Source organism: Thermobia domestica, chromosome 7 (genome assembly GCF_964235325.1).
Source record: "Thermobia domestica chromosome 7, izTheDome1.hap1.1, whole genome shotgun sequence".
Taxonomy (NCBI): Eukaryota; Metazoa; Arthropoda; class Insecta; order Zygentoma; family Lepismatidae; genus Thermobia; species Thermobia domestica.
The window spans coordinates 255460369-255532457 of record NC_137460.1 but is presented as its reverse complement, the minus strand read 5'-3'; the positions used below and the strand labels follow the sequence as shown (position 1 = coordinate 255532457).

At 40.5% G+C, this 72089-nt stretch overlaps 1 protein-coding gene and 1 pseudogene across 1 annotated transcript; one reads left to right on the top strand and one right to left on the bottom strand.

Annotated features, from left to right (window-relative positions):
• The first annotated feature begins 14998 nt into the window (after positions 1 to 14998).
• LOC145689684 (uncharacterized) lies at positions 14999 to 21653 on the top strand. The gene is made up of 2 exons (XM_081763880.1): positions 14999 to 15170; positions 20596 to 21653. Exons 1-2 carry the CDS (start codon positions 14999 to 15001, stop codon positions 21651 to 21653), a joined length of 1230 nt encoding a protein of 409 aa, XP_081620006.1.
• A 28251-nt stretch (positions 21654 to 49904) lies between these two features.
• On the bottom strand, positions 49905 to 67058 carry LOC145689683 (uncharacterized; annotated as a pseudogene).
• Positions 67059 to 72089: the final 5031 nt, after the last annotated feature.

Here is a 72089-nt window from a genome sequence, read left to right as displayed (position 1 = left end):
ATTCGCAGGAAAATAGACAGTGCCCAAAGAACGATCTTACTTAGAATATCAGGCGCCATGGCAACAACGCCTGTAGAGGCACTGCAAATTATATTAGGCATCGAGCCACTACATCTAACCATTTTGAGAACAGTAGGTAAATATTGGATTGTGAAAGGTAACATGGAAAAAATTGAACAAATGTTTCAAAGGAGACTAACACGAATGGACGAAATCGAAACATATATTTTGGATAAATGGCAAGAACACTGGGATAAATGTAATAAATCTGCAAGAGTACATCTTCTATTACCAAATATTAGGCAAAGATTAGAACTCGGGCACTTAGAAATCAACAAACACGTGATACAATTCCTTAGTGGACATGGACCATTTCGTTCAACTTTTTCGAAAATAGGACTAATGGAAGACAATGTTTGTGATTGTGGTGAAATACAATCTCCCGATCATTTAGTATTCGAATGTAATAATATAGTGTTACCGGAAATGGAGCAAAGAATCAGAGGTGAATTATATCAAATCGAAAACCAATCTGGTACACTAGAATTAATTTGTAATGAGAACTACAGATGCCTTTTCAACAGGTTATGTTCTCAAATTTTAGAAATTAACAAAGCCCAAATAGCAATAGACTTGGCTAGAAGATGACATATTTAAGAGAAGAAAGGAAAACATGGAAACTCTGACGCTCAGTCCAAATACATTTAGGATTTTACAATTTACATTTTTAAGGAAATCAATGATATTAACAAGTTATTAAATATAAGCTTAAGTTTTAATAGTGTGTGTTGTGTGTGTGCATGTGTCTATTGTTTATGTTTTGTGCTGTAAGACAAGATAGTGCTGAAATTATTTGGCTCCTTGGTCTAATGGAGGACCGTAGACCAAGTATGCTTAAGTGTACAATTTGTTGTTGGAGGACCAACAACGATAACGGGACAAATGTAAGACAGGTGAAAAACCATTTTCTTTTTAAGATAGATGCATAGTAAACAGGAGGGAAACCAGGTTAATAACTCAACAGGAGGAAACCAGATAAGCCGAGAAGGTGAAACCAATTATGTTATTCAAATGTTTTATGCACACTGGTGAGAGTTACATTAACTCTCAATTTTTGTTTTATTGAAAATTAATTGTAAGTCTAAGTAAAAATTTTTAAATTTATTAATTATTATTTTAATGTGTAATGTTAATATAAAAATGTATCTGGTTTTTATGCACATTGGTGAGAGTCACATTAACTTTCAATTTTTGTTTTCTTGCAAAATAATTGTAAGTTAAGTAAATTTTAAATTTATTAACTATTATTTTAATGTGTAATGTTAATATAAAAATGTATCTGGTTTTTCTAATGTCAACGACAAAAATTTGAGAGTGTTGTGTTCTTGTGTATTTGTATCGTATTATGTGTATGATTTATGTTGCTTATAAAAAGATTTTCTTCTTTTCAGCATGAGAGGGCAAAATAAAATAAAAATAATTGAAAAATAAAGCCTGATATAACTATTAGGAATCAGGCATTAAAATAAAGCCCCCCCACCCCTGCATGGGTGCTTAAAAAAAACGAAAATGAGAGGAGATAATTATAAATAAGAGAGAGATTAAAAAGAGTTAGGGGCAGTAGCGTCTGCCAATAAGACCATAAAAAATGGCTAAGGCAGGGGTAGTGGAGGAAAAAAAAAAGATAGGGACAGTGGGAATCTCGTTAATCCATTCATATGCGTCACTAATTAGATAACGAGCCATTTTACTATCATACAAAAATAATATTTACTCAGGCCGTTTACCCGCGCATGAATTTCTTCACGTTGACGTTTAGTGCACTCACATGCAAAATTCACATGCGACAATATCTGTTAGGTCAACCTTATTTCCTCTTACGGTCCCGGGTTCGATTCCCGGTGGAGCCACTCGGTCGAAAAAGTGTAAAACGCCGCTCTGAATGAGGTTTTTCCTCATTTACACAAGGCAAATGCCGGGGTGGTACCTAACTTAGAGGTCCCAGCCTGCTTTCTTCCTTCCCTTTCCCCGGATTGTGTGCTCACCGAGGGACGTCATCCTTCAAAAACGTGAAGGGCTAAATGGCTTTAGATGTCCAAAGCCCAGAAATCTAAAATCCTATCCTATTATTTCCTCCTAGTCACCTTGAAAACTGATTTCATTGTAATGCAGGCTAAAGAGATTCTCGCGACTTTTGATACCAGGATAAATATCATATAATGAGAAGGATTGTGGGTGATGTTCCTTGGGTCTGTTTCGTGTGTGGTACTTCGTGTTTAGTAAATGCTTGGAGTCGTGTATGCTTGCAAAAACTCGAAAGGAGAAAATTTAATAATATTGCAAAATAACAAAGTCAGACTGTTTCACACACCAAATTCCTATAGACCGAACTGTCTTTTGGATGTTTTTGGGAAAAAAATTTATAAAGAATACTTGTCAATACGATAACAGATAAGAGAGGGATCTTGAGTAACTGTTTGTTATAATATGGTTTCAGAAAAAGAAACCAAAGGTATCACAGATGCGATCAAGAGGTTACTGGATATTACAGAAGCATTAACCTCCTGAGGCCCTGCATATTGTATACAAACATTTTTAAATCCCTTTCTTTATCAAGAAAATTTTCGAAAGATTAGACTCCATGGTAATGTTTTCAGTACATAAGAAGCTTATTGATGATATTGCAGTAGGTTGCATCGTAATCCCCTAGGTAGCTCCATTGTTTGCTGAAGGCGGGAAGAACTTTGTTTGGCATGATAGGTGCAGGTGATCCAGGTAAGTGCCACATATTTATTTTTATCAACTTGAAATATATATTTTTAACGTTAGATTTTTAAAGACGAAACTTAACAGGTACAGTACACCTAATATTGCAATTATTTATGAAAAAATAGTACAGATAATAGAGGGTTAAATATGGTATAGTGTGTAATACTTTGATTCTATATAAGATGAAAGATGTTCTGATTTTTGCACATTTAGAATATCTAGGAATCAAAACCGAGATCGCTAGTAGCAAACATGATCAATCCAGTCAGTCAAACAGATACCACGTTGTACTAATTTTTCTCTCAACTCTGTTTCTCTGTCCTATCGCCACTTTTTGTTAACAGAACACTTGAAAATTACAACATATTTAATTAGTATTTTTGGTCCTAGTCGAGTGGACCAAAACAAAAAGGTGCAGCAAGAAGAAGAAATATTATCATTATTAGACGAATTTGATATATACTGCTTAGATAGTAGTGATGATGGAGTATTGACCTCCAAATGCTTCTTCCACTGAAGATTTAATCGATTATGGAAAGTGAGACCGTTATAGGATATTTTCAGAAGATGCCCTGAGCTACAAGATTCAAAAGATCTATCGATAGATGAGCAGTGGAACCCAGTGCAAGATGCAGTTCAATTTAGACCTACGTGATAGAGAAGACAAATCCAATCGGAATAAAATTGTTTTTTATTGCTACTCCTTAAGGAAAAGTTGCTAATTTTTTTGGTTTACCAAAGACAACTTTCAAGGAACCACTACCAAACTTGGGAATATATAGTATTAGATGAGTAAAGCATTCAATTCTGTTTATTATTTGTCCTCGGTCGACACGTCCATGGTACGTCCGGGTGTGTGAGAGTTTCATAGCTGACGATTTCGTGTCCCCCCCCCCCTCTTTCGTTGGTTCATTTTTGTGCTGTTCCACCATAGCTGCTCTGTCTACCTCGCCATGATTTACGTTTGTCTATGCATTCGAAACAGCAGCCTGGACATTCTTGTGAGATGCTATTAATTGGAGTAATAGGGTTGTGTCGTCGTTGTCTGATGGGTGCCGGGTCATGTCGCCATCTGGGGAAACGAACGTGCTGACGCAGCTGTCAAGAACGCCGCCTTCGTCGCGGTTGCACTGGACCATAGCCTTCCTTGCTCCGATCTCCAGAACCATTTTTAAACCTAGATGCGTTCTCACTGGCAAGCGGATTGGGATCAGGCATTTGAGAATAAATTACAGGCTCTTAAGCCGCTCGTAGGGACGTGGCATACCTCTTCCTCTTCTTGTCGTCGAGATGAAGTGCTCCTGGCGCGTCTGCGTATCGGACACTCTCATCTGACGCATAGTTATTTGTTGCGTGGTTTAGACCGTCCGTCTTGTGAAGAGTGTATAGTCCCCCTGAGTGTTCAACACATTCTTGTTGAATGTCCTGAATATTCAAATCTCAGAGAACGTTACGGACTGCCTTGTCTACTTACCCGTGCTTTGGGGGATAATCGTGATGTTATTAGCCAGGTATTTTAATTCGTTTCTGCTTGTGGAGTTGCTCACGTTCTCTAAGCTGTTTTAGTCTGTTGTGATTGTTTTGTTGCTGCTAAATTTTAATATTTTTTTCTCTCATCTTTTATTTTTTTCTGTGTATTGTTACTTTTGTATCTTATTTATTCTTTTATTTTCCACTTCTGCTTTTGTTTCCTTTTTCCCTTATATTTAGCAGCACTTTCGTTCATTTGCACTGTATTTGTCTTAGCAGTCCAGAGCAATGTTGATAATCGTGACGAGGACATATATCCTCGTTACTGACGTTCCCATTAATCCTCCTATTCATTCATTCATCTCCTATATCCACCATTAAATTTGCAGTAACAACGAAAGTAATAAGAATCTATGATTTCGGATTTGAATATAGATGCCCATATAGTAAAAGCAATAATACACAGTGAGACACACATTTTATCCCCTTTACCGGCATTAAACTTAATTGACTGTAGCCTCAAGTGATATGATTAGTTTTGCAAGTGGAAGGAAGGCACTTTCCAAGAGACATGAAAATTGGAAACGTTTTATCAAAGCTACCTTGGAACCGATGGGCAGATGCACAAAGCCAGTTAAGTCGAATAGTAGAAGCTTCAACGCTCGCTTCAATTCTGTTAAATAATATGACACAAAGATCAAAACGTTAATTTGATGAGTTTTAATGGGGACGTCAATATAGGGGCTATCGATCACTATCGATGCGATTTGCATCGCTGTGGACCATTGCAGGATATCGCAATTTCCACTGTTACTGTACCAGGAGTACATTGCCCCACCCGCAATAGCAGGTTTTCCAGATGCCATTTACTGCGCGAACCTAATGTTAAAATATGCCGTTTGAAATTCCAAAAGCATGGAAATCCATGTGACTAACACCTGTACTATTAATGCGAATAGAGTTCCCTCGAGGCTATATGGTTAGCGTACGGGTCTTCGGCGCAGGAGATCCGGGTTCGATTTCCGGCGGGAGTTCATGTGTTTAGAACCCCATGTTAAACTGCAGATTCAAGTCCCATAAAGGCTTGGTTCTTAACGGAACTCTTAATTAATCAATCTTAACGAGAATACCCTATACAGAATAGCGTGTATATTAGTTGCAGCTGTTTCCCTCGCACTATTCTATAACATTTCATCAGTTTCTTTCATAAAGTTGTTTATGTAATGGCCTGTAACCTTTTGACAGGCACTTGATAGATCCACACTGTGCCCATTGTCACAACAAATTTCATTGGTCACTATCTATCAGTTTTCGTACACCCTGAAACCATGCTTTTTGGCTGCAAAGTAAGTCAAGTTGTCAAAAATATTCACTGATTTTGCAGACAGTTTGCAGCCTTCATTTACCATGACTGACTACTTGCGGTTGAATGGATCACATATAGTCGCTCGACTATACCAGTCATTTTCTTCATATGCTTCCACTATTTTCATTACCGTCTGTATATTAGTCAAAATTTATGTAATGCGTTGAAAATATACATATTAAGAGTTTTCAATTCTGAATTTTTAAACTATATATATATTTAAAATTTCACGGATGTGCTGTTCGCTAAACAATACTTTAAAATATAAGACGGATGTACTGTAAATTCTATTGTGGGTGTTATTCGATATGAACCAGACAACGAACGCCATTATTCAGTTAATTACTTTTATTAGAAAAATAACTATAGAGCACGAACATGTATTTCTAAGTTTGTCCATTTCAGTAACGTAGATATGAATTTTAGCATGGATTTTAAGATAGTCTGTTAGTTTTAGCTGACTAAACATCAATTTAATAAAAAAAAAATGCTCGAAATAGAAAATAACTGGAATATAAGAAATTAACATTTTAAAGGGAAGATCTACGTCATTATTTCTTACTGCAGTTAGCATGTTTGTCTTAGATAAGTTATGCACGAAAACCCTTTTAAAAAAGTTTAAGAGCAAATTTTCCGTAAGCTCAAGTTTTAACAACAAGTTGCTCTGATATTAATTGTTTATTCATACTGAAACCATCTACTTTTTATAGTACATATGAGTTTACCATATTTTATTTATAGTACTTACAGATAAATGAAATATCTACAGTATCTACTGCATGGAATGATGATAAATTTCATTCCGAAGTAAACCTAGACGAAAGACCAAAAAAACCTTGTCCCTTTAAAGGGAAATTTATAACAAAATTAGTTCGATATTATCGAGCCGTTTACAAACGGGAAATGTAAGTAAAAGAGGCGATGCAATTACCATCAGCAGAAAGGAAACTTTTATTTGCATCGTGGAGAAATGCAGCCACTTTTGAAGAAAATATTATGCGCATTAAAGCTGATCCCAACACAGTTGATCTTCTTTCTGAAAAAGAAGTGACTCTGCCTCCTTTAAAATGTGCACAAAATGGAAAGGATTTTATAAAGGAAACGTATTGTCGAAACATCTAATGAATTGTGATTTCAACACATTAAGTCCTTTCTGTACATCAGGAGTTGATGTATCTATACATAAAGCGACTTCTAATGAAGGGAAATACAAAGCAAGTGAGGAGTTTGAAGAAAATATTCTCATGAAATTTACGAACGACGAGATCGGGCAGCTATGCATAGTAGACGATACACTTCGTATTATTGGCTATAGAATTTGGGAGAGCCAAAGAAGTGATAGAGAGAGGGTGATGTATACAATGAGACTACTAGGTTACATTGTATATCAATTAAGAAATATTGCAAGTAATGACTCTTTCTTCCCAGGATATTTTTGATTATAGAAAATCTTTTAGCATAGAAGAGGCAATACAAAATGTTTCTAAAGAGAATTCAGATGCGAGTAACGCTCACGTCATGCTAAAATGTGGATGCCCTTAAGAAAGCTGCGAAGATTTTGAAGGGTACATAGACCATAACTGACGAGCAATTCTGTATAGAAAATATTGAAAGTTCATGAATGTTATTGGTTTACATTAGCAAAGCACATTCGGAAAATTTGTTAGAAGTGGACCAAAGACGATCAGACACACTTAGAACACCTAAAGCCCTGCCACTACACGAAGATATAAAAATTAAAGATTACATTTCTTCGGAAATAAATAAATTAACTACAGAACATGCAATTCCAGATAGTAATTTATATACAAATCTTCGATCGCTTATATTATGCCGACTTACCCTATTCAACGCCAAAAGAGGAGGGGAGCCGGCGAGATTAAAGCTACAAGAATGGCGAGACGCCATGAATGACAAAGGGTGGAAAGTGGATTAGCGAGTAATGTAACTGATCACATAGAGAAAAAAAAACTACTTGGAACCTTCAAATTAGTTTATCAAGTTGAAAAGCTCGAAGAACACTTGTTCCTGTCCTTATACCTAAGGATATTATTCTTGCAACGGAAAAGCTGATAGAAGCACGCAGTTATATTCGTGTGAATTCTGAAAATTCATACCATTTTCCGTATCTACATAATTCTTTGGATCACTGTAGAGGTTGGGATGCAATGAAACAGTATTATGTACTATTATGTGCAGAGACAACGAATCCAAGTTTGCTCATAATAAAAAATTAGACATAAGGTATCAACAATGCCTACTATTACCGATCTACCCGAAAACGAAAGAAACGCATTTTTTTTTTTTTTTTTTTACATATTGGACATTCTAAGGGCATGATGAAGATGTATACCAATGCCCACCATTGTACCTAGCAATATGCAAAGTAGGGCGGTTTCTTTCTGCATTCGAAAACAATGAATTACAAATGAACAACACAAACGAAACTTCTGCACCGCAAGAAACGGAACACATTGATAGGGAAGAGCAATACCAACGTGAAGTATTGACAAATGACGACTTGCGTCATCAACACGATGCTAATATTAGTGATGATGGCAATGAAAAAAAATAAACAACCAACTGCCGAAAGAAAGGCATCAGTAAAAGGTAACTATAAAGACTTGATTACTGCAAAATACTCTCCCTCCCTTTTTTTTTTTTTTTTTTTTTTTACATTTATGCTGTTATATTTTGATGTAAGATATCTTCAATGTTAAACGTAACATTTAATTTGAAGAACATACTTCAATTAGTTGGACAGTTACTTTTTTGTTTAAACGTTAATACTGATGCAACTGAAATATCAGTGTTCGACGAAAAAAAAAAAAACAGAAATTAAGTTTGACAACTCTTAAAATATTTTGCTGGATAGTAGAACAAATGAACACTATCCGAGATAACATGCTGAATTATACACCGGTTAAATTATGACGATGAGCCATTATAGATGTGTGAGGTTTCCCTAAATACACGAGTACGATAAGTTTTGAAAACATATTTCTGGGCTTAATTTAATGATTGCTTTGGATTTAACTTTGTTTATTTTAAACATAAACTATTAAATACCACAAATATATAGACATTTAGAATAATAATAGTGATTATCAAAATCAACTTGAATCTTAATATAGAAGTGGATCAATATAAAAATTCAGAGACCTTTATTATGCTGTATTTACAGGGTAAACAATTCATCTTCATATATCCTTGTATCTTTTAAACAAATGGGTAAAAATGCAAACATTTTATACTAAGCATATATCAACATGGAGACACTGTTTGGCATAATCTATATGACGAAAAAAAAAACAAATGTAACTTTTTGTTAGTTTAAAAACAATGCTAATCCAAATTGCACTACATCCGATTATTACATATTTTAAATGCTGAAGCCAAGCCGTCGCCAGCCTGTATGTTGAAGCCAATGAACATTCGTTAGCGTATCGTCGCAGCAGACTTCTTAAGCGCATTCGTTATTCTGCGCATGTGACTTGTATTGCCGACCACTCGTGTAGACCATGTCTCCTTGGTAGTCGCGTATACGACCGCTATGCTGCACGTCCTCGCTCTACACGTCCATGTTACATCCGTGCGTGTGAGAGTTTCCTTGGCGACGATTTCGTGTGACTCTCTCTTTCGTTGGTTCACTTTTGTGCTATTCCACCATGGCTACTTCGTCTACATCACGATGATTTACGTTTGTCTATGCATTCGAAATAGCAGACTAGTTCCCAGGTGTACCAGCAAGAGTTTGCCGCACTGTTAGATCAGTACCCTGATCTTAGTGTTCTTTACGGACAGTTCTAAGGATGGGGATTCTGTGGGCTGTGCCTTTGTCACCGACGAGGGCAGCTCAGAATTCCCTGTGTTCCGTGTTCACTGATGAATTGACTGCAGTTAAGCTTGCCTTGGACCATGCTCTCACGCTTTCATTACGTCGTGTGCTTGTTTGCACCGATTCTCAGAGCGTGGTTCTTAGTATATGCAATGTCTTCAGTCTGAACTCTGTCGCGCAGGACATTCTTGTGAGATGCCATCAATTGCAGCAACAAGGTTGTGTTGACGTTGTCTGCTGGGTACCGAGTCATGTAGGCATCCGGGGAAATGAACTTGCTGACACAGCTGCCAAGACCATCGCCTTGGCCGGAGTTGCACTGGAGCATGCCCTTCCCTGCTCCGATCTTTGTGTCATTTTTCCAGCTTGATGTGCTCTCACTGCCAAGCGGATTGGGACCAGGCAATTGGGAATAAACTTCACGCAGTTAAGCCGATCCCAGGAACGTGGCTTACATATTCCTCTTGTTGTCGAGATGAAGTGCTCCTGTCGTGTATGTGAATCGGACACTCTCATCTGACGCATAGTTATTTGTTGTGTGGATTAGACCGTTCGTATTGTGAGGAGTGTATTGTCCCCCTGAGTATTCAGCACATTCTTGTTGAATGTCCTGAATAGTGAGTGAGTAATTAGGGGGGGGTAATGGGGACGTCAACAGCTAGGCTATATGTCCCCGTCACGATGAACACGGTTGCTCTGAATTAAAAGATGGGAAGAAAAAGGCTAAAAGAATAGAAAAAAACAAAACTGCTGCTAAGAGAAAATAAAAGATAAAGAGAATAGAAAATAAAACAAAAAATAAATTAAAATATATAACAATAACAATATATAGAAACACAATAAAAGCTAACAGAAATTAAAAATGCAGCAGCAATAAAACAGTGGAAACACACTAAAACAGCTCAGAGAACGTGAGCAACCCCTGAAGCATTAACAAACTCAATAGAATAGAAGAGGGGGATAATGGGGACGTCAGCAACGAGGCTATATGTCCCCGTCACGATAAACAGGGTTGCTCAAAATTGTAAAAAAAGAACAGGTTAAAAATAAAGGTGTTCAAGGAACCAAAGCGCTGCTAAATAAGAAAACGAAAAGCAAAACAAAAAACGAGAATAAAAGAATAAATAAGATAAAATAGATAACAATAACAATATATAGAAAACAATAAAACGTGACAGAAATATAAAAATTTAGCAGCAATAAAATAGTAGCAACACACTAAAAGATCTCAGAGAACGTGAGCAACCCCACAAGCTTTAACAAAATCAAGTACCCGGCTAACCATATCATTGTCATCCCCCAAGGCACGGGTAAGAATACAAGGTAGTCGATAACGTTCTCTGAGATCTGAGTATTCAGAACATTCAACGAGAATATGCTGAATACTCAGGGGGACAATACACTCTTCACAGTACGGACGGTCCATACCACGCAGAAGATAACCATGCGTTAGATGAGAGTGTCCGATACGCAAGCGCGCCAGGAGCACTTCATCTCTGCGATTCAAGCGTGAAGACGTTCGCCAATTACCTAGAAGGGGCTTAACGGCGTGAAGTTTATTTTCATTTGCCTGGTCCCAAACTACTTGCCATTGAGTGCGCATCAAGCTGGAAAAATGACACAAAAGATCAGAGCACGGTAGGCTATGCTCCAAAGCAACCCCAGCTAAGGCGGCGTGCTTGGCAGCTGTGTCAGCACGTTCGTTTCCCCGAAGGCCGACATGACCCGGCACCCAGCAGACAACGACGACACAACCCTGTAGCTGTAATTGATGGCACCTCACGAGAATGTCCTGAACTAGAGAGTGCGTAGTAAAGACATTCTGTAAGCTCAGAACGACGGACTGTGAGTCGGTGCAGATAAGCACACGACGTAATGAAAGCGTTAAGGCATGGTCCAAGGCAAGTTGAATTGCAGTCAATTCAGCAGTGAACACGGAACACAGGCGATGCAAATGGAATTCTGAGCTGCCCTCGTCCGTGACAAAGGCACAGCCTACAGAATCCCCATCCTTAGAACCGTCCGTAAAGAACACATTAAAATCGGGGTACTGATCTAACAGTGCGGCAAACTCCTGCTGATACACCTGGGAACTAGTCTGCTGTTTGGAATGGAGAGATAAACGTAAATCGTAGCGAGGTAGACGAAGAACCCACGGTGGAATAGCACAAAAGTGAACCAATGAAAGAGAGGGCCACACAAAATCGTCGCCAAGGAAACTCTCACACGCACGGATGTACCAGGGACGTGTAGTGCGTGGACGTGCAGCATAGCGCTCGTAAATCCGACCACCACGGAGACATGGTCGACACGGGTGGTGTGGAATACAACGCACATGTGCAGAATAATGAAGAAGTAGTCTGTTGCGACGATGCGCTAACGAAGGTTCATTGGCTTCAACATACAGACTGGCAACGGGACTAGTTCGATAGGCGCCAGTAGCAAGACGAATACCCAGGTGATGCACTGTGTCAAGTTGGCGTAACAGAGAATCACGAGCAGAACCATAGACAGTACAACCATAGTCTAACTTGGACCGGATTAGACTACGGTACAAACGAAGCAGAACAGTACGATCAGCACCCCACGTGCGGTGGGAAAGGACACGAAGGAGATTCAGAGCTCGAAGACAAGAATATTTAAGATTCCGTACATGTGGTGCCCACGACAAGCGACGGTCAAACACCAGACCCAAGAAACGGACTGTATCAACGAATGACAAACGGGTGCCATCGAGGTACAAGTCCGGGTCAACAACGCACGTACGCTGCCGGCAGAAGTGAACACATTGGGATTTCTCGTTGGAAAAGCGAAATCCAGTCTCATTCGACCAGCGAACGAGACGATTCAGAGTCAGTTGAAGCTGTCGAGTAATGCCGCGAAGGTGGCGGGAGCGACAGAAAATGACAAGATCGTCAACATAAAGCAGACCAGACACAGGAGCCTGGATCTGCGAAAGCACGCTGTTGACTGCGACAGCAAACAACGTGACACTAAGAACACTGCCTTGTGGAACACCATTTTCTTGTACAAAGCGCTCTGAAAGAGTAGAGCCCACACGCACTCTAAAGTGTCGCTCGTGAAGAAAATTCGAAATAAAGTGGGCCATATGCCCACGAAGACCCCAGTCATATAATTGTTTTAAGATACCGTAACGCCAGGTGGTGTCATACGCCTTCTCTAAATCAAAAAATATAGCCACAATATGTTCTCCGTTTAGGAAGGCGTCTTGAATTTGACCCTCAAGGTAGGCAAGGTTGTCAATAGTTGAACGAAAGCGACGAAAGCCACTTTAAAATTTGCTCAAAAGGGAATGCGATTCCAAATACCACACCAGGCGCTTATTGACCATTCGCTCCAAAAGCTTACAGACACAGCTCGTGAGAGCAATGGGTCTGTAGCTCGTGCGGCTAGTTGCGGCTTTCCCTGGCTTTAAGATAGAAAGAACCAGGGCCTCACACCAAGCAGGTGGAAAAAACTCCTCAACCCAGAGGCGATTATACAGCTGCAATAATGCAAGCTGAGTATCGCGGGAGAGGTTGCGCAACATATCATAGGAAATACGGTCAAGCCCGGGAGCGGTGTTGGACGATTCGCGGAGAGCAGATTCGAACTCAACGGACGTAAAAGGAGCGTTATAATCCTCACTGTTGGCGGTACGGAAATATAACGGGGTTCGCTCTAGCTGAGGACGTGAACGAGCAAAGGCTGGTGGGTAGTGATCCGACTCAGAGATACTGGCAAAGTGGTCTCCCAATATATTAGCGATCTCTGAGGAATTGGTCTCGAGAACACCATGCACGTTTAAAGCTTGTACATTAAGTGAAGGAGAAGAGCCGTTTAAGGAGCGAACCCGATGCCACACAGTAGACATAGGCGTGCGACAACTGAATGACGAAACGTAATTCGTCCAGCTTTGGCGCTTTGAGATCTTTACCAGACGTCGAGCACGAGCACGCAGAATGCGGAACTGCTGAAGATTTTCGTCCGTTGGATGACGATTAAAAGTGGCAAGAGCAAGCCGACGAGCCTGGATAGCCTCACGGAGTTCCGCAGACCACCAAGGAACACGCCGGCGAGAAACGTTGTCACCGCATTCTGGAATGGAACCATGAGCAGCATCAAGAACAGTCTGCCCAAAAGCCTCAGCCACAACAGCGACAGGGAGATCATCACGACAATGAAACTCACTGAGCTCACGGAACTTACGCCAGTCAGCACGCTTCAGATTGAAGCGGCGGAGAGGAAAAGGAGGCCGTCAACAAATAACGGGAAGTGGTCACTGCCACAAAGATCGGGATGCACTCTCCAGGTCAATGAGGTCAAGAGACCAGCACTGCACATGGAGAGGTCGATACAAGAATATGTGCCATGGGCAGTGGAGAAATGAGTAGGACTGCCATCGTTAAGGATAAGCAAGCCACTCTCCTCAAGAAATTCGGTGACCACGCGGCCACGACCGTCAGTACGGACAGAACCCCACAGACGGTGATAGGCATTAAGGTCTCCTACAAGCAAGACTGGCGGCTCAAGTTGGTGGAAGAGCTGAAGCAGATCGGCGGTGGTAAAGGCTTCTGCGTGAGGAACGTACAAGGAACAAACTGTAAGCGGGCGGGAAAAGTATACTCGCACCGCAACGGCTTGCAGTCGGGATACAATGTGAATTTGCAGAGAATGAAAAGAATCGGAGGCACAGACTGCCACGCCGCCAGCAGCGTGGTCAGCATCTGGGTTATCACATCTGTACATAGTGTACCCAGAAAGAAGGAAGGACTGGGTAAGCTTGAAATGGGTTTCTTGCAAGCAGACAACAACTGGCGAGTGGTCGGAGACCAGTTGTAGCAATTCCTGACGGTGACTACTAAAGCCATTCAGGTTCCACTGAAGAAGCGCCATAATGAAATAAATCAACGTTTAAGGCGAACTTTCCCACGCGGTCCAATCACAGCCCACTCAGTATCCATGAGTTCGTCCTCCACCATGTCAGACTTCAGAGAAGCGGCAGGTGGCTTACGAACTGGAGTAGATTTTGGTCTCTTCGGAGAGAGAACCGTGTCGTTCAACGTGCGGATATGCTGGCTAAGTTTCAGGCCAACCGTGTAAGGTGATCGGCGATGGGCTGGAGTACGCCGAAGACCACCACTAACAGTAACACGAGGAGTGTTCCGACGTTCGCGAGGCGTTACAGCTGGAGACTTGGGATGTTCGCTCGTTGTTGCAACGGGAGACTTAAGAAGTTCGCTCATCTTTGTGACTGGGATCTTCGAGTCAGAACTGTGCTTTGGGGCCAAGTCCGTTTGGGTGGAAACGTCAACGGTTTGTGTAGCTACCGATTTCCGAGAACTAGCAGCGACAGTAGCGAAGGGAACAGAAAGCGAGGAAGGAAGGCTTTCTTTCAAACGACGCTTCGCATCTGTAGCAGAAATCTTCTCTACAACCATGAGTTCCCGGATACGCGTCTCACGTTGAAAGGCTGGACAATCCCGAGACCAAGCAGAATGCTCACCCTTACAGTTGACACAGAAGGGCTTGGTCGATGTACAAGGATCCGCACCATGACTAGCCTGGCCACAGTTGGCACAAAGAGCACCACTCGCATTGCACGACGTGCTGGTGTGCCCAAAATGTTGACATTTATAGCAGCGCAAGGGACTAGGTATATAAGGCCGAATTTTGAGACGATAGAAACCAGCCTTGACATACTCAGGAAGCGTGGGCAAACTGAAAGTAAGAATCAGTGACTGAGTAGCAACAAGGTCACCTGTCTTCCTACTTTTGATGCGAGCTACATCTACAACGTGTTGGTCCCCCAACTCAGATTTAATTTCCTCCTCGGTGGCATTGAGGAGATCCCAACACGATATCACCCCTCGGGAAACGTTCAGTACACGATGCGGTTCTACAGACACGTGCACTGGGCCGATAGTTGTTAACTTCATGAGCTTTGCTGTTTGCCGCTCGTCGATTGTTTCCACCAGTAAGGTGCCATTCCTCAGTTTCTTAATATCCTTAACCTCTCCGGCGTTGTATGTTATAACTTTATTAATAACGAAAGGGGACAACCCCTTTAGAGCACTTGGACGGTTAGCTGTAGCATCGGCACCATCATCTTCTTTATCTTTAATTACAAGATATCGGACCACAGGTGTCGCGATACTTGTCTTTTCCGCATTCTCTACAACAGAACGGTCAATCTCGTTCTCAGTAAGTTTGGGCTTTTTACTAGAGGGCGAGCCCGGGCCCGTTTTTAATGTTTTTGTACCCATAAAATAGTGATTTATATGAACATTTAGAAAAGGAAACGGGTGTGAGGTCACACCGGGGCGTTAATAGGGGAACTAACGCTACCCCCTGGCAATCCCTTCAGCACGCCCAACACCTTAGGATCAGCGTGGGGCCAACGCGGTCAAGGGGAATGGAAGTGCATGAAAACCATTCCCGTCGACAAAAACGCGTGGCCCCGGAAAGGAATAGGTCAAACAAAAGAAAAGAAACCTGGCCAACCAAAAGATAGACCCCCACCAGCCCAGTTAGAAACAAAAAACAAAACGGTGCGGATTTTTTTGGATTTTTTTTTATTTTTAAAGTTTTTTGGGTATTTTCATATTTTGCATTTTTTTTGGTATTTTTTTATATTCAAGGACTCAACACTCCGGACAACACAAACACTGGACGCACACAGCATGAGGCCGGGTGGGTGCACGTCCTCCCCAAGTGGAGGAAGACGTCCACTAGACCTTCCTCTTCCCGACTCCCACCAACCACCCGCGAGTCCGGTAGCGGTATTCGCGGCTGAGAGGGCATGCACTGATATGAAGATGAGGGGTGATAAATGAATGAGGTATGAAGCCGCCCTCTCAGCTCCACCCCCTCCCCGACGATGACGGTCCGCTACATGGAGGGGGTTAACAAACTCAAGTACCCGGCGAACCATAACACTTGAATCCTCCAAAGCACGGGCAAGAGCAGAAGGCAATCTGAAACGTTCTCTGAGATCTGAGTATTCAAGACATTCAACAAGATTAACCCTTCAGAAATAGCTGACACTATGGATCAGTATTTTGCATCTATCTTTGAGTCTGGACACTGTTCCCAAGTGTTCGCTCGTATTAGGGCTCGGTTAGAGCGGAGCCCGTTAAACTTCCGAGCGCCAACAGCTACGATTACAATGCCACTTTAACGCTTGTTGATTTCGATTCTGCTCTTCGTGAATCCTCCAATACAGCTCCAGGACTTGATGATATAGTCTAAGAAATGTTGCGCAACCTCTCCCGAAATACCCAGCTTGGTTTAGTGCAACTGCATAATCGCATTTGGGTAGAAGAGCTTGTTCCAACTGCTTGTCATGAGGCTCTGGTTCTTCCCACCTTAAAGCCAAAAAAAAAGTCGCAACTAGCCACACGAGCTACAGACTCATTGCTCTCTAAAGCAAGCTCTGTAAGATGTTAGAGCGCTTTTCAACAAACAGCTGGTCTGGTATTTGGAATCGAATTTCCTCTTGAGCAACCATTAAAGTAGATTTCGTTGTTTCCGATCCAACACTGACAATCTTGCTTATCTTGAGTGTCAAATTCACGACGCCTTCCTCAACGGAGAACATCTACTTGCTATATTTTTCAACTTAGAGAAGGCGTATGACACAACGTGGTGTAATATGTATTTCATATATTTAAATGTTGATTAATATCTTAAGTAATGACATTGCTAAGTTAGTTTTTGTATGTGTCTGTCTTTCTAGGTTAGATGTTGAAAGGCGAAAAGGAAATGGTCAACATGAGAGGAGGTCACGCCATTTGAGAAATTCTCGCATATGCAGTCCTGTAAAATCCTAAACACCGAAAATATTTTCGGGCAAAAAAGAGAAGGTGGAAATGGTCCAAGTTGGAAGGTTGTTCAGTAGGACTGTTAAAAGAATTGGTCGTCATTTAATAAACACACATAAATATACCATAAGGAGTAAAATATATTAGGAAGTATTTCAGATGATGAAAATAAAAAAAAACAGAGCAGAAAAATGCTCCAGTAGAATTTTAAAAAGACATTTTGTTCGAAGTGCAACCCATCAGACTTCTCCCTACATTTTTGGAAGGACTTTGACAAGTGACTAAGTTCCATAGATGGGCTAATAATGTGTAATAATAGAAATTGGCAACAATATATATCCCAAGCTAGAATTATTTTGAGAGTGTGTAATATTTAGTTTGTGAATGGGATGGTAGAAAAAAGTACCCCAAAAGCTAGGAGTTTCTTTTCCACCCAAATGAAAACTAAGGAGCCTAATACAGTACTTTCGTATGGCAATTTTTAAATAAAAACATTCTTAAAACATTTACTTCGAAAAAAAACTAGATACAAATCACTTTGATGAGCAAGTGATTTTTTTATGAGGGTGTGCAAAATCCTTTAAAATATTTAAGTCAGAAAGGAGAACCTCATTTTTTACAGTGTAGAATGAGAGAAAAGGAATGCAATTCCGTGTGAATTTAGACTATTCTATTTTGGATGTCTCAGTTCCTGTGTTTCTAATTAGCAACTGTTTTGAAACTCATTCGATAGTATGAACTCGCCCACTACTTTAGTTCGCGTAGTCCGAACCCTGATTCCCAAGAGGCTATGGCACAACTTTCAGACTACTTCGAAAACACACACATCCGACTCTCTGGCGGATCATGCTATCAGAAAACCTTGGGAGTTCCATCTGTATCAATGTCCACTCAGGTGACGGATTTAATGACGTAGTTACAAATTACTGCATTGAAAGTTTGTGAACACCCACCTACCGCAGGCCTTTACCTAGGAGACGATAGCCACATAGCTTCTGAAGATAATGTCAACATTGACATAGACTCATTGAATGAAGTGGCTCAAACAAATATTGAAATGATGATTAGCAGACAGAAGTGTGTAGTTTCAGATAACATGAAAGCTATTATCTTCTTAGATTATCACAATGCAGAAAGCCGAGGATCTCGAGCTCCTGCAGACTTCATCGCCCTTGGATCTTACTCAAACGAAGCGACCAATCTATCGCAGATGCAGTCACTACAACCTTGCGTCTCAACTACGCGTTAAGAAGCCAGCACAAAGGTATCCACCATATGTTTCAACACTTTCTCGAGGATAACTCTTATACTTAATACTGCTCAGTGCCCAGGGCCAATTGTCAATATGAGAACAAATGACTTGGGCAAAGGTTGTTTTTTTTCCGCATCATCAGATGAGCAAGGAGATACTACAGATGAAAGACTGTTTGTTGTTCATTTGTTTGAAGATAAAACAGCATCATCAAAAGGGCGAACTCAGATATGCATGAGCAGCGAAACAAAAACATTACTAAAAATTTGTATAGAGATGGTAAGAACAAGTTTTTTTGCCAGACTGCGATTAGGTATTTGTTACGGACTCGGGGAATAAGTTAACAGTAAGATAGTTTACTCACTCTATCCAACAAATTTGGAAAACTATAGGGTGCAGTGTCCGGACAACATCTCCATCATTTCGCAAGATTGCTATATGTGAAGTTCATAGTCGCGCTTCTAATTTAATAGTGGTGTATGTTGGCTTAATTATACATTCCATACATACAACAGAAAACGTAGACCGACAGGGTTACCGACAGAATTTGATCCTATATCTATAGCAATTAGCAAGCTCTTAACCGAAACAGTCAGACAACCACCTTAAATCAAAATATTTCATGTCAGATTTAAGACTAAGTTGAATATACCTAGCAGAAGCACACTATATAGAAAACTGGGAGAGGAAGTTGCGAAAGCTTTTTCCCTTCGCTAGGTACTACGATTCAAGATGGACAAGCAAAATCAATTCAAGTCTCATTAGACATGTGAACGAATTAATCAATAATGGTGATAAATATATTAATGACCAATGGAAATTGGAAAATAAAATATATGATTTTCACAGTTTTCTGAGCGATACACAGGTGAGAATATAATAAACAAAGTGGAGGAAACCTTATCACCCAGGGGCATTACTGTTGACCAAGTAAGTAATAGCAGACAACGCTTTGAACATAAGAGTAGCGGTTAATTTGGACGGTAGGTTCGAAGATGTTTCAACAATTTTAATATAGAACCAAATGAAGATTTTATTGATTTGCAACTGAGAAATGATGGAGGCTTTGAAATTATTTCCGAAGAGTATTGTGACATAAGAGACACCTTTGAAGCTAAGCAGGACATATAAGAAACAAAAACCTAGGACTTCAAACACATAAGCAATGGAAACGGTTACATGGCTGTGCATACTCTTTGAAATTAGAACTGAAAATGGCATAAAAGTGCCCGGTTATAACAAAACAAACCGAACAGATCATAAGATTTTTCCGGCGCTCGCCATTCTGGGCTTCCAAATTAAAAAGGAAGACTTAGCAAATGTTTGCTTGTCCAGGGAAGATTAGGTGGAGTTCCATAGATTTTGCAATGGAGAGACCATAGTGTTGCCAAGTACATTTACGAACTATGATGGAAAATGTTTGGTCTGGTATACCTAACATTACACTCAAGTGTCAGAATGTTATAAACAATACAAAATGTGTTTATATTTTATATAGGTATCCAGTTGAATTAATTTTCCCTTTCCAAGCGTGGAAAGTTTGATGTTAGGGAGTGGAAGAGGCATTATGCCTCCAACACCCACAATCTGGAGCATGCTAATGAATTATTACAAAATCCACAACGAACACCGTTTGGAACGTACTAAAATCTTGAGAAACCCTTATATAGGAACATAATTTCAGGAGATGATGACGAGGTTTTAATCTTCGTTCCCGATGAGTTAACAGAGTTACTGAGAAGTACGCAAGTATTCCTCTTGACTAGACTTTTGAAACAATTCCTATTTCAGTTGGTGCAAACAACTGGTAACTATTCATGGAGTTGTTCGAGAAAAGGTAAGTAATTGAAACATCTACGAGGGGAATTCAAAAAGTGAATGCACTCTTGAAAAAGTTGTATTTATTCTAATGATAGAAAACTGAAACATACCTTATTTTTCTACGTAAAATCCCTGGACTTCAATGCACTTTTCCCAACATTTCACTAGTTTCTTGATTCCGTCAGAAAAAAAGTTTTTCGGTAATCATCTGTAACCAATTTTGCACCGTGCCATGCTGGACCACAATTACTCTTAGCCTCTCTTCGAGAAGAATATTGGATTCCACCTGCTAGACAAGATATCAAAGCAGTACTCCACAGATGTTTGCCGTGTTTCAAACTGAAGGCTGTAACGTCAGAACAATTGATGGGTCAACTTCCACCACCTAGAGTGACTCCTTCACGTCCATTTTGTAACACCGGAGTTGATTATGCTGGTCCTGTGATCTTGAAGAATGCACCTAGAAGTCGTATCAGATGCAAGGCATACATAGCCATATTTATTTGCTTAGCAGTTAAAGCTATTCACTTGGAATTAGTAACTGATCTAACCGCATCAGCATTCATAGCAGCACTTAGAAGATTTATATCTCGAAGAGGAAGGTGTTCCCATATTTTCAGTGATAATGGATCCAATTTTGTCAGGGCAAATCATGAGTTGAATTCATTGTACAAGTTATTCACTTCAGAAGGGTTTCAGGATTCTATTAGTGAATTTGCTGCCTCAGAAGCCATCACATCGCATTTTATTCCTCCGAGATCTCCACATTTTGGTGGTCTCTGGGAAAGTGTCATCAAATCAATGAAATATCACCTAAGGCGAGTAATTGGAAATACTGCACTGACATATGAGAAATTAAATACCTTATTGACCCAGATAGAAGCATATCCTAACTCGCGACCTATCACCATTTTGTCGAGTGACCCTACAGACCCTAGCTATCTCAGTCCTGGCCATTTTCTTATTGGTTCACCTTTAATGAGTTTGCCTGAACCTGATATAACCGATATTGCGGAAACTTATCTCTCTAAGAAGCAACGTATACAACAGATGCAACAATACATATGGAAACGTTGGTCTACAGACTATCTCCATGGACTGCAACAACGCAACAAATGGAACAAGATATCAGTAAACTTGAAATCGAATACTATAGTGTTAGTGAAAGAAGACAATCTTCCCCCTTTATCCTGGCAGTTGGGAGTAGTCGACGAGGTGTACAAGGGGCAAAAAGAACTTGTAAGAGTAGTGAAAATCAGAACAAAAATCTGGGACTTACAAACGTTCAATAACCAAATTGGTTCCTTTGGTTAATATATTGTATAGTTTGTGTTATATTTCTTAATTGTTGATTGTGTCCAATCAAGAGAGAGGAGTATGTTAGGATTTTTTTAGTTGTAATTAGTTTAGCTTTCGAAGATTGGCAACACTGACAAAAAAGAAGAAGAGGAGGAGGTGTGAGTGGAAGATCATGGTTGGTTGGATGCACACACAGACACTTGACATTTATCCAGTGTTTTGGTAGTTTAAGATTTAGAATATTCTGGAACATCAAGTTTTGTTCCAGCTTTTTATCTTGTGGATCATATAGTTCATAACACATGTAGTAGTATCTTTGAACATTAAAATCGTTGGTATAGAACTCAATCAGCATGTTTCATGTGGCATCACACGCCAACTTCCCAGCTGGTTATTCCGCTCAATAGTCTATTCTCGCTCGAAGAGCATCTCCCCAGAGCTACTGAACCTCGTTCAAGAACTCGAAACCTCGATAAGAGAAAATAAAGATTCTTATGGATATAATAGGAAGACACTGAAAATGTTAGAAGTAGAGATGAATAATAAACAAAGCTCCCCTGCCTCAAGTGGTAAAATTCTCCTCGCAGAAATAAAAGGCGATTCTTGAAAACAGAACTCCCAACCAGAGACAGAGATGAGCAGAACGGAACCTACAGCCCACCTCGTAACGAAAGCAACGAGCGAGGAGTTGTGTCCACCTCAAGTGGTAGTGGTAGGAACCCTCGAAATGGTGTAGCACGCAGCACGAGAGGACAGAGGAGTGGTATACGAGGACTTTCCCCAACCAGCAGAGGAATGCATACAGGAGGAGGAACAGATTCAAGTGTTAGTAACCTACGACAGTCGAAGAGATACAAAAAGTGCCAAAATGTAAGTACATATCCACACACGACTAGTCGTGGCAACTCAACGGGTAGGCAATGAGGTGCGTCTGCACGCAGTTTGGAAGTCGGTAGGTCAGAGGACTTCACGAATACTCTGAGTCTACAAATATACAACCCGAGTGCGTGCATAATGAGGAAACAGAATGAATGAATGGGGGTTAATGGGGACGTCAGCAACGAGGCTATATGTCCCCGTCACGGAAATAGAATTAAATATTGAAGGGAAACAAACCAGTGAAAGAGTTAGTTTCAAATTCAGATCAAATAGATCGAGATTGCGTCATTTGTGATCGCATTAGGAGGCAGATAGATAGAGTAGGGGGGTTAATGGGGACGTCAGCAACGAGGCTATATGTCCCCGTCACGATTAATTATGTTGCTCAGGACTGCACTGTGAAAAATAAAAATAATTCAAACCAACAGTGTTTACAAAGACAAAAGTGCTGCTAAAAAAATAATAAAAACAAACCAAAGCTAGATAAGATAAAATAATAAATAAGATAAAAAGATAACAATAACAATATATAGAAAAACAACACTAAAAACGGGAGAAAAGTTAAAAAACCTAGCAGCAATAAAACAATTACACAAGCTAAAACTGCTCAGAGAACGTGAGCAACATTAATGGCCGAAACGAACTTAAGTGCCCGGCTAACAATATCACTATTATCCCCCAAGGCACGGGCAAGTAAACAAGGCAGTCCAAATCGTTCTCTGAGATCCGAGTATTCAGGACATTCAACAAGAATGTGCTGAATACTCAGAGGGACAATACACTCTTCACAATACGGACGGTTCACGTTACATAATAAATAGCTATGAGTGAGATGAGAGTGTCCGATACGCAGACGCGCCAGGAGCACTTCATCTCGACGACAGGACCAAAATGACGTACGCCACTCTCCAAGTACAGGCTTAACCGCGTGTAATTTATTCTCAACGGCCTGGTCCCAATCAGCTTGCCAGTGAGAGCGCATCAAAGAATGGAAATGATTCTGAAGGTCGGAGCAAGGAAGGCTATGCTCCAGTGCAACCCCAACTAAGGCGGCATTCTTAGCAGCTGCGTCAGCACGTTCGTTTCCCCGGATGCCAACATGACCAGGCACCCAGCAGACAACGACGACACAACCCTGCTGCTGCAACTGATGGTATCATAGCGAGGTATACGAAGCAGCCATGGTGGAATAGCACAAAACTGAACCAAAGAAAGAGAGGGCCACACGAAATCATCAGCAAGGAAACTCTCACACGCCCGGATGTACCATGGACGTGTAGAACGAGGACGTGCAGCATAGCGCTCGTAATTCCGACCACCACGGAGAGACGGTCTACAAGGGTGGTCTGGAATACAGCGCACATGTGCAGAATAATTAAGAAGGAGCCTCCTGCGACGATACGCTAGGGAAGGTTCATTGGCTTCAACGTCCAGACTTGCAACAGGACTAGTACGGTAGGCGCCAGTAGCAATCCGAATACCCAGGTGATGCACTGTATGAAGTTGGCCAACAAGGAATCACGAGCAGAGCCATAGGCAATACAGCCATAGTTTAACTTGGACCGAATTAGACTACGGTACAAACGAAGTAGAACAGTACGATCAGCACCCCACGTGCGGTGGGAAAGGACACGAAGGAGATTCAGAGCTCGAAGACAAGAGTACTTAAGAGTCCGTACATGTGGTGCCCACGACAAGCGACGGTCAAACACCAGACCCAAGAAACGGACTGTATCAACGAATGACAAACGGGTGCCATCAAGGTACAAGTCCGGGTCAACAAAACACGTATGCTGCCGGCAGAAGTGAACACATTGTGATTTCTCGGTTGAAAAGCGAAAGCCAGTCTCATTCGACCAGCGAACGAGACGATTGAGAGTCAGTTGAAGCTGTCGAGTAATGCCGCGAAGGTGACGGGAGCGACAGAAGATGACAAGATCGTCAACATAAAGCAGACCAGACACAGGAGCCTGTATCTGCGAAAGAACACTGTTGACTGCGACAGCAAACAACGTGACACTAAGAACACTGCCTTGTGGAACACCATTTTCTTGTAGAAAGCGCTCTGAAAGAGTAGAGCCCACACGCACTCTAAAGTATCGCTCGTGAAGAAAATTCGAAATAAAGTGGGCCATATGCCCACGAAGACCCCAGTCATATAATTGTTTTAGGATTCCGTAACGCCATGTGGTGTCATACGCCTTCTCTAAGTCGAAAAATATAGCAACAAGATGTTCGCCGTGGAGAAAGGCGTCTTGAATTTCACCCTCAAGATAAGCAAGATTGTCGGTAGTGGAGCGGAAACGACGAAATCCGCTTTGAAATTTGCTTAAAAGGGAATGCGATTCCAAATACCACACCAGGCGCTTGTTGACCATTCGCTCGAGCAGCTTGCAGACACAGCTCGTGAGAGCAATGGGTCTGTAGCTTGTGGGGCTAGTTGCGGCTTTCCCTGGCTTTAGGATGGGAAGAACCAGAGCCTCACGCCAAGCAGGCGGAAAAAACTCCTCAGCCCAAAGGCGGTTATACAGCTGTAATAAAGCAAGCTGAGTATCGCGGGAGAGGTGGCGCAACATTTCGTAGGAAATACGGTCAAGGCCTGGGGAAGTATTGGACGATTCACAAAGAGCTGAATCGAACTCAACAAGCGTGAAAGGGGCATTGTAATCCTCGCTGTTGGCGCTACAGAAGTTTAACGGGTTCCGCTCTAACCGAGGCTTAATACGTGCGAACGCGGGAGGGTAGTGACCCGACTCAGAGATAGATGCAAAATACTGGCCTAAAGCGTCGCATATCTCTGAAGGGTTAGTCAAGTACATCATTCACAGATAAAGCAGGAACATTGATACAAGAATAAGTGCCAGTAAGGGAGCGGACCCGCCGCCACACAGTAGACATGGATGTGCGACTATTTATGGACGAAACATAAGTCTTCCAGCTTAGGCGCTTCGAGAGCTTGATTAGACGTCGAGCCCGAGCGCGCAGAATGCGGAACTGCTGAAAGTTTTCGTCAGTGGGATGACGATTGAAAGTTACAAGAGCATGTCGACGAGCCAGGATAGCCTCACGGATCTCCGCAGACCACCATGGAACACGTCGGCAGGACACTTCGCCACCACATTCCGGAATGGAACAATGAGCAGCATCAAGAACAGTCTGCTCAAAATTCTCTGCAACAGCAGCTACAGGGAGATCATCACGGCAATGAAACTCACTGAGCTCGCTAAATTTATGCCAGTCAGCACGCTTCGGATTAAAGCGGCGGAAAGGTAAGCTAGCTGCTACAGGGAGACCGTCAAGGAACAAAGGAAAGTGATCACTGCCACAAAGATCAGGGTGCACTCTCCATGTCAATGAGGTCAAGAGACCAGCACTGCACATGGAGAGGTCGATACAAGAATAGGTGCCATGGGCAGTGGAGAAATGAGTAGGACTGCCATCATTAAGGATAAGCAAGCCACTCTCCTCAAGAAATTCCGTTACCTGACGGCCACGACCGTCAGTGCGGACAGAGCCCCACAGGCGATGATAGGCATTAAGGTCTCCTACAAACAAGACTGGCGGCTCGAGCTGATGGAAGAGCTGAAGCAGATCAGCGGTGCTAAAGGCTTCTGAATGAGGAATGTACAATGAACAAACTGTAAGCGGGCGAGAAAAGTATACTCGCACCGCAACTGCTTGCAGGCGGGAGACGAGGTGAATCTCCCGAGAATGAAAAGAATCAGACACAGACTGCCACGCCGCCAGCAGCGTGGTCACTATCGGGCTTATCACACCGATACATAGTGTACCCAGAAAGAAGAAAAGACTGGGTAGGTTTGAAATGCGTTTCCTGCAAACAGATTAGAACCGGCGAGTGGTAAAATATTAGTTGGGTTAATTCCTCACGATGACTACAAAAGCCATTCAAGTTCCACTGAAGAAGCGCCATACTGGAAGGTGTCAACGTTTAAGGCGAACTTTCCCATGAGGTCCAATAACAGCCCACTCGGAATCCATCAGTTCGTCCTCCACCATGTCAGATTTTAGAGAAACTGCAGGTGGCTTACGAACGGGAGTAGATTTTGCTCTCTTGGGAGTAAGAACAGTCTCGTTCAGCCGGCGAATATGTGGACTTAATTTCAGGCCAGCGATATAAGGTGATCGGCGATGGGCTGGAGTACGCCGAAGACCACCACTAACGGAAACCCGTGGGGTTCGGGGAAGTTCGCTTGTTGTTGCAACTGGGGTCTTGGGGTCATTACTAGGCTCTGGGACAAAGTCGGTTTGGGTGGAAACGTCGGACGTCTGGGTTGATACAGATTTCTTACAACTTGCTGCAACAGTAGCGAATGGAACAGAAAGCGAGGAAGGAATGCTTTCTTTCAAACGACGCTTAGCATCAGCAGCAGAAATTTTTTCAACAAGCATGAGCTCCCTTATACGCTTCTCGCGCTGGAAGGCTGGACAATCCCGAGACCAAGCAGAATGCTCACCCTTGCAGTTGACACAAAAGGGCTTGGTTGCTTTACAGGAATCCGCACCATGACTAGCCTGGCCACAATTGGCACAAAGAGCAGCACTCGCATTACACGAGGTGCTGGTGTGCCCAAAATGTTGACATTTATAGCAGCGCAAAGGACTAGGTATATAGGGCCGAACTTTCAATCGATAGTAACCAACCTTTACATATTCTGGAAGCATTGGCAAACTAAAAGTAAGAATCAGTGACTGGGTAGTGACGAGTTCACCTGACTTCTTACTTTTTATGCGAACTACATCGAGAACATGTTGGTCTGCTAACTCCGACTTAATCTCCTCCTCAGTGGCATTCAGGAGATCCCAACATGATATCACCCCTCGAGATACGTTCAGGAGACGATGAGCTTCTACTAACACGTTCACAGGTCCAATCGAAGTTAATTTCAGGAGCTTCGCTGTTTGCTTTTCATCCACCGTTTCCACCAATAGAGTGCCGTTACGCAATTTTTTGATGTCTTTAACCTGTCCGGCTTGGTAACTAATAACTTTATTAATAAGAAAAGGTGATAAGCCCTTTTAGCACTCGGACGGTTTGCATCAGATGTGGCACTATCAGCATCTTTATCTTTAATTACAAGATATCGTACGACGGGCGCGGCGATACTTGTCTTTTCCACACTTTCGCTTTCACTCTGTTTGGGCTTCTTCCGTGAGGGAGATCCCGGATCAGATTTTAAAGTTTTTGTACCCATAAAAATATGATTTTGAATAAAAATTTGTAAAGAAAAAAGGGGGTGTGAGGTCACACCAGGGCGTTAACAGGGGAACTAACGCTACCCCCTGGCAATCCCTTCAGCACGCCCGACACCTTAGGATCAGCGTGGGGCCGACGCGGTCAAGGGGAATGGGAGTGCAACAAAACCATTCCCGTCGACAAAAACACGTGGCCCCGGAAAGGGAAGAAGTAGAACAAAACAAAAGAGACCTGTCCAACAAAAATATAGACCCCCACCAGCCCAGGAAGAACAAAACAAAACAACAAGGAGCGGATTTTTTTGTATTTTTAATTTTTTGTTGTTTTTTTTAAGTATTTTATATTTTGCGCTTTGTTTTTTTTGTATAGGTTCAAAGACTCAACACTCCAGACAACACAAACACTGGACGGACACAACATTAGGCCGGGTGGGTGCACGTCCCCCCCCAAGGGGAGGAAGACGTCCACTAGACCTGCCTCTTCCCGACTCCCACCAACAACCCGCGAGTCCGGTAGCGGTATTAGGGGCTGAGAGGGCGTGCAATAATATGAAGATGAGGGGTGATAGATGAATGAATGAATGATGAAGCCGCCCTCTCAGCTCCACCCCCTCCCCGACGATGACGGTCCGCTACATGGAGGGGGCATTAGGAGGCAGAAATATTTTGAGATAGAAAATATAAATTTAATTACATTGTTGTGTAGAAACGGGCAGGAAGCGAAAGTAAGCCACAATGTAATTACACTCCCTGATATCCACGTCCTAGTTTTTGCACAAGCAGTTTATGTCCTACTGTATACAAGTGCCAGTGTGTGCGCATTGTCGACAGAGTTGTGGGATACCGTAAGGCGAATAATATCCGCATAACATCTGTTTTTGGGGGAAAAGCTGCTACTATAGCGGGTCAAACAATGCTTGAACTAGTTTTCCTAGGAAAGATATTTCAGACGGTACGGACCAATGTAACAGGGTTGAAATCATCCTTTGATAATAGGATCGAACCTTTTCAATGAGACACATGCCATATTAGACCATGAGAAAAATACTCTGCAACTAAACGCTCCACATGTAGAGATATCGTTTAGAAATATAGACGTGGCGACAGATCTAGTATTACGTTGCCTGGAGTGGGAGATGGATTGCGAGAACACATGGGTTGCATTTGAGGAGTTAAGGGAGTCTGAATATGAAATCACATCGGAGAAGGGACGTACCGCCATGCCTGTGTTGGTAGCCCAATTAGAGAAACGTAAGACCGCAAGAGAAACGGCAATCCCAAGACTGGTAATTTCCCAACCACACAAGAGCAGGCAAATCGCATATACTCACCTTCAGAATGGAAGAAGATAATGACCCAAGCAACCATCCCAGAAATTGAATACGTAGAGAGCTACATAGATCTCTCCCCCATCGAGAAAACAAAATTACAAAATGTTAATTAGCTATGCAACCAGGCTTTATATCAAACAGCAACTGCTGCTTAATTATGTGCACAAAATCGAAGTAACGGACAAACGTCCGGTAAAAGCAAAAATGTACCCGTTCCGTCTGAAATATAGAAACCAGGTTGCCAATGAAGTCAATCGTTGGTTAGCCTGGGGTATCATCATGAAACAAGCCACTGCTTATGCAAACACACTTGTCGTGACACCGAAGAGTGATAGGAGGATCAGGGTGTGCATTGATGGTAGGACCCTAGGAAGAATTTCTGTCACTAAATCTGATCGCCCTATCCCACCAGTGTCAGTGCTTCAGGACATTTGTGATAAGGCGTGATTTAGCACAGTCGACTGTGTCGAGTAATTTTTACAGATCAGAGTAATGCAGAGTGACCAAAAATATTTAGAATTTCTCCATGAGGGAATATCGTATGTTTTCGTCAAGCTTTCATTTGGAAGTAAGCAGAGTTTAGCCTCATGCCTTAGAGCTCTCGATTCTATACTTGGACCGGAAGTGAGGGTATTTTGCCGCCAGTGTGTGGACGATCTTAATGTAGCCGACAAATCATTTGATGAACTCCTACATCATCTAGATAGACTGCTGTCATTACTCACCGCAGGTGGTCTAACGCTCAGGCAAAAAAGTGTGATAATTGCAAGACGGATAATAAACATACTTGGGTAACAACTATCTCAAAACGGAATTGGTAAGGATCGTGAGAAAGTGAAACGTGTAATTGACGTTAGAATACTGAAAAATGTCCGAGAACTGCGCTCTTTTATTGGCTACTGCCCATAATACAGGTGCTTTAGTCAGAAGTATTCGGAAGTTCTCTTTCCTTTATTCAGTCTTCCGAAGGGAAATGTCAAATTTAAATGGTTGTCTTGACATCAAGAGGCTATGAACCAGACTAAAAGGATTTTTCAAGACGTTGTTACGGCGACCACTTTCAGACAAGCAGCTTATCTTAGGGTGTGATGCGATTTTGCCTGTTCATCCCTATTATACCAAGTTTACGACCATAATGATATTCAAATTATTGGTTTCGTCGCGTGCGTTCAATGCTACAGAACGAAATTATTGTGTTACTGGAAAGGAGTTTGCAGTACTGGTTGATGGTGTGATCAAATTCAAGCAATAGTAGTTGGGAATAACTCCAAAATTAGATCAGACCATCAAGCGTTGAAGTTTATTTTACTCTGCAGACTTACTAACCAGAGAATTGCAAGTTGGGTCTTGACATTATCAAACTTGGACTTTGAATACGTAAAGTCAAGCCAAAACATGAGTGATTATCACTCCACACATCCTCCACACGTAGTGGAAAACTTCGTGATTCATAGACAGCCAGTCTTGAAAGAATCATCGATGGCGATGCTTACCGATTGTTCCATGTTTGTGTAGGCTAATCGCAATATTACTTGAGATGCAACCGTCAGACTCCACTTGTGGCAAAATAAAGGAAAGTTTAGAAAAGATCGATTCACCAAAACTCAGTGGAGAACGTTATCGATATGAAAATATTAACGGACACCTATGCAAGCGTGACCGTTATGGGGTACCCATATGTATTCCGGAGGTGTTAGCAGTGCGGCGGGGTGGCCTTTTGACACGTAACGCATGAAGCACAATACTTTCGAATGCAGGCTCATATCTTAGGCCACACAAAGTATTCGAAAGAAGTGACAGTAATTTAGTGGCCGACATGTGTCCTCGGTCTGAATGATAGTAATTCAGGAGGAAAGCTACTATCTCCCGGGAAAGCTCAATCCCGTGGTTGTGAAAAGAGCATATTACCTAGTGTGTATTGACTGGTGTGGCCTTTTGGCCAGAGGTGTAGGAGGCGTAAACTACATCTCGGTATTTTATGATGCATTCTCCAAACTGGTATGTCTTTATGCTTGTAGAAAATCAAATACAAGTATTGCGTAGAGGAAATTTAGGGTATGTCTGAAGTCGTCCCAATGTGGAACTAGCCTTGACAGACAGAGCCTCTCAATGTACGGCGGAGCAGTGGAAGAAGGAATTGTCCAGTTTGGGCATTAAACACATCATGTCGACGCCATACTATCCACAAGGAGAAATGGCGTAAGTAGCAGTAAAAGCTACAGTTAGAATCCTGCGAAAATACTGTTATGACAATCAGAAGATGTGGCAAGAGCACTTGGGCAAGGTTGAGAGATGCCTTAACTCTGCGAAGCACCTAACGACAGAGGTTTCTGCATACGAATGTCATTTCGGGCAATCTATCTCTCGAGATGTACCAAGAATCTTTGAGATTCCAGAAATAGACAGACATCATGACGTGCAGTAGTACATTGATATTGCAGGTAGAAACCTAGCAAAGAATGCTGCTGCATGGAAGAAGTACTTTTACTCACACCACCGCACAGTCAAGTACGAAGTTGGAGAGTAAGTCCTGGCGAGGATTTTTCCTAGGTCAGATGCATTAGCAGGTGTTTCAAAGAAGTTGATGTTATTTTCAGGTCCTTGGCTTATCGTAAGCAAGTCAGGAAAAATGTGTACACGTTGGCTGACCCAGTTTCCAAGGAAATACAACTGAAGAGAAATGCCTACTGAATCAAACGCTTTGTGGAAAGGGATAATTTAGCAGTTGGTCAGGCGGATGAGAACACTAAATAGCTATAGAACAGGACAATGACGGAAAAGAACAGTATGTTCACAACCATGTATACGGAATATTATAAGTAGTTAGGCTAGGAAACGATGCCTGAAGCTAGATTTAACTAGTTAAGGAGTGAAAACATGTTCATATCTGTGTTAGGGCAATGTAGAAATTGTGATAATATAGATATTCTTGAAGAATTTGAAGTAAAATTATACGGGTATACAGATTGTAACAAATTTTATGGAGTACGAAAGCAGTCCTACCGGACACTATTTAAAAAAAACAAGATTATATGATAAAGTGTTACATATTTTTTGATAGAGTATTGTATATTATGTAAAATGGTTAACTTCTCTGGTAATATGACGTGTTGTAGTTAGCAAATTTCATATTACCATACTTTAGAAGACATTCAAGAGATGCCAGAACTATATATAGAAAGCAATTCAACCTCTAAATGTTCTTTAAGTGATAATACTTGTAGTAATAATGAAAATATTGAAGTTTCTAGCGCTGAGACCAATGCGCATGAAAAACGAATAAAAGAAGAAAGATAAATACACTTCAATGAATCAAAAAGCAGATATTGAGCTAAAAGGTAAAAGTAATAATGGAAATTAAAATATTATGCCCTTAGTTACTGTTGCTTCTTCAAAGCAGAGGAAAGAGAATATGAGGTAAGAAGTACCAGTGCTGCTTTTGTGGTTGGTCAATTCTAAAGTTTCCACGTCATTTAGAAGAGAACCAGAGGTAAAATCATTTCTTTCTCATGAACCAAGAGGTGCAGAGAGGACTAAAATACTAGATATATTAAGAAATCGTGGCTTATTTAAGTATAATGTAATTCTACTTTAAAAAGGCGAGAGAGAAATTGTACAAAAAATGCCCTCACTTATCTTCTCCAGGTGACGTTCTACCTCGTGATATCTGGTATGGTTTGTATGCCAAAAACCGGGTGGCTAGATATAAAATTTGTAAAAGCAGACAGAATATTATTACTACATTTGGAAATCGCAATGTACGTACGAACTAAACAATGCTTATTCCTTTATCATGTAATGTCTGAAAATTTCAAGAAATCAATTTTAATAAGGATGTCAGATGGCGCCATATCTCAAGCAGTAATGAACGATGAACTGATTATTAGTTTTGGTGAAGACTTATTTGGAAAGCATCAACATAAGCCGCAGGAAAGTCGTTATGTTATTGACAGAATGAGAGAATTAGGTAGATTTCTTCCTAAAGGAAAATAGATTAATGAAAACATTAAATTTGAAGAAATTGGTTAATCCTTCGATGTATTCACTCATGAGGGATGGTGTAAGAGCAGTAGCTCGCTTCAACAATCAGGCAAGCGGATTTATAATTGCAGCTTTGGCCATAAAACTAGGAATGAGCTTGAAAAAGTGTGTTGGTATGAAAACGTACATATTTAGAGGACGTTAACAAACGTGAAGCAATCACAGAAGAGAATCAATTCCTTGAAATTTTGGAGATACAATGGACAGGCAAAGTAAACAGAAGAGCTCACTTGGCCTTATATGAAAATCAATGGAATAAACCCAAGCCAATTCCATTAGTTAGGGACATAACATTCTTCAGCCAGTAAATATTGAAAAGAGATCAAAAGCTTGAACTGAGTCACCATCTGCAACCGTTTTTCAAAAACTAAGTGAAATAGCACTTTGTAGATCCTTACCTACGTAGTTTAGAACAGAAAAGGAGTTGGAGATATTCAACGTGTGAAATTGGAAGATTACCTGAAAGCCCCTGAAGTGAATACCACGTCGGAAGCATATACCTTGCTTCCAGAATCTGAAAAAGTACTTGTAAAAACACTGAAAAGCTTTGACGTGAGAGGAAAGAAAAGATAAAAAAAAATTCTCATTATTTTAACACAAGATTTACAAGCTACTCTTCAATTACTGGCTGGAAAAGAAAGTATGAATGAATGGGGGGTTAGTGGGGACGTCAGCAACGAGGCTATATGTCCCCGTCACGATGAACAACGTTGCTCAGGACTGCAAGATTAAAAATGAATTACACGTTAAAACGAAGACAGTGCAAAGGAACGAGAGTGCTGCTAAATGAATAATAAATGGAAAAAAGCAAAAGTGTACGATAAAAGAATAAATAAGATAAAAAAATAACAATAACAATATACAAAAATAAACTTAAAACAAGTGACAAAATATAAAAATTTAGCAGCAATAAAACAAGGACAACAGACTAAAAACAGCTCAGAGAACGTGAGCAACGCCAATAACATGCACAAACTCAAGTACCCGGCAAACAACATCACTATCATCCCCCAAAGCACGGGTGAGAACAGAAGGCAGTCCATAACGTTCTCTGAGATCTGAGTATTCAGGACATTCCACAAGAATGTGCTGAATACTCAGGGGAACTATACACTCTTCACAATACGGACGGTTCAACCTCCGTAGCAAGTAACTATGCGTCAGATGAGAGTGTCCGATACGCAAACGCGCCAGGAGCACTTCATCTCGACGACGAGCGGACGAGGACGTACGCCACTCACCTAGGAGTGGTTTGACGGTCTGCAATTTATTCTCAATGGCCTGGTCCCAATCGGCTTGCCAGTGAGAGCGCATCACGATGTGAAAATAGGAACGAAGATCAGAGCAAAGAAGGCTATGCTCCAGTGCAACCCCGGCCAAGGCGGCGTTCTTGGCGGCTGTATCAGCAAGTTCGTTTCCCCGGATGCCGACATGACCCGGCACCCAGCAGACAACGACGACACAACCCTGTTGCTGCAATTGATGGCATCTCAGAAGAATGTCCTGCACGAGAGAGTGCATACTAAAGGCATTCTGTATACTCAGAACCACGCTCTGAGAATCGGTGCAAACAAGCACACGACGTAATGAAAGCGTGAGCATGGTCCAAGGCAAGCTTAAGTGCAGTCAATTCGGCAGTGAACACGGAACACAGGCGATGCAAATTGAATTCTGAGCTGCCCTCGTCCGTGACAAAGGCACAGCCTACAGAATCCCCATCCTTAGAACCGTCCGTATAGAACACACTAAAATCGGGGTACTGATCTAACAGTGCGGCAAACTCTTGCTGGTACACCTGGGAACTAGTTTGCTGTTTCGAATGCAGAGACAATCGTAAATCATGCCGAGGTAGACGAAGCAGCCATGGTGGAATAGCACAAAAGCGAACCAACGAAAGAGAGGGCCACACGAAATCGGCGGCAAGAAGGCTCTCGCACGCACGGATTTACCATGGACGTGTAGAGCGAGGACGTGCAGCATAGCGCTCGTATATCCGACCACCACGGAGACATGGTCTACACGGGTGGTCTGGAATACAACGCACATGCGCAGAATAATTAAGGAGTAATCTACTGCGACGATATACTAACGAAGGTTCATTGGCTTCAGCATACAGGCTGGTGACGGGACTTGTTCGGTAGGCGCCAGTAGCAAGACGAATACCCAGGTGATGCACTGTGTCAAGTTGTCGTAACAGAGAAGCACGAGCAGAACTATAGACAATACAGCCATAGTCTAACTTGGACCGAATTAGACTACGGTACAAACGAAGTAAAACAGTACGATCAGCACCCCACGTGCGGTGGGAAAGAACACGAAGGAGATTCAGAGCTCGAAGACAAGAATATTTAAGATTCCGTACATGTGGTGCCCACGACAAGCGACGGTCAAACACCAGACCCAAGAAACGGACTGTATCAACGAATAACAAACGGGTGCCATCGAGGTACAAGTCCGGGTCAACAAAACACGTACGCTGCCGGCAGAAGTGAACACAGTGGGATTTCTCGGTGGAAAAGCGAAATCCAGTCTCATTCGACCAGCGAAGGACACGATTGAGAGTCAGTTGAAGCTGTCGAGTAATGCCCCGAAGGTGGCGGGAGCGACAGAAAATGACAAGATCGTCAACATAAAGCAGACCAGACACAGGAGCCTGGATCTGCGAAAGAACGCTGTTGACGGCGACAGCAAACAACGTGACACTAAGAACACTGCCTTGTGGAACACCATTTTCTTGTACAAAGCGCTCTGAGAGAGTAGAGCCCACACGCACTCTAAATTGTCGCTCGTGAAGAAAATTCGAAATAAAGTGGGCCATATGCCCACGAAGACCCCAGTCATATAATTGTTTTAGGATTCCGTAACGCCATGTGGTGTCATACGCCTTCTCTAAGTCGAAAAAGATAGCTACAAGATGTTCGCCGTGGAGAAAGGCGTCTTGAATTTCACCCTCGAGATAAGCAAGATTGTCTGTAGTGGATCGGAAACGACGGAATCCACTTTGATACTTGCTCAGAAGTGAATTGGATTCCAAATACCACACCAGGCGCTTGTTGACCATGCGTTCAAACAGCTTACAGACGCAGCTCGTGAGAGCAATGGGTCTGTAGCTCGTGGGGCTAGTTGCAACTTTGCCTGGCTTCAAGATAGGAAGAACGAGAGCCTCACGCCAAGCCGGTGGAAAAAACTCCTCGACCCAGAGGCGATTATACAGTTGCAAAAGAGCAAGCTGTGTATCGCGGGGGAGGTTGCGCAACATCTCGTAGGTTATACGATCAAGCCCTGGAGCAGTATTGGATGATTCACGAAGAGCAGAATCAAATTCAACGAGGGTGAAAGGAGCATTGTAATCTTCGCTGTTGGCGGTACGGAAGTTTAACGGGTTCCGCTCTAAACGCGCCCTAATGGGAACGAATGCTGGAGGATAATGATCAGACTTAGATGCAAAATACTGGCCCAAATTGTGTGCTATCTCCGAAGGGTGAGTAACTAAGACACCATTCTCAGACAAAGCAGGAACATCAACAGTAGGAGTATTACCATTAAGAGAGCGGACCCGACGCCACACAGTGGACATCGCTGTGCGACTATTGATGGACGAAACGTAATTCATCCAGCTTTGGCGCTTCGAAAGCTTGATGAGACGTCGAGCTCGAGCACGTAGAATGCGGAAACGCTGCAGATTGTCGGCAGTTGGATGACGATTAAAAATGGCAAGAGCGTGCCGACGAGCCAGGATAGCCTCACGGATTTCCGGAGACCACCATGGAACACGCCGGCGGGAAATGTCGCCACCGCATTGTGGAATGGAACTATGAGCAGCATCAAGAACAGTCTGCTCAAAAGCCTCTGCCACAACAGCTACGGGGAGATCATCACGACAATGAAACTCACTGAGCTCACGGAATTTACGCCAGTCAGCACGCTTCAAATTGAAGCGGCGGAGAGGTAAAGGAGGAGTAACAGGGAGACCTTCAAGAAACAACGGGAAGTGATCACTGCCACAAAGGTCGGGATGCACTCGCCATGTCAATGAGGTCAAGAGACCAGCACTGCACATGGAGAGGTCAATAAAAGAATATGTGCCATGGGCAGTGGAAAAATGAGTAGGACTGCCATCATTAAGGATAAGCAAGCCACTCTCCTCAAGAAAGTCCGTTACTTGACGGCCACGACCGTCAGTGCGGACAGAGCCCCACAAGCGGTGATAGGCTATAAGGTCTCCTACAAACAAGACTGGCGGCTCGAGCTGATGGAAGAGCTGAAGCAGATCGGCGGTGCTAAAGGCTTCTGAATGAGGAATGTACAATGAACAATCTGTAAGCGGGCGAGAAAAGTATACTCGCACCGCAACTGCTTGCAGGCGGGAGACGAGGTGAATCTCCCGAGAATGAAAAGAATCAGAGACACAGACTGCCACGCCGCCAGCAGCGTGGGCAGCATCTGGCTTATCACATCGATACATAGTAAACCCAGAAAGAACGAAGGACTGGGTAGGCTTAAAATGGGTTTCCTGCAAGCATATAAGGACAGGCGAGTGGTCAGTGACCAGTTGAATCAATTCCTCACGGTGAGTAGAGAAGCCATTCAGGTTCCACTGAAGAAGCGCCATAGTAGATGTGATTAACGTTTGAGGCGAACTTTCCCACGAGGGCCCATTACAGTCCACTCCGTGTCCATCAGTTCATCTTCCACCATGTCAGATTTCAAAGAAACTCCAGGTGGCTTACGAACTGGAGTAGATTTTGGTCTCTTGGGAGAGAGAACCGTATCGTTGAGCCGGCGTATATGCTGGCTAAGCTTAAGGCCAGCGATGTAAGGTGAGCGGCGAAGTCCGGGAGTACGCCGAAGACCACCACTAACAGACACACGTGGGGTCTTGGGGTCTTCGCTAGTTTTTGGAACTGGAGTCTTCGGAAGTGCGCTCGTGGTTGCAACTGGATTCTTAAAAAGGTCGCTCGCACGTGCAACTGGGGTCTTGCGCTCACAAGTAGGCTGTGGTACCAAGGCGGTTTGGGTGGAAACGTCGACAGTCTGGGTGGCAACAGATTTCCGAGAACTAGCGGCAACAGTCGCAAAGGGAACAGAAAGCGAGGAAGGAAGGCTTTCTTTCAAACGACGCTTCGCATCGGAAGCAGAAATCTTCTCGACAACCATGAGTTCTCGGATACGCTTCTCACGCTGAAAGGCTGGACAATCCCGAGACCAAGCTGAATGCTCACCCTTGCAGTTGACGCAGAAAGGCTTGGTTGCTTTACAGGAATCCGCACCATGACTAGCCTGGCCACAATTGGCACAAAGAGCAGCACTCGCATTACATGAGGTGCTGGTGTGCCCAAAATGTTGACATTTATAACAGCGTAACGGACTAGGTATATAAGGCCGAACTTTGAGACGATAGAAACCAGCCTTAACGTAATCAGGAAGCGTTGGCAAACTGAAAGTAAGAATCAGTGACTGGGTAGCTACGAGTTCACCTGACTTCTTACTTTTGATGCGAGCTACGTCTACCACGTGTTGGTCAGCTAACTCCGACTTTATCTCCTCCTCGGTGGCATTAAGGAGATCCCAACACGAGATCACCCCTCGAGAAACGTTCAGTAGACGATGGGGTTCGACGGACACGTTCACTGGGCCAATAGCAGTTAACTTCATCAGCTTCGCAGTTTTCCGCTCGTCGACGGTTTCCACCAATAAGGTGCCATTCCGCAATTTCTTAATATCTTTAACCTGTCCGGCGTTATAAGTTATAACTTTATTAATGACAAAAGGTGACAAGCCCTTTAAAGCACTCGGACGGTTATCGGAAGCATCGGCACCATCAGTTACTTTATCTTTAATTACAAGGTATCGGACCATGGGTGTCGCGATACTTGTCTTTTCCACATTCTCTTTGACGGGATTTTCTATCTCGCTCTCGATAAGTTTGGGCTTTTTAGTAGAGGGCGAGCCCGGACCCGTTTTATTTGTTTTTGTACCCATAAATGAAGGATTTTTTGAAACAGTTACAAAAGAAAAAAGGGTGTGAGGTCACACCGGGGCGTTAATAGGGGAACTAACGCTACCCCCTGGCAATCCCTTCAGCACGCCCAACACCTTAGGATCAGCGTGGGGCCGACGCGGTCAAGGGGAATGGAAGTGCAAGGAAACCATTCCCGTCGACAAAAACGCGTGGCCCCGGAAAAAAAAGAAGTGAAACAAAACGAAAGAAACCTGTCCAACAAAAAGATAGACCCCCGCCAGCCCAGGAAGAACAAAACAAAACAAAAAGGTGCGGATTTTTTTTTATTTTTAATTTTGTTGTTTTTTTATATGATTTTTAGTTTTGCGATTTTTTTTAAATATATTTTCAAAGACTAAACACGCCAGACAACACAAACACTGGACGCACACAACAGTAGGCCGGGTGGGTGCACGTCCTCCCCAAGTGGAGGAAGACGTCCACTAGACCTGCCTCTTCCCGACTCCCACCAACCACCCGCGAGTCCGGTAGCGGTATTAGCGGCTGAGAGGGCGTGCAATGATATGAAGATGAGGGGTGATAGATGAATGAATGAATGATGAAGCCGCCCTCTCAGCTCCACCCCCTCCCCGACGATGACGGTCCGCTACTTGGAGGGGGTGGAAAAGAAAGTGTTTGTGGTATACAAGAAGAGAACAAATTTTTCTTTCCTGCTCTGACTTGCAAGGATGGACATTATAGAGCAGATGTTCTGGTACACAAATATGCTGCTAGGAGTGGGGCAGAGCATCTAACTTCTACACGTTTTTGAAAACATGAAAACATGTTCATCGGTCACCGATATTTACATTCATAGGCAATATTACACACTGGCAGTAGAAACCATGGATCTAGCCAAAATATCCAAATTATTATTACAGATGGATAAAGGTAAGATATCTGTCTTAAGAAATGGAAATTTGGATGAAATCGAAGTAGATGAAATTTGCGAAACTGATAATGAACCAGCAATGGATGAAGAAAGAAATGAATACTAATATCACAGTAGTGAGAGCTCAGAACTAGATTTACAAGCAACAACAAAGAGAGAAGAAAACTTAACTATGAGACAGAAAATTCAGTTGTTTCACCAAAGATAATCGACACAATTAGGAAAAGAACCAAGAAGAAGAAAGGATCAATGAGATGTTTGACACAAAGGTGCCCATGATCCGAAAAAGAAGTCACATTTGTAAGGAATTTTTTGAGGGATGGACTCACCTTAAGTGTCAAGAAAATACGACATCGTGTAATATTTGAATACACATGGTAATGATGTTGTAAACCACTGGTGGAAAGATATAAAAATTGTCTATAATACAATTCTGAAAAACAAAATATCAATTCTGCCAGAATTGCTGCCATAGCATTTTTATAAGAAAATTTGTAAAAAAAAAACATTCTTTCAATTGTTATTATTTTCCATTAATATGCAAATATGTAGCTACACTAGAAGCAAGGTGTTACGATAAATTAATTTTTGTATTGTATTAATATCGTATATTGCACAATTCTAAAAGCAAACAAACTCGAAGTTCTAAAACAAACTAGTCATTCGTTCTCATATTTATATACATATTGCTCTTGTAACTTTCATGACGTTTGCAAACCTGAGTGTCCTGTAATATAATATTATTCGGCTGACTATTTCAAATGTTAAATACAACCAAGTTTTTTCTTGTTATTTTATCATTTGCAAGTACATGTATCTAAAGAGCACTAAGTAACGTTACCTACATACAATTCAGAGTTCTAAATTTTGTATAGAATTTGTATTTTATGATTCTATAATGCATGTTGTTCTAGCAATACTCTTGGATAAAACATTCTTTCTGAACAAACATTCCTTTTGTTGTTGTTGTTTTAAGGAGTAATTAATCATTAAATACTTAAAAGGATTTTTAAATACATTCATATATTAGACACACACTGATTACACTGCACAACATTATTTCTTCTGTAAAGTAATATGTCTCAGAAACTCCTGTTTCCTGCTGAATCCAAAAATGTATGTAGTTTCCCATATCAGGTCTCAATTTGAGGAAATTCATACATTTTGGGGGGAGAAAATAGGCAAAAATGGAAAAATTCTAAAAAAAAATATTGAAACTTTGATTTTCAAGTCATTTACTGTAACAGTAATATTTTTTTATCTTGTGTTTATAATACTTGTAGTTAATTACAAACATAGTAAGATGTTTATCTCGTCACCAGTAGTTTGCGAGCGAGACTGTAACTTCTACTTCGTGACGAAATATAACATTTGTTCGTTTTCGGGAACCGAATGAAGTTGCACTCGGTAACATCGCGAAACAAATTGACTGCAGAGAAAAAACCGCACAAAACCAGGGGGCGCCGCACACAGATTCTAAAGCAGACGCACTATGCCGAACACGTGTGACGTCATGAGGTAAGCACGGCCAAGCGCTCATTAAGCTGACCAGCTGCTTTGAGTTTTAATTCGATTTTGATGTTAAGAAAAATTGCATGAAAGTAGCAAATAGCCTCAATGATGAAATATCGCACATATTTTTTTCTTACATCTATTTTTATATGAATAACTAACTCTATGGCCTATGGAACCCGGAGGTTCAATGCCACATTCACAAAAGTTCTCTACTGACTTCTATCCTTACCCAATTGCATCCAGTTTCTCCTTTGTATTCTTATCTCTGCGAGATCCATCTTAATATTGTTCCCCCATCTGGGCCTAGGTCTTTCTAATGATCATTTTGCGATTGACCTTTCAGTCAAAACTTTGAAAGCGTTTCTACTTTCTTCCATTCTAGCTACATGACCCGCCCACTTAAGCCTCCTAGACTTGATGACCCTAACAGTGTTGGGTGAACCGTATAAATTATATAGTTCCTCGTTATGAAGTTTCCGCCATTCCCCAGTCCCCTTCCTCTTGGGTCCGAATATTCGTCTAAGGATCTTGTTCTCAAATACTATCTGTCTATGTTCTTCCCTCAGAGTAAGCGACCATGTTTCGCAAGCATACAGAACAACAGGCATGATTATCGTTTCATATATTTTAAGCTTCAAATTCCTCGACAGAATTCGTGACAAGAGATTTTGAACCGAATAGTAACACGAATTCTGTGCTTTTAATCGACATTTAATTTCTTCGTGAATGTGATTTTCGTCTGTTAATATTGATGCTAGATATTTAAAAGCATCCACTTTATCAAAAGTATTATTTAATATTTCAACGCATCGATAATTTGCCGTATTACGGTCCCGACGCACTTCCATGTATTTAGTTTTCTCTGCATTTACTTCTAAACCCATGTCCCTGCAAACGTTTAATAAGATCTCTCCATTTCTTTCTATTGTTCTCCTATCATCTCCTATTAAATTTACATCATCAGCATGTGTCATAACCTGGTGAATACCGTTCAACTGTAGGCCCTGGTTGCTATCTTTGATTTTCCTTATATCGTATTCCAGAATAAAGTTGAATAATAATGGTGACAACGGATCTCTTTCTTTCAGGCCATTTTCGACGTGAAAACTCGTGGACAAAAATTTTTCTACCCGAACTTTACTTTGGAATTCACTTAAACATATCTTAATTAATCTAATTAGCTTTCTTGGTATTCCAAGTTCCGTAAGAACGTTGCATAATGTTTCTCGCCTAACCGAGTTCTAGACCTTTCTAAAATCAATAAATAGTTGATGTACCGGATGCATCCGTTTTTTATATGAATATCCGTCCCTTATTTTTCCTTTAAAAAATAAAGGAAAAGAAGAGAAGAAAGTACCATATCTGGACATTGTGTGTTACGTACAGTTCGTAAATGTTGGAAATAAAAAGTTAATATTTTGGAGTGGGAAATTCACCTGTTATAAAATTAGGCCACCCCGCCTCAATTTTTTCGCATTCTACAATGAAAAATGAATTCGGTACTTTCTTTTTCGTGATAGATGGTGCCGTAATCAATGGGAACTTATTGCGGGAAATTGGGAACGACCAGGTTTTAAATTTAGAATAGACATAACCTGATTTTACGTGGCTATTGAAGTTTAGAAATCCGTTTCTGCAATGAGGCTATATGTGACCGGGAGCATCATTTCAGATTTTGCTGGGGAAGACCCTCATATATATATGTAAAATTTTACATTTTTCGTTGATATATTACTATTCTATTGATGAAGTGCATATAAATCTCAAACTGATGGGCGAAATTGTCGCCTGGAGGCCCAAATGACACCCTTGTTATAAGACGTGGAAGTAAGGTTTAAGATTTATTCCAAATCATCTGTAAGCATTTAAATTTGTAAGGAACTCCCACCTGGAATCGAACCCAGGACTTCGTACAGCACCGTCGCATCCTAGCCACTAGACCAGCAAGTACGGCATACCATAATCTAACGGGACACCATATGCTATTGATTTTGCGATTTCTAACATGAATTTTGATTCCATGTAGGAGCTCAGTGGTTTAGAGTCCATGTAATGCTGCAGATCCGTGTCTCACATAGTCTCGATGCTGAAAGGGGCGCTAAACCCAAAATCAAATCTCATATGACGAACAGTGTTCTAAAGTAAATTCGGTGATTGTGGACTCTACAGTTTTCTCTCGTGCTTTTATTTGCTATGTGTAGGCAACACTGTCAGAAAGTGCGAATCTTAGATATAAAATATTGTGGAAACTCAGTGCGGAGGGCTGCTTGGTAGAGACGGCATTGTTTGTTCAGGGTGGCTACTCATTTGGAATTTCAAAATTCCCTGACTTTTCCAGAAAATTTCTAGAGATATACAATTGGTATATCATTGTTTTTCAAAGTTTAAACAGAAGCTACAAGTGAAATGCAATGTGGACTAGAGGATCATTATTAAAAAAAGAATCCCAAAAAACACTTGAGAAGATAAATAGTCTAATTTTAATCACTTACTTCCCTAATATTCAATTCTCCTGTGTGTTTCCACTCCACTGTAACCAACTGCTGCACAGAACGAGAAGAGGAATGTCTATCCCTATCGCTTTCCAACCTTAAGCTTAATACTAGTCACAAAAGTACACACACTTACAGTCCACTACTAAAACACAAATTACTGGAACGAACACTACTTTACTGAAATGTTTTAAAACCTCAAATCACAGACTTGCAGTTCACTAAAATCAAACTGAAGTTAAGACCACATCCACTTAAATGTTTAAAGACCTCAAACCAATAATCTCATCATCAATTGCAGACAGTTTCTCCTTGACATCATTCAACAACTTCATTTTCTTCGCCTCGAGTTCAATAACTTTATCTTTAATGGCATTTCTCTTCTTCTGTTTCTTCTCTTCCTCTTCTTGATTCCTCAGACTCAGCATATACTCCATGAGCATTGTGGGCAGCATGGACAACCCTCTTTGTAATTGGAAACTTATCAATACCACCTACAGCTGAAATTTTATCATGTACCTGCCTGAGTGCAATTAGACTCAACTCGCTTTGATTTTCAATTAAACATTCTTTGTTGATTGAAAATCCCCTCTCCAGACTAGCATTTCCATGGGAAAATTAGGAAAAATTTCACGAAATCAGTCATATGTATTGAGCATGCGCCTAAATGTAGCATCTCCATTCAATGGTCATCTAATCTCTTACTTTTCCTGTCATAAGTCCACATTGCTTCCAATACGAGGATTTTTAGCAAAAACTTTGAATTCACCTTGGATTTCATCAGCTAATGTTCCTGAAATCCAATTCTTGGATACTACAATTTCTAGGCAATTGGACAATCTCTTTGCAGCTACAGTGTCATCCATAACAAACACACTTGGATCCAGGAAAGAAATTGCTCTTTTCAGGTTGAATTTTAGAGGTGACCTGTCCATTATTTTCAGTATGAATTTCTGACATCCTGCGCGACAGTCTTGTCGAAATTCAAGAGTCTGTCTATCCGATACGGTATTGGCTTTTCGTATAGCATTCTTTGATGTGTACCCAATGTTTACAAACTTGGCTGGCTTTAAGTTTTCGCTATTATTGAAATCAGTCTTAACAAATGGCCGGCCTTCCAAAACACTATCTTTCACAAAACGACCTGCAACAGACAATACTACAGCCTGGAGCGAGTTGTAAAGGAAAGTAGCTAATGGAGCTTCTCCCTGAAATTCACGCAGGAAAGGTTCAACAGTTTTTGCTAATGTTGTGAAAAAGCCAAGTTTTACACCAAGCAGGTTATCATTTGTGAAATGTCTTACAGTATCAAAGCTTTTGCACTGTGGTACTTTCTTCTCATCAACAGCCCACTGTACGTATTTCTTTACGTTCGGTAATATTTCCATCGCCCGGGAAGCAACGTCTGAATTTTCTGTCCATCTAATGCTGCAAAATTTTTTCGAAAACACAGAAGACCCTGTGCATCTTATGTAATCTGCACGACGAGCTGGAACGTCTTTGAATAAATTATAAGACGCCCTTAGGAATTCTTCTAATTTCCAACCTATTGCTTGCATGGCAGCTTTAAAAGCACAATTCATAGTATGCAGCCCACAACTTCCAATATCAAGAAGAATTGGATCTGAAGGTGAACTTGCAAGATCTTTCTGCAGGTCACTTAAAAATTTGAAGCTAACATGTGGGCCATCCATCGAAACTTGAACAATTTCCTTGAGGTCCAAACCTAAGATACCATTCTTGAAACTAACTTGAATGTCTGCTGACGTTGAATGTCCGAGGAACACTGAATTTAAATATCTTGCTGACACTTGGTTTCTTTCATTGTCCCAAAACCGAATCGTAAGGTCCATTTGCTGCTTTTGCGAGATTTTGTTAAGGCTTTCATCAAACCCAATAACAATGCTTGCAAGCTTCTATTTCTTTGAGAAGACCACCTTTAAAAAGTCGTCCAAGACCATGAACGATAGTATAAGCTAACTTGGTACGTTGTAATTGCAGCTTACTACAAATTTCGCTATCAGGGAACATGAGCTTGAAATTTGTTGCCAGTCGGGAAGCAGATCGAAATGACAAGTGTTCCATTACTGCCTGCAAACACCACAGAACTTCAGCTTTAGTTACTGACTCAGACACTGGAAACGACTTCATAACATTAGCATGTTTTTTTAATAGATTCTTCGGAAGCCACCAGCATCTCTTTACTTACAACCAGTTCTTCAGCGGGACAAGAAGGACCTGGATTCTGACCACTACATTCCACTGCATTCTTTGCTGACAAAAAGTTGTTATCGGCCGAGTTACTAGAGAGTTCTTCACAGCTGCACTGTGTTTTTAGCGCGCCATAGACGCACGCACTTGCATGACCAACATGTATGAAAGGTTTCTTTCATCATGCAACTTGAAATAATTTTTTGCCCACACACGTACCAACATGTTGTCCAACTTACTGAAAGTAATTTGAGAAATGTGGAGGACGAGGAAACGCGTGCTTTTTCTTTCTACAACTGCACTAGCGTTGTGCAATAATAAAAAGGAAGCGATCAAAATGGATCAAAGATTGGCTACAGAGGAGAGACGTTCTATCACACACCGTACTTCTTCAAAAATTAAGAAATGAAAGTGACGATGTAGTGAATTATTTACGAATGGACAGTGAAACATACAACGAGCTACTGGAAATGGTCACTCCGTTTAAAATCAGAAGTGACACAGTGATGAGAAAAGCTATAACCCCACACGAACGTTTGTGTGCCACCCTTCGGTTTTTAGCTACCGGTAGATCATATGAGGACTTGAAGTTCAGTTATGCCTTGGAAAAATAATCCCAGAGACGTGTGAGGCCATTAGACGAGCTTTGATTAAGGATAACATGTAGGTATTGTGAAATTTTCTTATTATATAGTTCGTAGCATATTTAGTTTCAAACATTAAATAATAAATATTGTGACGATTTATGATGTACAATTTAACTGTGTACAAGGGCGCCGATCCTCACCCCCCAAGCTCATGTATGCCCCATGTATTTTTATGAAAATGAAATTTTTGAGTTTTACGTCCCACGTTTATGCCGGTTAGGCTAAAGGAGACGGTGATGATGAGTAATGAATGAAATGGTGGAATGAAGAAAGTGGGAGGAAACGGGAGAACCCCGAGAAAACCCACGCACACTGTGTTTGTCCACCACAAGGTTCACTTGGCGGGAGCAGGGTTCGAACCCGAGACCCCTAGCACCAGAGGCGAACGCTCAACCACTGAGCCACCGCGGCCCCCCATGTATTTTTATGAATATATCTTTTTTATATGTATTTTTTATTGTTACATGCCCAAAATCATTGTCGCATGTTTATAAATACGTTGTTGTAGGAACATAATTTGATAACGAATTCGCCCGGTATGTGTATAACCGGCAAAGACATGTATGTGGCAAATTTCATGTCAAAAGAGCAGTAAAAAGAACAAAAAAAAAAAAACAGAAATGAAATTTTCTTGTCCATTTAGCAACATTTTGTTTTACTCATTCTAATTTTCGTATTTATAATTCTTTTCCTATAAAATTTACCACAAATATACATTTCCCGATTATACACATAGTATCAGTATTAAAACTAGCCTGCAAAATCATTATCGAACTATATTCTTACAAGAAGACAGTTATAGATATGCGACAACCATTTTGGACATGAGTGTACAATATTTGACATATTCTGCATTCAATTTGTGTTAAAATCCTCATGTATACCTTCTTAGACTTTTGTTTGGAACAAAACACACATCTGAATACAGTGACGGTGATTGGAGGTTAAAAGTGGGGGGGGGGACAAGACATGATCTGAATATTTGTATATCAATGTTAGTTTCCCTGGTTGTTTCTAATACTTTGTTTGACGAAAGGTTGTATAACTAATAGGATACTATGGTTTTCGGTTAAAATACCGCATATCGTATTTAATATTTTATTAAGTAAATTGGGAAAAGCAACAGAGGTAGGTACTATATCACTTTGTACTCTTAAACAACAAACGTGTAAGAAGAGATTTGATTCCTTGCTCATGAACATTTCAAAATTCTGTCTGGAAAACAGTGTAATCAGATTATTTAATAACAAATTTACAAAACAAATAAATAGAAAGGTTAGACCCCTAACATTAATTATAGTAATGAATAATGTGGTTCGTTTTGTAAAAGTTATATTCAAACTGGGGATTAATGAACAACTTAATTTTTAATTCCACCATGCTATTAAATGTATTCTATTACTCTTAGAAAAAGAAAGACAGTAAATACAACAAGCATTTGCTACGACATTTAAAGCAATATTTGCTTTTACAGCTTCCCGAAACATGTTCCTTGCCGTTAGGTATACTTTTCACTTTCTTGGAACACATCAAAACACAACCATACTTAGAATCACTTCACACTCCAGTTATACAAAATAATCCTAAAACCTAGAATTATGTTGAATTTACTAAATTTAATTGAATGTACACTGGTACATCCCTAAACACACCACTTCACTCGTATATTACACTACAAAACAATTGAAAAGATAGAAGTTGTTTCTTATTACGCTCTTTTTAATCAATATTCCTCTACTTTAGAAAGAAGAAAAGACATTTTATGAACTGTCATTTTTTGTGCAATTAAAGAATACCTTAAATTAGTTTCAAAGCGGTTGATTAACATATCGAGCCCTTGTAAGAAGGGGGTTATAGAAGCAAAACCTGTTAAATTCATTTTTGAATTTTATCTGGGAACGAAGAAAAAGTGACGCCCTCATGTTTTCAGAATTGTTGAGCAACTTTTTTTGTTAGTTGTTTATTTCACTCATTTGTATTTAGTGATCATTAAACAAAAAAAAGTTCAACAATATCCTGAAACATAAGGGCGTCACTTTGATTTTTGTCAGGAAACGAAGTAAATAGATTTAGCAGGTTTTGCTTCTATACCCCTCAACTGAAAGTATGTTGGAATTATTGTGCTTCAATAGGTTAATTTTTGGGTTGTTTTCCGTGACAATTCAAACGCAATTCCTTTAGCTTTCTTAACTTCGCGGGAAGACAACCAATACGTACTCACGCAACGGCAAATATTATATGGCACCATTTTTTCTATGAGAGTAATACATACAAAACTTTACATTTCCAAATAAAATTATATCCATTAATGGGTTACTTGAAAAAAGTAGGGGCAACTGCTCCCCCTAATCGCCGCCCATGTCTGAATAGGCCCCTCCCCAAATGTTACAGAGAAATCGGCGCCTTTGTCTGTGTAAGGCGTTGTGAATGAAAAATTGGAATGAGTTCAAACTGATTAAATTCAAACGGACGTTCACACTTTTTCCTCCTAGGGGTCACAGTGGCTCAGTGGTAGAGCGTTAACCTCTGGTGCATGGGGTCCCTGGTTCGATCCTACCTCGCGCCAAGTGAAGTTTGTGGTGGACGAACTCCGTGTACATGGATTTTCTCTGGTTCTCTCGTTTCCTCCCACATCCTTCATTTCATTCATTTCTCATTATCACCTCCTTCTTTAGCCTAGCCGGCATAAACGTGGGACGCAAAACTCAGATTTCAATTCATTTTCTTCCTCTTCTTCTTCTATCGGGAAAGGGAACAACAAGTAAGTTTGAAGACCTCTGAGAGTTCTCCCACTATTGTACTACGTATAAAGTGAGAATTAACAAGACCAATATTTTTTAAGCTAACATATTTATGAATTTGGTAAGAAAAAAATACACTAAGTGAACATAGTATAAAACGTATATAAATAAGAAAAGTATGAAAAAAGAAACTATTAATTCTTACTTGTGCAAAATTGAAATATAAATATGTGTGCACAACTTGTATAGTTAAATGTTAATATTAACGTAAGTATCACCAAGGTTGACTATGATATTCACCAGACTGATATGTCTCTGTTGAAGCAGCCCCAATTTCCGATTGACTGAAATTAGTCAAGTTAGACGCATTCATATTTGGAGACTAAGGCACATTTAGAGACTGAGACATCTTTGGAGACTGAGGCACATTTGGAGACCGAGACTGCATGTATGCGCTGTATGAAGTTCCATATGATCCTACATATGGTGGTGGAAATATCTTTGGATTGTACATATAGGATGGACCCACTGGATCATTAACAATTGTACTATTTCTCTTTAACTGTCCCATTTGTGCCTCATAAATTACATCTCCAATCAACTTTTCAGCAATTATTTTCATATCGGGTGGGAGCCTTCTTAATTTAGATGCAACATTCACACCTATGGCATCATATTCATCTTCACCTCTCGCTGCCTTAAGCTTTTCGCTGACCAACTGCAACACAGCAGTTTGTGGCTATGTAGGCCTACCTCGCTTTCGGGATGGAATTGTCGCTCTGTTTGAGTGTCCGGTGGACTGTGATAACTCACTACATTGTGGTGCATCAATGTCATTAAGAGATTGAGCTACCTTCTGTGATACCTGTGATGCACTATCCTGAAAGGAAGAAAAAAAGCTATTAGACTTTTGTGGCGAAGCTCAAAATATCAAGGGTAACGATTGTGGATTATTAAATTTTATCACTGATTCTTATACAGTGAAACTTCTTCTATAGCTATCCATTTCCAAGACGCAGGCATCGAGTACAGTACAGTATAAAGGGAGGACTGTTCCATGAATGTTGCATTATATATTAGATTTGCAACTGCGGATGTGGCTTCTCTATTAAATACAAAATTTAACAATGGCCATGTAAATGAAAATAAGTGTTTAATCAAAAAGAAAAAATACAAACGAAACAGTTAATCCGCATACGAACGTAAATGTGGCTAATTTAAGTATTTATACAAATATTTCTCGATAATTTCTTCAAATGCCACTATGCAAACAAATATCTGTAATCTTTTACTGTATACTCATGTAAAAATCAAATCACCACTTCACAACACTTTAGCACTTGTCGTTTCCAATCGTTTTCCAAAAGGTTCATAGTTAATTTCAATCACTTTTACGAAGAAATATTTGTTTGAGTTCATGTCCGACTAATAGATCCATTATTATATAATTTTGCACATTATTCCAAACACTGAACACACAAGTTCAATTTAACACAGTCCACTTTAACATTGTTAATTTCAAAAGTTTCAAGAAGTGTTTCATTTAGATCATGTCGATTCGTTGTTCCTCCGTAGTTTGTTCCTCCGTAGTATGAAGTTTTCGTTACCTCTTCCCCCCAGATTTTACATTATAGATGTCAGCACCTATTGGACTACCACTACCACCCACCTGACCGCCTGGAGGCCAAGGCTGATAACTATGGAAACATAAGCTAACTAAACAGTTTTCTTCAACTTTTTTTCATGAAATTAAATAAAATCGCGCAACATATAAATTTTCAGGGGGGGGCTGACATTCTATAGATAATCAAATATCAAAGCATTTTATTTAATGTTCATAATTTAATATTCCACAATATTCACTTTTATCTCAAGTTCCCATTTTCTTAGATTTGTTCGAATATTGTCCACATAAAGAAAATTTTTTGAACTCACCACTCATCCATAGTATTATCTAACCTTACGTCGATTCCTGGGCCCAGTCGTACGAATCGAACAGCTCTTACATTTTGTCATTGTAGAATACTATGTAGGACTGGCTGGTTTAGCTTTTTCTTTCTAATCATCAAAGAAGCCAATTATTCTCGATAAGATGGGATAGTTACTGTGGAATAAAAAAAATACAACATACATCTATAATATCAACTTGTTAAACCCTTTTTTTTTCTCCAGATGACTTAATGATATTTACGATGAATTTGTACATAATTACCTTTACATTTTACGTGCTTTTCTCATTCATTTTGATTTCGTTCTCGATACCTTTTCAAATACATAATATGTCTTTTCAATTTTACATTAGGATTATCTACAAGTTGTACCCAAACAACATTGGGTGTTGCAAAACTGATTATTTCGAATGGACCAGAATAAGTTCTTGAGATTTTTGGGTTTACTTTCTTAAATAAGGGAGCTTTTACAATTCTTTTTACCATTACTTTATCATGAACATTAAAAGGTGGTTCTATATGCTTATTTTTATAAGCCTTTTCTTTCCTTATCCAAGCTTTACAAATATTTTCAGCAGCTATTTGGGCTAATTCCTCTTTTCTTTTTTCTTCCCCTAACAAACCTAAATTAATTTCCCATTTACAATCCAAGGGTGAATAGAATTTGCGCCCCATAAAGCTTTCAGCTGGAGTTAACCCCGTTTCAGATATCACATTTGAATTCAGACTAATTGTATTTTAGGTATTAAGTATGACCATCTAGTTTGATTCTCAGAAACGTAACATTTTAATATTGTCTTAATTAAGTAATTTTGTCTTTCTGTTAAATTCGGACAAGGATTGTATGGGGAGGTTGTAACATGTTTAATGCCTTGACTGAATAGAAATGTTTCAAACATATGCCCTACGAAATAGGACGCACGGTCCGTCAGTAGAATATTAATCAAACCATACCTGTATAACATATTCTCTAGCTTATTTATAATTACTCGAGAATTTAACTGTTTTAAAGGTTCTAAAATTGTAAACCGACTAGCATTATCTGTGCCTACCAATATATATTTATAACCATTACTTGAAGGCAAAGGGCCTTGTACATCAAGATGCCAAACCTGACTAGGTCTCGTATTACTTACAGAATAATAGTTTCCATATAATTTTACATTTCTACTTTTATTTTGTTGACAAATTAAACAGCTACGCACATATTCTTTAATTTCATCAAATAAGCCAGGCCAAGTAAACTTCGAAGCTATTAATGAACTAGTTCTTTTTATCCCCTGATGAGATCCTGATCCCAATTGATCGTGATGATATTGTAATATTGTTTTTCTCAACTCTTTAGGGACTTCTATACGAAGACCTCCGTGTAATTTACCTGTAGTTGTTTTTAATAATATATTTTTTCTTAACTGATAGTTAGGTACAGATTCACCTTTTTCTAGAGTTTCTATTATAGGTTTCAATTCCTCATCTTTATGCTGAAATTCTTGTAAGGACTCATTTAAAGCAGGTATTGTCCATAAATTTAGAAAAATTACTTCAGTGGATTTACCATCTACATTTGTAATTACCGGTAAATTTTGATTGGGTGGACGAAAACAAGTACTATCCAGGGTCCTACTGATAAAATCAGCCTGGGTTTGACTGTCTCCTTTAAATGAATAATATCAAATTGAAATCTACTAATTTTTTCAATCATAGTCCCATACTTTCTTTGTCTTTTGTGGTTACGTAATATCCAACTTAAACTTCTTGAATCGGTATACACAGTGAATTTATTACGCAAATATGGTTCAAATTTAGAGATAGCAAGATATAATGATTTAAGCTCTAGTTCGTATACATTTTTGCTCCAATTCGATTCTGGGACAACTTTAGAATGAAAGTGTACAGGTCTTAAAATTCCTTTTTCATCCTATTGGCTTAAAATCGAACTATAAATCTTTGTTGAAGCATCCGTATGAATTACAAAAGGTGCATTTAGATCTAGAACCCTCAAGATAACATGATTGATTATTGCTTCTTTAATTTTGCTCAAAGCTTCATCCTCTATACGAGTCCATTTAAATGGTATTTTATTACTACGTAATCTTTGTAAAGGTGCTAATAGTTCAGCATAAGAGTCTAAATATTTCAAGTAATATCCCAGAAAACCTAACAGCTTGTTCAAACCACGCCTATTCTTAGGTTGAGAAAGCTCAGTTAATACTTTTATTCTCTCATCATCTATTTTCATGTTCCCATCACAAAATTCATATCCCAAAAATTTGACTTTGCGTTTAAAAATTTGAGCCTTTTTCGGAGACACCGTTATCCCCCCATTCTCTCATTCTCTGTAGGACTTTTTCTAATAATAACTTGTGTTTCTACGTCTGGAGTATGTACAATAAAATCGTCCCAATACAAATCAAAATGTTCCCCAATGAGATCATGGAATATTTTATTAAACAAATTAGCTAAGACAAAACTACTTTCACAATAGCCCATTGGAAGTCTTTCAAAAGCAAAAAGACGTGTCGGAGTAGCAAAAGCGGTATATTTCTTACATGATTCTTTAAGTTTTGTTTGAAAAAAAGCTTGGCGGGCGTCAAAAACTGTGTAAATTTTATCTTTTCCTATGTTTCCTATTATAGTTTCCCCATTAGGTGCTGAATATCCCCCCGTTAACACCCTCCTGTTCTGTTGAGAGTAATTGATTACAAGGCGCTTAGATTTATCCTTGTTTATAACTTTATTACTAGGCGGCCAATTTTTACTACATAAAACCAATCCGTATATTTTTTCTTATTTATGAAAAATGTAAGTTGAACTGATTGGGTAACCGAAATGTTACATTGATTCAAAAGTTTTACTTGGACATTCACAGATTTAGTTTTGGGTTTACACTTCTCGCTTATTCGCGCAAGATATTCAGTTCCAATTAAATTCGAAGAACTTGCTGTATCGATTTAACAAGATACAGGCATATGGCAACCAGAAACTACAATACGCATTATATTACTTTTACTATTATTAGATGTCACATAACACTTATCTAACAAACTCGATTTATTAGCACGAAAAGAGGATTGTTCAGGTTGAACTATACAATTTCGCCATAAATGTTCCTTCGACCCACATCTATAACACTGTTTTACCTTTTGAGTTTGCTTTTGTTTACTTATGCCACTCTCAGATGGTTCACGCACTATTTTCTGATAATCTCTTCGGTACTGCCGATTCGAGTCATATGATTCTGCAAAATTTAACAGTTCTCTTTTTGTGTTACTCCAGAAATTAGACAACTATTAGTATTAACAGCTGTACCTAACTAAATTTATCACCAAAGAACAAAATTCATTTTCAGGCATTCCCAAACCGAACAAGGTTGCTACACTACTCTTCTCATGTATAAAGTCCGTAAATGATTGTTTAATGTTCATCATTTGATATAATTTATGTTTTATAATTTCCGTTCTAACCACACTACTAACATATTTATTAACTAACGTGGCAAGAATATTGGGCCAGCTTGTACCGTATAGGACTAACTGTTGCAAGTCTGTGAATACTTTTCCTGTTACACGGTTTAACAAAAGTGTTAGAATGACATCTAAAGGCGCCAAGTTTTGTTCAATAAGGATATTGGCCTTTAATAAGAAATCACATACTGCAAAACCATCTTCGGAAGTTAACATGGGGATAGTGTTCACTTGAGTCTCTATTGCCTTAAATGCAGTATTTGAAATATGTGTTTCAAAATTAAATCGTGGACCTCCTTGCCCCCTATTTGTTTGAGTATAAGAGTCGCATGAAATTGTGGCGCCAGCGAAATCAAGCAAATCTTCCACTGGTCTTATTTGATTGATCTCGCCCCCCTCAGCAATATCACACGGACCCAGATCTATCAATTGACCGGAACTTTCCCTCGTAACACGGCCAAAAGTAGAAAAAGAAGACTGGTTAGGATTTACAATCCCCCGATTAAATATGGGTCTGCTAGATGACATTTTTAAACTATATTTAGGCCTGAAAACACAATGCTTCTCACTATTCAATGTCCAGAATGAAATTTCGGATGTTTCAATTTGGTAGGTTTACAAGTCCAAAAGGGGTTACACGCCAAGTCAATAATTTCTCACACTCCACCTTTAAATATTACTGTTCCCATTAGCACACGTATTTATGGCCATATTGAAAAGCACGGATACTACGGAGGAACAATTTTATTATAATGTTCCATGAATGTTGCATTATATATTAGATTTGCAACTGCGGATGTGGCTTCTCTATTAAATACAAAATTTAACAATGGCCATGTAAATGAAAATAAAGTGTTTAATCAAAAAGAAAAAATACAAACGAAACATGTTAATCCGCATACGAACGTAAATGTGGCTAATTTAAGTATTTATACAAATATTTCTCGATAATTTCTTCAAATGCCACTATGCAAACAAATATCTGTAATCTTTTACTGTATACTCATGTAAAAATCAAATCACCACTTCACAACACTTTAGCACTTGTCGTTTCCAATCGTTTTCCAAAAGGTTCATAGTTAATTTCAATCACTTTTACGAAGAAATATTTGTTTGAGTTCATGTCCGACTAATAGATCCATTATTATATAATTTTGCACATTATTCCAAACACTGAACACACAAGTTCAATTTAACACAGTCCACTTTAACATTGTTAATTTCAAAAGTTTCAAGAAGTGTTTCATTTAGATCATGTCGATTCGTTGTTCCTCCGTAGTATGAAGTTTTCGTTACCTCTTCCCCCCAGATTTTACATTATAGATGTCAGCACCTATTGGACTACCACTACCACCCACCTGACCGCCTGGAGGCCAAGGTCAAGGCAGATAACTATGGAAACATAAGCTAACAGTTTTCAACTTTTTTTTCATGAAATTAAATAAAATCGCGCAACAGGACCTGCGCTGAAATTTCATTTTACTGTACTTACAAAACTGCATTAGGAACATTACGTATGTAAATAAAAAGCAAGATAATGTTGCCAAAATTTGTGTGTGCATTGCAGGAATTTTTCGTTTTGCAACCTAAGCGTTTTCCGAATAGTGGCCACTTCTGAATAATAGACAGTTTTACGTTCGCTGTTACTGTCCGCTATATAGAAGTTTCACTGTATAACTCAATGGCTGAAACACGGCTATGTCAAACTGTTTTTTCGCTCTGAGATGGGAAAGAGAAAAATTTCACATGAAAATGATAACATTTACTTCGGTTTTAGACAGTGCCGTGCCGTGGAAAATCAGCGCCTAGGACGACAGTATACGACAGCGGTCCTCCCCGTACATATGAGTGTGGTTGACAGACCAGCCGCGAAGCGCCACCATGGTTGGTGCAAAGCGTAAGAAAATTTTTAAAAATAATTCCTGCTTTTCTTAATTTTGAACAGTTTTTACTTTTTCTCCTTCCATTTTAAATATATATATCTTTTCTCTTTTCCCCCCAAATTTTGGGCCCCCTTACTTCATCACCCCGCTTGTCCCCCCTCCCCACGGCACGGTACTTATTTTAGATGCAAATCGATCAATCCAGTATCTTTATATAGCTCATTGACAACTTAAGTTACAGCACTTTCATATAGAAGCAACTAACAGTAGATTACTTTCTACAATATTAATCTTGCTGCGAACTAGTAGCAATTTCTTCAAAATTGTCATAACCCTCAATCGTTCCCTCCGACTCACAAAATTTAAACGACCTATTGAATTACAAAATGGATTGATAGATAAAAATAATAATAGACGAAACCTGAAATTTGTTACAAGAAAGCAATTTGGTTATATTTCTTTCTTACTCCCGCCTTTATTTTATTAACTTCGTTTATGACTGTCAAGAAAACATATTTCCGTCAACAAAGAAGTTTCTCTCTTTCTCTCTCTGAGACCAAAGAGACCTTTTTGACTTTGTGAACACTGTCGATTTAATATTTACGAGTCATTTATTCATATTCTAAAGTTTAAGTTTCCCTACAATGTGCCACAGACTGCTTCGTACTACCTATAATAGTTTATTGTAATCTTCATTTTCTGTATCGGAACAACCATTTCGAACAATCCTGTAGTTTACAACATATATTTTATTCAAGGGCGTCATTTCAGATTTCGCTTGAGGGAGGCAAGAGCACCAACAACATAAGACTTTCACGTTTTGTACTAGCATATTAGTAGAAAATCGATTAACCCTTTTAGGATTTCCACTTTTTGAGGTAAATTTTAGGTTTTCAGTCAATCAGCTACTGCTTCCTTACTATTTAGCGTAGGATCATAGTTCATACTTACTTTTTTCTTTTTCTTTTTTCAAGAAAGAGCATACTTTTCAACGAACTCGCTCGCTTGTCGGTACTATACACCAAAAACGGGAAAATCGGGAAACACCAGATTTTTCGAAAATAATTTTTTTCGACCCTCTGGCCTGGGTTCACGTAGGGATCTGATATTAAAAAAACGCTGTTATGTACATAATACGTGTGCAAAATTTCAATCTTGTATCTGAAAACTAAGTTCCGGACAAATTGTTGAAAGTCTGAAGTTGACCCAAGTTTATCATTTGTATATATATATATATATATATATATATATATATATATATAATTTCAATGTACTACGCCATTATTATACTTTATGTATATAATACGCGCGCAAAATTTCAATCTTGTATCTTTAAAAAGGGGCGGAAAAATTGAAAGTCTGAATTTAGGCCCTATATAGATATACAAGTATATACACATAATATAAAAATTTACTGCGTCATTACTATTTGGCCTAGAGTCATAGTTAAAACGTCATTTTCTTCAGTATAACTACACCTATCCAACAGTACTACCCACCTGTCCGTAGCACACATCTGAACCGGAAAAATCGGGAAAATTCGGATTTTTTCTGAAAAAAATCACTCACTCGGAACATTTGCGCCCCTCGGGCCTGGATCTGGTTTCACGTAGGGATCTCAAAACATTCTGAGAAATATCTAAAGGTACACACAATCCGTATGCAAAGTTTCAATCTGATATCTTGGAAACTAAGATCGTCAAAATTTTTTGAAATTTGCCTTAAGAAAGAAAAAGTCACGCTCCTCCGCCCCCTGTTGGTGCCGCCAAGTTGACCATCCGGTTTCAAAACACATCTGGGTATTCTCCGGTCCATCCTTGACTTGACCAATAAAAAAAGTGGTTAAATGCCTGTTACAGAACCGAAATAGGCGGTCAAAGACGATACTACGCTATCGTATAACAATATACAATAAATCCTAAAAGGGTTAAAGCATACGTATTCCTCAAACTCTTTGGGGTCAATTCAACTCCTCCTCCTAAATGACGCGCCCCCTCCATGTAGCGGACCGTCATCGTCGGGGAGGGGGTGGAGCTGAGAGGGCGGCTTCATAACTCATTCATTTATCACCCCTCATCTTCATATCATTGCATGCCCTCTCAGCCGCGAATACCGCTACCGGACTCGCGGGTGGTTGGTGGGAGTCGGGAAGAGGCAGGTCTAGTGGACGTCTTCCTCCACTTGGGGAGGACGTGCACCCACCCGGCCTAATGTTGTGTGCGTCCAGTGTTTGTGTTGTCCGTAGTGTTGAGTCTTTGAAAATATAAAAAAAAACATAAAAAGAATGCAAAACTTAAAATCCAAAAAAAAACAAAAAACATTAAAAATACAAAAAAAATCCGCACCATTTGTTTTGTTCTTCCTGGGCTGGAGGAGGGCTATCTATGTTTTCCAGGTTTCTTTTGTTTTGTTTCACCTCTTCTTTTTCCGGGGCCACGCGTTTTTGTCGACGGGAATGTTTTTGCACTACCATTCCCCTTGACCGCGTTGGCCCCAGGCTGATCCTAAGGTGTTGGGCGTGCTGAAGGGATGGCCAGGGGGTAGCGTTAGTTCCCCTATTAACGCCCCGGTGTGACCTCACACCCTTTTTTCCATTTTATATGTTTACTAAAAATCAATATTATATGGGTACCAAAACTTTAAAATCTGATCCGGGCTCTCCCTCACGGAAGAAGCCCAAATCATGTGAAACTGAAATTGTGGAAAAGACAAGTATCGTCGCGCCCGTCGTACGATATCTTGTAATTAAAGATGATTGTGCCGCTTCTGATGAAAACCGTCCGAGTGCTATTAAGGGCTTATCCCCCTTTGTTATTTATAAAGTTATTACTTACCACGCCGGACAGGTTAAAGACATTAAGAAATTGAGGAATGGCACACTATTGGTGGAAACGATGGATGAGAAGCAAACTGCGAAGCTACTGAAGTTAACAAGTATTGGACCAGTGAACGTGTCAGTAGAACCCCATCGTCTACTGAACGTTTCTCGAGGGGTGATATCGTGTTGGGATCTCCTCAATGCCACCGAGGAGGAAATTAAATCTGAGTTAGCGGACCAACATGTCATACATGTAGCTCGCATGAAAAGTAAGAAGTCAGGTGAACTCGTTGGTACCCAGTCACTGATTCTTACTTTCAGTTTGCCAATGCTTCCGGAGTATGTAAAGGCTGGTTACTATCGATTGAAAGTTCGGCCTTATATACCTAGTCCTTTGCGCTGCTATAAATGTCAACATTTTGGGCACACCAGCACCTCGTGCAACGCGAGTGCTGCACTTTGTGCCAATTGTGGACAGGCTAGTCATGGTGCGGATCCCTGTAAAGCAACGAAGCCCTTCTGTGTCAACTGCAAGGGTGAGCATTCAGCTTGGTCTCGGGATTGTCCAGCCTTTCAGCGCGAGAAGCGTATAAGGTAGCTCATGGTTGTTGACAAGATTTCTGCTGCTGACGCTAAGCGTCGTTTGAAAGAAAGCTTTCCTTCCTAGCTTTCTGTTCCATTCGCTACTGTTGCAGCAAGTTCTAAGAAATCTGTAGCAACCCAGACGTCCGACGTTTCCACACACACCGACTTTGTACCAGAACCTAGTTGTGACGACCCCAAGACCCCAGTTGCGACGACAAGCGAACTTCCCCGAACCCCACGGGTTTCTGTTAGTGGTGGTCTTCGGCGTACTCCAGCCCAACGCCGATCACCTTATATCGCTGGCCTTAAACTAAGTCAACATATTCGCCGGCTGAATGAGACGGTTCTCACTCCAAAGAGAAAAAAATCTACCCCAGTTCGTAAGCCACCTGCAGTTTCTCTGAAATCTGATATGGTGGAGGACGAACTGATGGATTCTGAGTGGGCTGTTATTGGTCCTCGTGGGAAGGTTCGCCTTAAACGTTGACATCTTCCAGTATGGCGCTTCTCCAGTGGAATTTGAATGGCTTCGGTAGTCATCGTGAGGAATTGATACAACTGGTCTCCGACCACTCGCCAGTTGCTGTCTGCTTGCAAGAAACGCATTTTAAGCCCACCCAGTCCTTCCTTCTTTCTGGGTACAATATGTACAGATGTGATAAGTCAGATGCTGGTCACGCTGCTGGCGGCGTGGCCGTATGCGTCTCTGATTCTTTTCATTCTCGGGAGATTCACCTAGTCTCCCGCCTGCAAGCAGTTGCGGTGCGAGTATACTTCTCTCGCCCGCTTACAGTTTGTTCATTGTACATTCCTCATTCAGAAGCCTTTAGCACCGCCGATCTGCTTCAGCTCTTTCATCAGCTCGAGCCGCCAGTCTTGCTTGTAGGAGACCTAATAGCCTATCACCGCTTGTGGGGCTCTGTCCGCACTGACGGTCGTGGCCGTCAAGTAACGGACTTTCTTGAGGAGAGTGGCTTGCTTATCCTTAATGATGGCAGTCCTACTCATTTTTCCACTGCCCATGGCACATATTCTTTTATTGACCTCTCCATGTGCAGTGCTGGTCTCTTGACCTCATTGACATGGCGAGTCCATCCCGATCTTTGTGGCAGTGATCACTTCCCGTTGTTTGTTGAAGGTCTCCCTGTTACTCCTCCTTTACCTCTCCGCCGCTCCAATTTGAAGTGTGCTGACTGGCGTAAATTCCGTGAGCTCAGTGTGTTTCAGTGTCGTGATGATCTCCCTGTAGCTGTTGTGGCTGAAGCTTTTGAGCAGACTGTTCTTGATGCTGCTCATGGTTCCATTCCAGAATGCGGTGGCGACGTTTCCCGCCGGCGTGTTCCATGGTGGTCTGCGGAAATCCGTGAGGCTATCTTAGCTCGTCGGCACGCTCTTGCCACTTTTAATCGTCATCCAACTGCCGACAATCTGCAGCGCTTCCGCATTCTACGTGCTCGAGCTCGACGTCTTATCAAGCTCTCGAAGCGCCAAAGCTGGATGAATTACGTTTCGTCCGTCAATAGTCGCACAGCGATGTCCAGTGTGTGGCGTCGGGTCCGCTCTCTTAATGGAAATTCTCCTACTGTTGATGTTCCTGCTTTGTCTGTGAATGGTGTCTTAGTTACTCACCCTTCGGAGATAGCTAACACTTTGGGCCAGTACTTTCATCCATCTCTGAGTCTGAACATTATCCTCCAGCATTCGTTCCCATTAGGGCGCGTTTAGAGCGGAACCCGTTAAACTTCCGTACCGCGAACAATGAAGATTACAATGCACCTTTCACCCTCGTTGAATTCGATTCTGCTCTTCGTGAATCATCCAATACTGCTCCAGGTCTTGATCGTATACCCTATGAAATGTTGCGCAACCTCCCTGGAGATACACAGCTTGCTCTCTTGCAACTGTATAATCGCCTCTGGGTCGAGGAGTTTTTTCCACCGGCTTGGCGTGAGGCTCTCGTTCTTCCTATCTTGAAGCCAGGCAAAGTCGCAACTAGCCCCACGAGCTACAGACCCATTGCTCTCACGAGCTGCGTCTGTAAGCTGTTTGAACGCATGGTCAACAAGCGCCTGGTGTGGTATTTGGAATCCAATTCACTTCTGAGCAATCTTCAAAGTGGATTTCGCCGTTTCCGATCCACTACAGATAATCTCGCTTATCTTGAGGGTGAAATTCAAGACGCCTTTCTCAACGGCGAACATCTTGTTGCTATATTTTTTGACTTAGAGAAGGCGTATGATACAACATGGCGTTACGGAATCCTAAAACAATTATATGACTGGGGTCTCCGTGGGCATATGGCCCACTTTATCTCGAATTTTCTTCAGGAGCGAAACTTTAGAGTGCGTGTGGGATCTAATTTCTCAGAGCGCTTTGTACAAGAAAATGGTGTTCCACAAGGCAGTGTCCTTAGTGTCACTTTGTTTGCTGTCGCCGTCAACAGCGTTCTTTCGGAAATCCAAGCTCCTGTGTCTGGTTTGCTTTATGTTGACGACCTTGTAATTTTCTGTCGCTCCCGCCACCTTCGCGGCGTTACTCGACAGCTCCAACTGACTCTCAATCATCTTGTTCGCTGGTCGAATGAGACTGCATTTCCCTTTTCCACCGAGAAATCCCAATGTGTTCACTTCTGCCGGCAGCGTACCTGCATTGTTGACCCGGAATTGTACCTCGATGGCACCCGTTTGTCATTCGTTGATACAGTCCGTTTCTTGGGTCTGGTCTTTGACCGTCGCTTGTCGTGGGCCCCACATATACGAAATCTTAAATATTCTTGTCTTCGAGCTCTGAATCTCCTTCGTGTCCTTTCCCACCGCACATGGGGTGCTGATCGTACTGTTCTACTTCGTTTGTACCGTAGTCTAATTCGGTCCAAGTTAGACTATGGCTGTATTGTCTATGGTTCTGCTCGTGCTTCTCTGTTACGACAATTTGACACAGTGCATCACCTGGGTATTCGTATTGCTACTGGCGCCTACCGAACTAGTCCCGTCACCAGCCTGTATGCTGAAGCCAATGAACCTTCGTTAGTATATCGTCGCAGTAGACTACTCCTTAATTATTCTGCGCATGTGCGTTGTATTCCAGACCACCCGTGTAGACCATGTCTCCGTGGTGGTCGGATATACGAGCGCTATGCTGCACGTCCTCGCTCTACACGTCCATGGTACATCCCTGCGTGCGAGAGCTTTCTTTCCGATGATTTCGTGTGGCCCTCTCTTTCGTTGGTTCGCTTTTGTGCTATTCCACCATGGCTGCTTCGTCTACCTCGGCATGACTTTCGTTTGTCTCTGCATTCGAAACAGCAAACTAGTTCCCAGGTGTACCAGCAAGAGTTTGCCGCACTGTTAGATCAGTACCCCGATTTTAGTGTGTTTTTTACGGACGGTTCTAAGGATGCGGATTCTGTAGACTGTGCCTTTGTAACCGACGAGGGCAGCTCAGAATTCAATATGCATGGCCTGTGTTCCGTATTCACTGCTGAATTGACTGCAGTTAAGCTTGCCTTGGACCATGCTCTCACTCTTTCATTTCGTCGTGTGCTTGTTTGTACCGATTCTCAGAGCGTGGTTCTGAGTATACAGAATGTCTTTAGTATGAACTCTCTCGTGCAGGACATTCTTGTGAGATGCCATCAATTGCAGCAACAGGGTTGTGTCGTCGTTGTCTGCTGGGTGCCGGGTCATGTCGGCATCCGGGGAAACGAATTGCTGACACAGCTGCCAAGAACGCCGCCTTGGCCGGGGTTGCGCTGGAGCATAGCCTTCCTTGCTCCGATCTTCGTTCCTATTTTCAAATCTTGATGCGCTCTCACTGGCAAGCCGATTGGGACCAGGCCTTTGACAATAAATTACACGCAGTTAAACCACTCCTAGGCGAGTGGCGTACGTCCTCGTCCCATTGTCGTCGAGATGAAGTGCTCCTGACGCGTTTGCGTATCGGACACTCTCATCTGACGCACAGTTACTTGTTACAGAGACTGAACCGTCCGTATTGTGAGGAGTGTGTTGTCCCCCTGAGTATTCAGCACATTCTTGTGGAATGTCCTGAATACTCAGATCTCAGAGAACCTTACGGACTGCCTTCGGTTCTCACCCGTGCTTTAGGGGATGATAGTGATGTTATTGGCCGGGTGCTTGAGTTCGTGCATGATATTGGCGTTGCTCACGTTCTCTGAGCTGTTTTTAGTCTGTTGGTATTTTTTTTATTGCTGCTAAATTCTTATATTTTGTCACGTTTTTTTAGTTTATTTTTGTATATTGTTATTGTTATTTTTATCCTATTTATTCTTTTATCTTCCACTTTTGCTTTTTTCATTTTATTATTCATTTAGCAGCACACTTGTTTCTTTGCACTGTCTTCATTTTAGCCTATAATTCATTTTTAACCTTGCAGTCCTGAGCAACGTGTTTGATCGTGACGGGGACATATAGCCTCGTTGCTGACGTCCCCATTGACCCCCATCATTCATTCATTCATTCCTAAATGACGCCCCTGATTTTATTATGCAAATATGTTTAAATGCTCAGTAAATTTTGTATTTTTTTTTTCAGTTTCCATCCACTGAAGAGGAATGGACTGCGATTGCAGAGGACTTCAACCGTCAATGGAATATGCCCTGCCTTGGAAGTGTGGATGGCAAACATATCAGAATTGTACCTCCCGCAGGAACTGGTTCATATTTCTATAACTATAAAGACTTTTACAGCATCGTACTTCTCGCTATTGTAAACGGCAATTATGAATTCCTGTTAGCAGATATCGGCACGAATGGACGTGTTTCTGATGGTGGTGTTATTGAAAACACGACATTCTATCAGAAACCAAAGAACGGAGAACTTCATCTTCCACAAACCTGGACTGCACCAGAAACAAACCAGAGACTTCTCTACGTTTTCATTGGGGACGAAGCTTTCGCACTACGAGAAGACTTCTTGAAACCATTCGCACAAATTAATTTGGATTATGAAAAGATGATTTATAATTACAGACTATCTCGTGCTAGACGAGTGGTAGAAAATGCATTCGGTATAATGACAAGCCGCTTTCGAGTTTTACTTACAGCCATAAATATGAAAATTTCTAATATTGAAATTGTAGTCTTGGCGATATGCGTTCTCCATAACTATCTCAGACGCAAACGTGGGTCGCAATACACTGCAGAAAGTACAGATCCTCCACAATGTGTCGCTACGCAGCAGCCAGAAAACAGTGCTCTTACAAAATTACAACAGGGACATAGTCGGAAAGCAAGCCAGTCTGCAAAGGGAGTACGTGACCAGTACAAAAGGTATTTTTGTGGACCGGAAAGAGTCGAATGGCAAGACAATAAGATTTCTACCAACAAGTAGTGACCATCGAGGTCTGATGTCAGTACATAGGAATGAGTCAGTGTTCGTAGGTTTCCGTGAAAAATTTACCTCAAATTATTAAAAATTTGTTTTGTTATCAAATTTTCCCCAGCTTGTCGAGGTCCAATTCCTACGACATAAGTTATGTAGTAATATTAAAGGAAATGTCAACCACATTTATTTTATTCATTTGCTTCTTTTTTTTACCTTATCCTTCACTTTATCTACAAAGAAATATACAAAAATATACCTACTGAACAATGGGTTCAAATTATACAACTTTGAACACACACACACACACACACACACACACACATATATATATATATATATATATATATATATATATATATATATATATATATATATATATATATATATAATGTGTGTGTGTGTGTGTAAAAAATAGTTTGTGTGTCTGTGTGCTACCCGGGAACCAGACGAGTGTACCGAATATATATACTAGCTGAAATACCCATTCTTCGCATGGGGCCTGTACTTGGAAGTCAACGCCTATGGAAATATCAGTATTCATCAAAGCGACCGCTAAAACTATGAATTCGACACTAATATCGGTCATTTTCTACTACTTTCACATGTCCCGTTAAACGACCCCTACTGAAACCCCCCTGGGTCGAAATTAAAAAAAGAACGCTTTGTCTTGGTCTGGACCAAGGTACCCGTGACCAAAATTTGGTAACTCTCGGTCCACTCATCTGGTCCTCAGGCTGCACACAGGCAAACGAACTCTTTTATTTTATTTATATAGGTATAGTTGCTATTGTATCATTTTTTTTCTTTTCTGAAAACAAAGGAAAATTAGGCATTTATATTGGAAATCAATCAGTGCGAGAATTACCCTGGATTTCGAACGTTTTATCGAAAAAATCCCTTATTGCTAAATTTATTTACGAAATTTCCATAGATTAGGGAAATTTCCCTTAAACAACGAACACTGGAAAACTAGTTGCTATAATGATTTTTTTAAACTTAACTGTGGAGATAAATCATCAGGTTCTTCATCACTGCTATGTTCATCTAGGTTGCTTCTGCTTGCACGTGTTTCTTCGTGATCCGATAAAAAATGAAAGTTCATCATAGTACCATAACTTCGGCATGTAAACTTTATCAGCGGCAGAACCACTTAATTTGCTTTTTGTCACTTTGTTGTGCTCTCTTCTGTAATTGGATCGCAACGTGTTTATCCTCCTTTTAACAGCATCAATTGTGGCGTCTGGTTAAAACTCTCTCAGCTTTTCTAACAGTTTTTCATATGCAGAATTCTTTACGTCCTTCCCCACACAATAGTCTTTTTCTGATTTTACTTTCCACAAACATGGTAATTTTCTGTATACCTGAATAAATTCACGCACAGAATCCCTTGTTATATAACACAGATCATCCATCTTCAACGACCTTGTCAACGCAGACCATCTTCAACGACCTTGTCAACGCCGAACATCTTCAACGACCTTGGCATGCGACGGAGGAGAGTGTCACGTGATTTCTTCCGCTGTCGTGATTGGCGAACCTAAATATAAAACAGCCGCCTTGCATGAACGAGCCCATACACGGTAAACATGCATGCAGAACGGCAAAATCATCAAGCATGTTTTCAGAAGATTTTGAAAACTTTCAACATGAATGAACGAGGCCATATTATATTTGGTAGTAGAAGGGGGTCGGTAATTATTATAGTAATTAGGAGCAATGGAACTAGGAAAATTAGTAGAAAAAGGTTAGGTGTTAAGGTAAATATTTCATTTGATGCTAGTCTTGTAACATAAATAAATAGAACTAATATGCCTCCTAGAAAAACTAAGAAGAGAAAAGAAAAAAATCAAGGAGATTCTCTTATAGTTGAGAGAGTTAAGCAGGTAGTAATAGTGTTGACAATGAGTATTAGTCCTATTGATAGAGGGTGAGATATTTGAATTAGAATAAATCTTAAAACTACTAAAATTATAAGTAATATTCAGGTTATTTTAATTTCAAGAGAAAGTTTATTAAAATATTAGTTTTGGGGACTAAAGATAAGTTTATACTTTCTCTTGATACTTTTAGAATTTTTATTCATTAATGGTTTACAAGACCAACGTTTTAGTTAAACTTTAAAAGCTTATGAAAATATTATTTATTTTGTTTTCTTGTTTTCTAGTTATTTTAGGAATAGCTTGTTTTGTTATTCAACGTAAGCATTTATTGATAGTCTTATTAAGACTTGAGTTTATTGTGTTGATAAGTTTTTTACTTTTGTCTTATTCTTTGGGTAGCTTATATGTTGAAAATTATTTTTGTTTATTATTTTTAACTTTTAGCGTTTGTGAGGGTAGTCTAGGTTTATCAATTTTAGTGTCTATTGTTCGAACTCATGGAGGTGATTACTTAAATTCTTTAGTTGTATTACGATGCTAAAATATTTAATGTTTATGTTGTTTTTAATACCTTTGGGCTTTAATTTTAAATTATGGTGGGTTGTTCAGTTTTGTCTTATTAGAGTTTGTTTTTTTATTTATAATAAGAAATAGTATAGGACTAGTTCCTTGGGAGGTGGGCTATTACTTCTGAAGAGATAGCCTGAGATATTCGTTGATTTTAATAAGTATTTGGATTGTTATTCTTATAATTATGGCTAGAGAAGGTGTGTTAAGAAGTTCATTTTATAGTACGAGTTTTATTAGTTTAGTTTTATTATTACTTGTGTTACTCTATTTGAGATTTTCTTCTTCTAGATTATTTATGTTTTATTTATTTATTTTTTTTTTTTTTTTTGAGAGCTCATTAATTCCTACATTATTTTTAAGTTTGGGCAGAGGTTATAAGCCCGAACGAGTGCAGGCAGGCATATACTTGTTGTTTTTTACTTTATTTGCTTCACTGCCACTTTTGATTGGTATTTTTTATTTAGAGTATGTTAGGGGTAGTTTATTAATAATCAATATAAGAAGTGTAATAGATTTGGGAATTACATATTATATATGATATTTCGCTTTAGTTGTTGCTTTTTTAATTAAAATGCCCATATTTCTGGTTCATCTTTGATTACCTAAGGCACATGTTGAGGCACCTGTAAGTGGTTCAATAATTTTGGCGGGGGTTTTATTGAAATTAGGAGGCTATGGATTATTACGTATTCTATATTTTATAGAAAATGTAGCTGTAAGTATAAATTTAATTTGGTTTGGTATTAGAGTTGTAGGTATTTGATCGGTTAGATTAGTGTGCTTACGACAAGTTGATGTAAAATCTTTAATTGCTTATTCTTCTGTTGCTCATATAGGGTTAGTGTTAATAGGACTACTAACGATGGGATTATGAGGATTTAGAGGTGCTCTTACATTAATAATCGCTCATGGCCTATGTTCTTCGGGGTTATTTTGTCTTGCAAATATTTCCTACCAGCCTTTACATATTCTGGAAGCATTGGCAAACTAAAAGTAAGAATCAGTGACTGGGTAGCGACGAGTTCACCTGACTTCTTACTTTTTATGCGAGCTACATCTATAACATGTTGGTCCGCTAACTCCGACTTAATCTCCTCCTCGGTGGCATTCAGGAGATCCCAACACGATATCACACCTCGAGAGACGTTCAGGAGACGATGAGCTTCTACTGACACGTTCACAGGTCCAATCGAAGTTAATTTCAGTAGCTTCGCTGTTTGCTTTTCATCGATCGTTTCCACCAATAAAGTGCCGTTTCGCAATTTCTTGATGTCTTTAACCTGTCCGGCTTGGAAAGTAATAACTTTATTAATAACAAAAGGGGATAAGCCCTTAATAGCGCTCGGACGGTTTGCATCAGATGTGTGGCACTATCAGCATTTTTATCTTTAATTACAAGATATCGTACGACGGGCGCGGCGATACTTGTCTTTTCCACAATTTCAGTTTCACATGATTTGGGCTTCTTCCGTGAAAGAGAGCCCGGATCAGATTTTAAAGTTTTGGTACCCATATAATATTGATGTTTATGAAACATATAAAAAGGAAAAAAGGTGTGAGGTCACACCAGGGCGTTAATAGGGGAACTAACGCTACCCCCTGGCCATCCCTTCAGCACGCGCAACACCTTAGGATCAGCGTGGGGCCGACGCGGTCAAGGGGAATGGTAGTGCAAAAAAAAAAAAAACATTCCCGTCGACAAAAACGCGTGGCCCCGGAAAAAGAAGAGGTGAAACAAAACGAAAGAAACCTGGAAAACAAAAAGATAGCCCTCCTCCAGCCCAGGAAGAACAAAACAAATGGTGCGGATTTTTTTTGAATTTTTAATGTTTTTTGTTTTTTATAGAATTTTTAGTGTTGCAGTTTTTTTGTTTTTTTTTTTGTCTATATTTTCAAAGACTCGACACTCCGGACAACACAAACACTGGACGCACACAACATTAGGCCGGGTGGGTGCACGTCCTCCCCAAGTGGAGGAAGACGTCCACTAGACCTTCCTCTTCGCGACTCCCAGCAACCACCCGCGAGTCCGGTAGCGGTATTCGCGGCTGGGAGGGCGTGCAATGATATGAAGATGAGGGGTGTTACATGAATGAATGATGAAGCCGCCCTCTCAGCTCCACCCCCTCCCCGACGATGACGGTCCGCTACATGGAGGGGGACTGTCAAATTGTGATAGGTTAATTTATGGTAGAGAACGACGGGGTGTACACCTCGCTGCACAATTATTTTCTAACACCATAAAGTTTGTTTCCAGAAAAAATAGAAACTTCGAAATACATAAAACTAGTTAATGACACATTTGACATTTTGAACTCAAGAATTTGCTCATCTTCAGTACCTATGTCAAATGATTTTAGTCTTCGCTCCGAATAGAAACTCCAAGAAGGAACAGTGAGAAAATTGTATTTTTTGATTCGAGATTCGAAAATCGGGAAGGCGCAAAGACTTCTACCTTTCCAAAAATGATTCATGATGGATATTCGTTCTCTATTAGGCTGTTTTCAGGATCTGCGGAAAGAAGGAGTGCTAAATTCCAGATTTAATCGAAACTGTCTACGGAATTTATTTTCTTAAACTAGAGGTCTCGGGCGATTTTGTGGCCATCCAACTCCTTCAGAATTTAAAAACAGGTTACGGTTACTTATTTTGGGTCATAATTCCAATGACATTGCAGTATCACATTCATCACTTGTCTCATGTACAGACGATTCCGTCACCTACATGACGAACAATTTTTTCAACGGTCTACTTCCTGATATGTCAGAAGCACTTACAATGATTGATAATGATTCATGGAAGAACCCATAAATAGTTCTGCTGCTATATCGTTTGAATGTCCTGAAGAGGGTTAGAGGTACTTGGCTGGCTATGTAGCATTTCGCTCACGAAATTGCGATCATTCTTTCGGGACTCCAACTGGACAATTGTTAGACTTGTCGACAAACCAATCTAGCGACACATCTAGCTGGATTCACAAACTATCACGTGGTGGCCTTCTTCTACCCTCAGAAGAATGGTTGGAGAAAGTGAGACAATGTGAGATTTTGTTCTCAAGTGTCCACGGAAGTGAATTGTCAAAGAGATCTAATGTGATAAAAACTTTGTGCAATGAAATTGCAGAGAAATATCCAAGCCTATATAAAGACATTATTAAAGTTTATGTACAAAACTTGGACATTTATACGTTTGAGATATTTAAACGTCAGCTCAAAAGAACAGGTTGCCGCCGAACGCCAGCGCAAGAAAATGAAGAAATAGGAATGAATGAATGAGTAGGGGGAGTAATGGGGACGTCAGCAACGAGGCTATATGTCCCCGTCTCGATTAACAGCGGTGCTCAGGACTGTATCTTAAAAAGAAAACAAACTAAAATGAATACTGTGCAAATAACGAAAGCGCTGCTAAACGAAAAGCAAACGGAAACACAGGTGAAAATAGAAGATAAAAGAATAAATAAGATAAAATATATAACGATAACAATATACAGAAAAAAAAAGATAAAAGATGAGAGAGAATATAAAAAATTTAGCAGCAATAAAACAAGCACAACAGACTAAAACAGCTCAGAGAACGTGAGCAACTCCACAATCAGAAACAAACTTAACTACCCGGCTAACAACGTCATGATCATCCCCCAAAGCACGGGTAAGGAGACAAGGCAGTCCGTAACGTTCTCTGAGATCTGAGTATTCAGGACATTCAACAAGAATGTGCTTAATACTCAGGGGGACTATACATTCCTCACAATAAGGACGGTCTAATCCACGCAATAAATAACTATGCGTCAGATGAGAGTGTCCGATACGCAGACGCGCCAGGAGCACCTCATCCCGACGACAAGAGGAAGAAGATGTATGCCACGTTCCAAGAATCGGCTTAACTGCGTGAAGTTTATTCCCAATCGCCTGGTCCCAATCAGCTTGCCACTGAGAGCGCATCAAGCTGGAAAAATGACGACAAAGATCCGAGCAGGGAATGGTATGCTCCAGT

Excerpts from the sequence above, each read along its gene's own strand:
- LOC145689684 (XM_081763880.1), top strand. The coding sequence starts at position 14,999 with ATGACTAGCCTGGCCACAGTTGGCACAAAGAGCACCACTCGCATTGCA. Across the intron at positions 15,171-20,595 it reads GAAGCGTGGGCAAACTGAAA|CCTCTCTTCGAGAAGAATAT; the intron begins GTAAGAATCAGT and ends AATTACTCTTAG.